The sequence below is a fragment of the Lygodium microphyllum genome, chromosome 14, assembly GCF_053477565.2.
Source record: "Lygodium microphyllum isolate KBCC chromosome 14, Lygodium_microphyllum_v1.1.10, whole genome shotgun sequence".
In the NCBI taxonomy this organism is placed as follows: Eukaryota; Viridiplantae; Streptophyta; class Polypodiopsida; order Schizaeales; family Lygodiaceae; genus Lygodium; species Lygodium microphyllum.
The window spans coordinates 104,319,945-104,392,033 of record NC_141148.1 but is presented as its reverse complement, the minus strand read 5'-3'; the positions used below and the strand labels follow the sequence as shown (position 1 = coordinate 104,392,033).

Below are 72,089 nucleotides of genomic sequence, written 5' to 3'. Positions count from 1 at the left end.
GATTATTGATTATTATTTTGTATGCGCCTATGTGCACGAATATGTTATTTCTATTTGGACATTGAGATTGGGCGTGCCAGACTCTATGGGCACCGTCCATTAGCTTTATTTCCTATTTTTGTAGAAAGCAAACTCAAAAGCTAAAAGCTTGTCATATTTTTGTAAATTGGGCTATTATTGAGCATGAAGATGGAAATATACATAAAATACATGCTTTGTGAAGCGCTCACACAAGGCATGGGGGGAGATTGAACCCAATTGGTCTCTTGCTTCTTGTCGTTCATGCTTTTACATTGTTTTTTGTGCAAAAAGGTAGAGTTCATTGTTCTTGGGGACCTTTCGGGATTCACTACGTGAGCATACTGCGTCCGATCTGCGCAACAATAGGTTTGAAGTTAAGCATTCATAAAATTTCTTTAATATCTTTCTCTATTAGCAAGTAGTTGGATGCTTGATCTATATGCGCATTATGAGGCCTAGCATTTAGTTTTCGGTCTTTCAAGATGAGTAGGTTTATGTATAGACTAGGCACCAAGCATTGACGTGTAATGAAGCATATCTTTCACTATTTAAATGGTACTTGACACCTTGGTCTGCTTTATCCTAAGGGGGCTCAATACTACAAGGTTTAAATACTTTTGTAAATTTCAATTAAGCTTGTTGTCACTACACTCATATTTCCACAAGTTTCTTTTGCTTTATGATTGGCAACTCATACATATCATGGTTAAGTAGTAGCCCATGCATATGGCCACTTTCACGGCTACGGTTGAGTGTATTTGTTTCAAACACCTTTTGGTTAATTTGGGACTTGCACAAACATCTACCAACATGATCTTCATTGGTGCTCAAAGCACATTGGTAGTTGCACATAACCTTGTGTTCTCTGCTCATACTAATCACCTTGAGATGCATTATCATTATATCAATGAGAAATTATTTGCAAGAGAGCAATAAACTTGGCTTATATACCAATGTAGGAAAATATTACAAATCTTTTCATAAAGGATTTGCCTTGTGAGAAGTGAAAATATTTTCACAAAGCTTTGGGCTTACTTCCCTTTGTGGATTGATCTATTTCATTGGGCCTAGCACTTCTCCATACACTACTTCAAGCTCTACTAGATTGGATGTTAGTTCCTAGATTATCACTACTATTTTCATTATTGGGGGCTAAGAATAGACGGTATTTGCAATATGATTTCTCTTTAGCATTTATTTCATTGTAGTTTATAGCTCATTGATTCCCTTGATAGATTTGGATAATTGTGGAAATTGTATTCTTTCTCTCACATCCTGAGTACTCCACTTTTGACCTCTTAACATGGGAAATTTTTGGGTCCAAACTTGAATCCAAACTCTCTACAATTTGGCCCAATAATTTGATGGGAAATTTAGGCTCCAATAGGTTAATCCTAACTTCTTTCTCTTTCCTCATTCAATTATGCATCTTGTTTAGGAAATATATATTTAGTATGATTCTCTTAGAAATCATAAGACAAAGGAACTTGGAATGTTGGCTTTTGTGTACCCTTAATTGCTAAGTGTCTTGCTTGATGGCATTCACCACATCTTATTTTTGACATTAGCATATCTCAAGATGGCTCCATAGCATCTATTAGTAGGGCACACTATAACAATTTTCCAATGGATCTAGCTTATTGTTTCGGGTGCGGGGATTGAGGGGGGGGGGGGGGGATTACCCCTATTTAACAATCTCTTTGTAGGTTTTTTCTTTCCATTTCTTGTTTTAGGACTTTTATTATTTCCCTTATTAGAACAATAGGAAAATAAAAACTAGCAAGGGCATTGTGCACTTGCAAAGGCAATACTTTAGTGCACAATATATGCTATTGTTGCACTAGTTATGTTCATATTTAGAATCTTTAGATACTTTGCTAATCTATTTATAAACTCCTTTCTAATATTGGCCATTCAACATGATTGATCATCTTTGAGGTTCATGTTAGGGTTTTGTAGTGCATCATTTCTAATACCTGCATGGGCTGGGTTGTAGGTAGAGGGGCTCTTATTTAGCTCCAATTTAGGGTCCTAGCTTGGATAGTTGTAGTAGAGTTTAGTTGACTATATATATATATATTTTTGTGGATGATCCATCGTTGATGATATTGATTAAAACCAATATCGAATAAGTGAAACTTATAGAGGCATATTTTTCATCTTTCTATACATATAGAAAGCAATGCTTGAAAAATGATTGGATCTCAAATGTTCTCCTCCTAATGATATAAACAATGCTCCCTTCCTTGTGCCAAATTATTTCTTGTCTCCACTTTGCCATATAGTTAACTTTTCTTTCGACCTACAATATGGTAGCCCTTCTCAATTGCACAATACTTTCTACTTGTAATTGTAATAATTTAAGAGACACTCCTACTTAAATTTTGCAATCTAATCACCTAATTTTGAGGGTAGAACTTTGCTACTTTGGTGGGTTGTGTGCTCAAGATTGGGGTTGGGACAATCTGGATGGTAGTCCCAGTGAGTGTGGAAGTAGACTAGCTAGTAGTCTTCCTCCTTACTGCGCATTTTCCCCAGGAGGATTGAACCAACAAAGCATAGTGAGACTTGAACATTCTGTTGCTTAATGAGGTAGACAAGAGTAGAATGGTCCACATGAAAAACAAAGGAATGGTTAAGTAAATAGTGCCAGCATTTCTCAACTTCGTAAATCATTCTTAGTCATTCTCTTTCAATAACCAAATAAATCTTTTTAGTAGAGGAGAGTTGTTTACTAGTGAAAGCGAAGTAGAACCTAGGAGGAAGAAGCTTGACGGTGAGAGCTATGGCAGATGGAGAGCAAGAGCAAGAGAGAGAGAGAGAAACTCAAAAGTGGAAACTCCAACAACCACAATGTATGGCCGGGCCTTCCTTTATTCAAATTGTCACTAAAAGAATAAAGAATAAGTGACTGTGATGGGCGCCTGCCACTTGTAGTGTGCAGTGGTGGGTACTGTCAGTGTAGTAATACATGGGCGGCTAGGCGGAGGCGCCTTTACCCCCAACAACCTCCCACTTAAAGGCGAATCTGCCCCAATGAGAGAGAAAAGAAAAGAAAAGATAGTACAACATGTACACATGTACAACAAGATGAGGAAAAAGACGTCATCTCATCCAACGCCCATCAATCTCCTAAGAAAGGCAAAGTGCTCTGTAGTGAGACTCTTTGTGAGCAAGTCTGTCGGATTCTGCTCAGTCAGAATTTTGACAAGGTCAATAGACCTGTCCTTAATGACCTCGCGAATGAAGTGATACCTCACCTAAATATGTTTTTTCTTTACATGGAAGACCGGATTCTTGGCCAACTAAATGGCACTCATAGAATCCGAATGCAGTGTAGGCATAGCATCTGTCATACCAAGGTCTGCAATCAAACGACCTAACCAGATAGCCTCCTTGTAAGCCTCTGTGGTTGCAATATACTTAGCCTCTATAGTAGAAAGAGCCTTACACTTCTACACCCTGGACATCCAAGAGATAGCCCCTCCAACATAAGTGAACACATAGCCAGAAGTGGACTTCCTACTATCTGCATGTCCTGCATAATCAGATTCAGTGTACCCCACGACTCCTGTATCCTGGCTGCCATAGCAAATACACATATTTGCTATGCCCTTCAGGTACCTCATGATACCCTTCATGGCTTCCCAATGTTTCTTGCCAGGTGTAGCCATATAGCATGCCACAATCCCAACTATAAAAGCAATATCTGGACGGGTGGCTATCATGGCATACATAAGACTGCCCACGGTTGATGCATAGGGAATCTTGGCCATCTTGGCCCTTTGCTCATCTGTCTGCGGACAATCGACCTATGAAACCTTTACATGAGAAGGTAATGGACAACCAATAGGCTTGACATCCTGCATATGGAAGTGCTTAGGGACTTTATGAATATACTGCCGCTGTGATAGATATAGTAGTCCTTGAGATCTGCCGTGCGTAATGCGCATACCAAGTATATGAGAGGCTTGTCCCATATCTTTCATCTCAAGGCTCTTCTTGAGCTAAGACTTAAGAGCATCTAGCTCCTCATGAAGTGTCCCTGCTAAAAGCATGTCATCCACATAGAGTACCAAAATCAGTAAAGAACTGTCACGGGCTTTCTTCGTGTACAAGCACGGATCCATAGCACTATGATTGTAGCCCTGTGATTGCATGAGTGCATCAAACTTATGCTACCATTCCCTAGGTGCCTGCTTCAAGCCATATAGACTCTTCTTTAGCTTGCTTACTAGGTGTTCCCTTCCAAGGTCTGCAAAGCCCTTAGGCTGCTCCATGTAAATCTCATCATGCAAGTCCCCATGTAAAAAAGCTATCTTCACATACATCTAGTACAAGTCCATGTCAAGCTGTGCAACCAAAGCCACAGGAGAAAAGACTTCATCCAAGTCAACACCATGCTCCTACTTAAATCCCTTAGCAACCAATCGAGCCTTGTATGTTGGCTTGGGGTGTCCAAGGGTACTTTTCAGCTTGTACACACACTTGCATGGCAAAGCCTTCTTACCCTGAGGCAAGGAAACCAAATCCCAAGTCTGATTCTTATGCACTGAGTCAAGCTCAGACTGCGTAGCCCTCTCCCAAGAGTGACAATCACCCCTGTGCATAGCCTCATCATAAGTGAGAGGCTCTCTTGCATCTGTAACTAGTACATAAACCATAGAGGGCGCAAAACGGTCATGAGGTTGTCTATCTCTAATAGAACACCTCAACCCAGGCTCTGCTATTGAACCAACATCCTGTCTAACATCAACATGTCTAACATCTGAGCCATGAGCATCAGGTGATGCTGCACGTTGTCTAGTTGGCCGTGGAGCGGGCTGTAAGGGAGTAGGTGGCTCCTCCTGAAAGATAACTCTGCATACGTCAACCACTTTCTCAGGCTGCATATGCATTTTGTCCTCATGAAAGATGACATCATGGCTACGGATCACTTTCCACGCCTGGTGATCCCATAGACGGTAACCCATCTCTCCTGCATCTCCATAGCCAATGAAAATGCATTTAACACTTTTAGGATCCAACTTATTGTGTTTGTCCTTGAGCACATGGAAGAATGCCTCACATCCAAAGACACACAAATGATCATAAGAGAGGGGCTTGCCTGCCCATACCTCGTCTACAACCTGAAAGTCAATGCCACTACTAGGTGACCTGTTAATGAGATGCAATGTAGTAGTAACTTCCTCAGCCCAAAAGTGATGCGGTAAGCCAGCCTAGCTAAGCATACTACGGACCCTTTCCTGAATGGTCCTATTCATGCGTTCAGCCATACTATTCTGGGGAGGGGTGTAAGGGGCGGTCAACTGACGCTTAATATCCCGCTCATCACAAAACTGCTCAAAAGCACATGATACATACTTACCCCCATTATCTAACCTTAGGCATTTCAACCTATTCCCAGACTGGTTCTCTGCTAATGCAAGCCAACCCTGAAATGTGTCTAAAACATCCAATTTTCTCTTTATGGGATAAGCCCAAACCTTACGTGAGTAATCATCCATGAAAGTAATAAAATACTTTACTCCACCTAATGACTGACAGGGCATGGGCCCACATACATCTGAGTGCATAAGAGCCAAGGGCTCACCCATGTGTTTCTTACCAGACTTTTTATGTGTATTCCTGGTCTACCTGCCATATAAACAATGATCACAAGAATCAAAATGCGAAGAGTCAAAAGGTGGAAGATACTGCAAAGCACATAGCATTTTCATTCCTTTAAGGGACATATGCCCCAAACGAGTATGCCAAAGAGATACATGGGGTATAGAACCCACAGACAAAATATGATTCAAGGTAGCTCCAGATATAAGTAAGGGATAGAGGCTGCCAGAATTGGCACCTCTTGCAAGCACAAGCCTACCACGAGTAATCTTCCATGTAGAGTCTCCAAAAGACACAAAATACCATGCATCATCAAGCTGTCCAGCTGACATAAGGTTGCGAGTCAATGCAGGTACATGGTGTACATAATGCAAAACAAAAGAACTGCAAAAAGGAAACTGCAGCCTAACATCTCCAATGCCCATAATGTCAAGAGACCTGTCATCACCAAGACACACAGAACCAGAGATAGTATGATATGTATAAAACTAAATCTCTACAGGGTGTCACATGAAATGACGCACCCGAATCCAAAAGCCAACACTGCACATACATAGAATGTGTCTCAGAAGCCTGTAAGGCATCGCATGAAGAAGCTACAAGTATGTAATCCTCATCCGAATCAATGGCCTGCATGACATTAACCTCTTCTATCTTCACACAGGACTTTGCAGCCAGGTACAATACTGTGCTTAGAGGACTTTTCCTACACTTTCTCTTTTCCTTTTTCCTTGCGCTTATCATCCCGCATCTTATGGCACTGTGACCTAATACGTCCTGCTTTCCCACAATAATGACAGGTGAGATCAGACTTCCGTCCACGGGACTTACTGCGGCCACGTGACTTTGACTTGGACTTCTGAGAGTCCTTGCCCTTATGATCATTATCATGCCTGCCATGTCTACCACCTCTAACAGTTAATGCATGTGAAGAGCAGGAAGCATCATTGTTTCTCCTGTTGATTTCCTCAGTCAATAAAGCACTCTCAACATCTTTGATTTTCAGCCCATCAAGCTTGTTCGTGCATATGGCAATACGAAAGACATCCCATGATTCAGGCAAGGTGCCAAGCAGAAACAACAGGTACAAGTTGTCTTTGAACTCAACACTCTGTGACAATAGATTTTTCATGATAGCATGAAACTCGCTGAAATGAGATGATAGGGATGTCTCTCCTTCATGTGAAGGTCCATTAACTGCTTCAATCAGTACATCTGGGACGCAGGACTCTGCTATACATAAAGCTCCTAAGTCTTCTCCCGTAAGTCCCATGCACTCTGATTCTCATCTTCAACAACATTATGATGGACCTCTTCTAAGAGTGACAAGATAATGGTAGACTTGCATAGCTCATCAACTTCCATCCAAAATCATCATCCATATCCTCGGGTTTAACACCCTTGAAACACAATGGTTTTAACTGCAACTTCTGCACCAAAACCTGCCATATCTGAGACTTCCAATACCCATAGTTTGTACCATCCAACTTGGCAATGTTAAAGAGAGCTGTGTCTTTCAGATGACCAGCCTTACTGTCCCAAATCAAAACAAAAATGCAAAATTGCAGGTTGCTATAATTAACTGAAAATGCACTTAAACCACTGCTAAAACTGACTAAAAGAGTGAATATCACCAAGAGAACCACCTGTCCACCAAATATGGCCAAGATAACATCAAACAGTAAGCATTTCCCTCATACAAGTGCTCGAAATCTACAAATTTCAGCTTGCTGGAATAAATTACAGTAGTATGTAAAACTGTCCCAAAGTGAAGCAATCACTGATACATATGTCAATGCAACTGGCAGGTAGCAAGAGACATCCAACAGTGAGTGTCAGAGGGCAAGAAGGTTCTAAGAACTATCAAACCAATAACATGTCAGGCTAGATACTTCTCATAGGTCTAGAAGTCATGCATGTAATGGGTCTCAGGGTAAGAGAAGAGACCAAGCACAAGCACAACTGATAGAGCAAGAAGCTCAATGCATAACCATCCAAGATGCATACAAAACTGACAAACCTATGACAGAGATAGGTGTCTGCCCCAATAGGCATATTAAATCAGCCCATTATAGACTAACTACAAACATAAAGCCCTCAAGAGAGCAAATGCATGTAGCTATCCCACAAGCTCAAGCTCAAGTGTAAGTAAAACTCTGTGTACATCCGAATATGCCAAGAGACTCCCACTGGAAGTAAAGTTAGATGCAAATAGAGCAAGCAACGCTCAAATACATCAAGTACATAGCATCAGACATTCCAAATCCCAATAGGGTACATCCAGAGCATAAATCCCAAGCTATCTCAGACCTGTAAAGCATAAGACTGAAAGCATGGAAATAGCATGTAACTGACAACCAAATGTAATGCCTAGTAGGTCCAAAATGCTCAAATACATCCAAAGACGAAGCTCCAAGTGGCTGTCAAGCATGAGCAAACCAAGTGGCATCCATATCTAACCAAAGCAGAAATGCAAGAAGCCTGAATGTCAAGCAGTGACAATAGGCATAAACCGGTCCAAAACATGCCAACTCAATCCAAATGCCAGTGAATGATGACCAAGACTGAGCCTAATCCAAGCTCAAAAGCATTCTGGAACCAAAAAGAAGAATTTGACAATCTCCAAATACATCGGTATGATCATTCAAATCGTCGATAAGCACCCCATATCCAAGAACCAATGCATACAACAAGTAAATGAGCTTTAGCCCACTGTATTATATCAACATATTCATTGTCAAATGAAGCTTAATCAGTGCCCAAATCTACTCCAAATCAGTCCCAAAGCATAGGCATAGCATCCCATAACATCCGGGCATCACCCGGCATCAATAGGTATCAAACGAGTAATGCAAAGAAGCATCAAACATCAAATGTCAAGTGTTGCCCTGTTTATGACAGTCCTAGGACTGTGTATACATCAATGACTAAAGGTGGAAGCACTCGTATCGATCGCCGAGAGCCAAGAACCAATACCGGGGAGTTCAAAGATGATCGAGAAGGTTGCAAACAATGCCGAGAAGCCGGGGAAGGAGCTGGAAATGGCAGAATTGGATCAGCCCAGCCCCCTAAAAATGTGCTGCATTTTGTGTTGGCTACTCCTGGGGGCTAGAGGGGTCTTCAATAGTGCTACTAAGCACTTGGCAATGATCAGGGGGCTCCAATGCAACCCTACAAGGTGCCAAATGAAGGCGGGAAGATCCAGGAGGAGGCGGGAGATCAAAACATACATGCAAATGAAGGTGCCATGGCTACCATTGAAGCTCGAGTTGAAGCTCTTCAAATCGGGCTGAAGAGAATGCCGGGCAAGCTCCAATGTTTTTTGCTTTGATACCAATTGAAAGGGAAGTAGAACCTAGGAGGAAGAAGCTCGGCGGTGAGAGTTATGGCGGATAGAGAGAGAGAGAGAGAGAGAGAGAGAGAGAGAGAGAGAGAGAGAGAGAGAGAGAGAGAGAGAGAGAGAGAGACTCAAAAGTGGAAACTCCAACAACCACAATGTGTGGTCGGGCCTTCCTTTATTCAAACTATCACTAAAAGATTAAAGAATAAGTGACTGTGAGATGGGTGCCCGCCGCCACTTGTAGTGTGTAGTGTGGCAAGTATTGTTAGTGTAGTAATACGTTGGTGGCTAGGCAGAGGCACCTTTACCCCCAGCAGCTAGCATAGAAAATAGGTTAAAACCATCCATTAGTATCTTGTTGCATTATGACACTACCAATTGTAATGTTTGATGCATCCACAAAGACATGACATTGTTTTGTCCAATCTAGAGGAACCAAGATTGGGGCCTTGGAAATTAAGAGCAAAGATGTCTAAAGGCCAAATCCACCATGTCATTCTAGGTGAAGTTCAATTTAGGAACGTGGGCCAATTGATTTAGATGGATAGATACATGGGCTAGGAGGCATAGGTATCATCCATGTTAGCGAACTTGCCCCAAAAACCACAAGACAATGAATGGGGAATCCAAAATTGTAGCTTGCATGATGGCAGCCACTTTATGGTGGTTGATAGCAATGCCATCCCTTGAAATAAAATGGCCCCAAAAGAATACCACCTTTTACAACAAACACACACTTCATAGGGTTAAGATTGAGACTAACTTCATAGCATTTGGTGAAACAAGCCAAAGATGATGCAGGTGTAGTAGTTTGCCAAGATGTTGAAGTCGTCCAAAAATACCCACATGAAGCGCCCAAAGATTTCCTACATATCCCATTGAAAAGAAGTTAGAGCATTCTTCAAACCGAACTACATCACAACACAAACAAAGACACCCCATGCTGTAATGAAGGTAGTCTTGGATTAATGTTCCAGAGCAAGCTAGACCTCATTGTACCTATTGTTGAAGCCATCCAAAAAGGAATACATCTAATGGCCAACCACCTCATCTAGAATGTTGTCAATATAGGGAATGGACAAGGAATCCAGAATAGTGGCTGCATTCAATTCCTTGTAATCTACATAAATCTGCAACTTCTTGTCTTTCTTTCGCACAATGACTATTGAAGAAATCCATTCAACCCGATCAACTAGAGCAATCAATCCGATTAAGGAGTCGATCCAGCTCTTCCTTCGTCAACTTAGCCATGTGCAAATTCATATAATATCCTGCATGTGGACTGGAACAACATCTGGCTTGAGTGGAATCAAGTGCTGATAGAACTGAGGATCTAGTCCTTTCATGTCAGCATAATCCTATATGAAGATATCTTTGAATTCTGTTATGAGAGCTACGAGCTGCTCTTGAAATTTGGGCTAAAAGTGAGCACTCATATTTACTAGCTTGGTTTCTTCCACACCAAGATAGATGGTATAGAGAGCATCCTCCATGACCCTAGTCACTTTTTTGCATTTGTGCTTCAAAATCTCTTTCCTACATGAGCACTTTTGCTACGTCTAATTTGGCTATAGTTGTAGCTTGAGCCGCTTTTGCTTCAAAGTTCGAACTTCAGTTCTTGTACTTGGGGAAATATGATCATGTGCTAGTACCAGCTCCTTGGCAAGATACAGTGGGGAATGGGGATCCAGAAATTGCTATTGATTTGCATGACAACCATCAGACAAAAGGGCTTTACGTGTGCATTGGCTGCTAGAAATGTAGCTTCTTCATCATCATCCAAGCCATCCACCATGTTGTCTCTGCTACCACTAATCGATAGGTTATGGATGGAGGTAGAATCTTGTTTAAGAAGATTTGGATTTTATTGTAACCTCAGTGGATTTTTAGTACATCATAATCCCAATTATGAGGCTGACCCATGCTTTCCCCAACACCGGGGCCATCCAAGTAAGAGAAGAGGTGGTAATCTTCAAACACATGCTCCATATTCAGCACTACCAAAGAAATTAGAAATGGCACACTAGCTATTTCCACTAGGATTGATCGGATAATACCAAGTGGCCACACTCTCTCTGTTGATTTGCCATTTGGACCAAGAAGGGGATTGGTTCCGAGTTCATCAGCCCCAAATCATGAAAATATGCCATTGTGATAATATTGAATCTAGACCCATTGTCTAGCACAACATTGAAGAGAGATTACTGGGATGGTAGAGTATGACAAGGGTCTTAATGAAACCGGCTCTTGCTGCACCTTTTAGACTTCCTCCTCCAGTGCAAATAGAGCCAGGGCCGCCACTTTCAGTTTCGGTAGTATAGGTTGATCCAGTTGAATCATTTGTAGCACAACAAGTGTTCGTTGAATGCTGGGACCAAATTTAGTAGATCTCTTAAGGAAATAATAATGGAGACAAGACCCCATACAGTCTGTGTCTCTGAACTTGTTGAAACAGCTTGTGAAGAGGACTGCACCTCCACTTCTGGTGCTGGAGGCTGGTTCCCTTCTACCCTCTCGTGGGTATTGCCGACGAAGGGCCAAGAGATAGTCGGCAGATTTTACTTCCTGACTATTATTCTTGTAGTCCCTTCCACTCTCACAAGTGCTGTCTGTAGACTAGGAGGCGACTGCGGATTCTTTCTCGCTGCTGATGTTTCTCTGGTCCCTTCTACTCTTGTGGGTCTTGACTCTAGTATAGGAATTGGCTGCAGATCCCTCATCACTGCCAGTTCCTTTGCTGTCAACTCAGTCACTTAGTGACAGACTTTCTCATGTTCCAACCCAGGACATTCCTCTAGGCTTCTCCCTTGTTCCTTTTAGCTTTCTACATGAGCGGATAACCATATTGACTTCTGGCTCAAGGAGCTCTTTCATTTCCACCGTATTGATAGATAGCAAGGGATTTTGGTCCTGGTCTTGTTGCTTCTAAGCATTATATTGTTGGGCTTCTAGACACTCCAATCTCCATAGCCCAAACCTCCTTGGTTCCTTCCTTGTCCTCCATGGCCCATGCCAGGAGACAAGTAATCCTATTGCATGTAAGCAACTGCCAATGCCAATGATGGCTTTTGGCTGGAATCATGAGTGGAATGCTACCTTGGCATCCTCAAATGTTGCCTAGTTGTTTTCCAGCGCGAGCCAAGCTGCTGCCTTTTTCCGCATCGATGCTTGAATACGGCCACCTTATGGGCGACATCCACTCGGGCGGGGAAATTGATCATAAATGCCACCTCAATTGCCTAAGGAAGGCATTCGAAAGCAAGTGGAAGTATTAGAGTAGGAGATACAAGCGGTGAAGAAGTGTTGAAATCAGCACTCGAACCATACCCCTACCACCACCACCACATCAATGATAGTTCAACAAAGGAGCAAAGAAGAAAGGTACAAACAATACTCCACCAATATGGAGAAGGACATTGAGGTTTTAGTACACAAATATGGGTAAGAAGACCTCACATGCATTAGCTTGGAGCTTGGGAAAGAGAGTAGATAACTAGAATGGAATGGGGCAACGCTCAAAAGAGCATGCCCTCATCTTTTGTTTACCCAACATGGAGGATAAGAGAGATTTCTTGGTACAATGCACTATGTTAGATGATCTTGCACTGACTCATGTGAGTCCTTACACCAACTCATTTGGCTCACATGAGGGAACACTTGAAGAGAATCAAGGAACCTAGGGAAGAGGGTAAGCTAGCTTTTCACACAAGTGAAAGAGTTCTAATTTTGTGAAACATGCCAAATGATGGTTTGAGACCTATGAACCAACCTAAAAGTAGTTTTTGAAATTCAAATGGCACATTATGACTCGATTTGAGGAGACATCGAGAGGTATAGATATTGTATTTTACTTGAAGATACATCAGGTCCACACAACATGCTCCCACCACTCACGAGATAAAGATGAGAGTCAACAAATAGAAGAGAGACACATACTGAGCATTGATAGTCATGGTTCAAGTGGTGTGGTATTTTTGTTTAGGGATGAGCTATAATTCGTGATTTAAATAGTCCATCGAGATGAGTAGGTTAGCATGATTTATAAATTTTCATATGCTATTGATCCCCTATGATGGCCCAATATGCCCCATCCAAGGGGCAATCAATGTATACAGTTCTAGTCAAAGACATTTGGAGTGCTCAAGGGAGGGAGATGTCATTTTATTGGGGGACTTTAATACTAGAACCACTTATCACCACGAGATGAAAACATTAGGAGTGTTAAAGGGAGGGATATGTCATTTTATTGGGGGACTTTAATACCATGACTACTTGTCACCACATGTTCTTTGATACATCAAAGTAGATGCTTTTGGAGCAAAGTCTGGAGAAGCTAGAGATGGAACGAACCTCAAATGATCCAGGAGAATACACATAGTATAGGAGATACCACATTGAGATAGGTATGCACATTGGATTAGTATTCTCAATGGCCTAGCTAGATATAATCTATCAAGTGCATTTAGATACTATTGCCATTAACATGATGCCAACATGGTGGACTATGCATTCTCCCCCTCTCCCATGTATACTCCCCATGTTTAGGATCTAATAGTCTCATTACACCCCATTAGAGGGGCATCTAATCCTTATGGCTTGGAAGCAAGTTGGAAATGTGTTTTGTTCTGCATTTAAGCATCCATCAGAAAGATGCATATCATTGGGCATTGGGCTTCCAAACTTGAGTTATTACTTTTCCACAAAGACAAAAAGTATCAACTCAAGGGAGTCCATAATGCTAACCCACACCCCATTATCTAAGCTCACACAATAGTTCAATGAGACTTTCCATGCAACAGGTGCTTCCCACACTCATAGTCCACACAACGAGCTTTCTCTAGGTTGATGCCCTGAAACAATTGGTATGATAATGAGTGTCATGAGACCAAAACTTGTCTACAAAGAGCGATGGCTTTAGGACCCACTAGTTATAATTAACCACAACTACTCTTCAAACACCTCACATAATGGAAGAAAAGAGACATAAGTCCTTTTAGCAACAATTCCACAAATTTTGCTTGAAAGTAGAAAGTAACATGGATGAAGATGATTTCTTTTCATATAGAGAACTTTCATCTATTAATTTGTAGTTGAATGAATACACAAATCTATGTGATAAAGCATTACGTAACTTATCTAGTTACTATTATTAAATAGACCTTTACCTTACTTTATGGTCTTTGTTGGATTTAAATGTTAAAATTGGCTTTAAAAGAAAATATAAATGAATGTCATATATAAGAAAAGTAGCATTTGGACAAGAGCCCCAATAGCAATAGGTGTGGATTATCTGATCCAAATGATTTCTTGTTGACAAAAAGACGACTGAGCGCTAAGCAATCCCAACCCAAAAAAAAAAAAAACCACATAATGATAACTTTAAGGGGCTATATGTGATAGAAAATGTATGGATTATGAAACGTGCACACCATCAATCAATTGCTTTGTCATCGTAGAGAAGTGAAACGTCACAAAACACGTACTTGAGCTTCGAATTAATTCTTAAAAGTTTAGAGTTTGCGTGCATGTTTTGAAAAGAACACAAAAAAGAACCTAATTCGGCTTCATTTAAGATAGATAGAGCACGTTCAAGTAATCAATGAAATATCATTGTTGAACCACTAGTTCCAAACAACCATAGTTTCTCTACAAATGTCTCACATGGTGAAATAAGGGAGCTTTCTTAGCTTAGTTGTTGGAGAGAGGACTTGTATTGATGGTTTTTAAGCCAAGAATCTGGGGAGGCCTAGCGATTATTTAGAGAGCATTGTCCAACCACACCCATTACATAGTATGTATCCAATCTTTACACAATATTAGGTTAGCCTCCTCTCTTGGATCCACCAAAACCTTGGCCTAAAAGAGTTACCTTCTTTATATTAAGCATGGTTTAGGAACTATTGACAAGCTTCAAATAGGGAAGGCACATGATCATACTGGCTTCACATAGGCTATTAATAGGCTTCACATAGGGAAGGCATAGGATCAAGTTGGCTTCATAGTTGAGCACTTGATACATGCTAGAGATATATTGGTAGGACTTCTTCACATATATATTTAATAAGCCAATGTGCAAAGGCTTACCAAAGAGCTAGTGCACTAAAAAATATAGTGCCTATTCTCAAGTCAAGTGATCCTACCTAGTCATTACTAAACAAGCATGGTTTACCACAAATTGGCTAGAGTAGATTGGATAGAAGAGGCTCTTTGATAGTTGATTATGTCCTCACACTCAAAGGTACTAGTGAGAAGGCCAAAGCCTATGGGAGATGGCCCTACTATTTATTGTTTTGTGGATTTTTGCCAAGCTTTTGATACAATTCCAGGAGCTAGATTGATATGCACACTATATGATATGATACTATTTATAGCTTGTTGAGGGGATTCTAGCATTATATGAGAGGGTGATTGGCAAATTGCAAACATCTAAGGGTTTATAGCCTCTTTTCGATTCCATCATTGTGGTGAAACAAGGATGCTATCTTTCATTGTCACTACATGGACTGTGCATTGACAATATCTCTAACTGTATCTTTGGGGAAGGGATAGAGGAGCCTAGTTGGTAGGTACATGAATACATCTCTTATTAAATGCAAATGATATTGTATTGATAATCGACTCTTCATAGGAGCTACATAGACATATACACTACATTCATATGCACATGACAATGGACTTGCAATCAAAACCAAGGGACTATCCAAAGGATCTTACAAATTTCTTCATGAGGGTATCCAAGCAACCTTACGAGTAACCTCAGTTTGCATTCAAGAGAAGTGCTAGCAAAACCCTAGCACAAATCCAAGCCCACATTTTTATGAGGTATATTGTCGAGTTGAATGGTCCAATTTGGTTGATCCAAAAGTTTGAGATCTTGACAAATGTGTCAACATGTGCCCCCAAGTTCTCATGGGATGAGATTGGGGCTACACAACAACGATTGAAGAGAACTTTCTTAGGCTGATATGTATCTTCATGGTATCTCTAGACCCAATCCATGTATTTTTTGCTTACAATCTAGGCAACTTAGTACCTTTTATCACTTGCAATAGGATCATTTAGATTTTTAACTGTTAGCTTTTACTTGTATCGTCCCACCGATAGTTGTAACTCATGGCCTCATAGGTCATTTTGAACTTCTACATCCGTTAATAAATTCTCTCTCTCTCTCTCTCTCTCTCTCTCTCTCTCTCTCTCTCGTAAAAGGTAATTGTATTAATTACGAAAAAAATACAAGATTACTTGATTACAAGATACACGATGACACAAAGCCATCATGTGAAGCGGTTTTCTCTCTCTTTCTCTCTCTCTTTTGTCTGATTACAAGAGACACGAGGGTTCTCTCTCTCTCTCTCTCTCTCTCTCTCTCTCTCTCTCTCTCTCTCTCTCTCTCTCTCGTATTTGCATTTCTTTGAGCTTTAAAACTGCCACCCATGTAGCTGTAGTAATACTCCTTTAAAGCACATGGTGTAGTTATATTCCAGTAATTGAAGCCCATGGATACCACTTCTCAAAGTTCAACTTTGTATGCACATTCTTTACTTATAGATATGGAGCTCCACATTAGTTCTCATTTTCCACTCAATTCTTCTTTTAGTTCAGACATTTACGAGACATGTTGATACTATGTGAACCATGGGTATAATCACTGTAGAGCAATAGCATTCCCTTCTGCTGACTGTACAGCAAAGTTAAGACAAGCATGGCTTGCATTCTTATTGACATCCCCTTACACGTGAAGCTTCAAGGGAACTTGACCTGTAAAGAATCATGGGAGATTCATGGAACAGATGTTTCATCAGGAGTCAAAATATGTGAAGTGATTATGTTCCTCAAAATCTAGGACTGAATCATCCCGCTGTCTATGTAAGTGTACAAATTTTCTATCTTCTGTAAAAAAAATTGATATACACTCTCCCAATAGGACTGAGTTGATTCATGATTTGTTTGATTTTGTGCAAGGGCAAAGGCTCAACAAAAATCCTGATCTTCGTGGACTCTGTTGTATGCTTTTAACCTGAAAAAACATACAACCAAATTGAAAATAGTTACACACTGAGCAGAAACTCAAATATAGCCTATATGCACATGAACACGCCCTCACTCGCGAAACGAAACCATTGACGTGTACATATGGTATGTAGAGCCTTACAAAAATGCTAAAATGAAATGAGGTTTGGTAGGTCACACTACCCTTTCATGGCTTGCATCTGAAGTGTTCCAACAAAAGAGCCCCCCTGACCTAGACTCCAACCTCCTGCATTCAAACATACACTTATGTTCTAAACACAGATTCTATAGCCAGGAAGTAACCAAATCCGTTTATTACACTCACAAGTTTTCCTCTTCAAGCCTGGCAGCCAAAGCATCAGAATGCTCTTCCTGGGTAGTAAAATCGGGGCCTCCATGTCTTGAAAAGTTTCGATCAAATCCTCCACGCATATGATCAAACTGCAGATCTTGACTGTAACCTTCCACACTGCCCTCTGCCTGTTGAATCACAAAGCCAATGCTCACTGTATTTTTCCCCTTACTGTTGGACCTAAAATTTATGGTCTCATCCTCCTTTTTTTTAGCGGAGCTTCTAGAGTCACTGTTAGGTGCAACCTGTGCCCATGCAGTTTCAAGCTTATCTTCAGAGGAAGGATCCCATGCAGCAGTCGATAACCTGCCAGTCTGACTAGACTCAAGTGCCACTATTTCAGAACTGTGATAGTTCTCGGACCTTTTGTGATGATGTGTCAGCTTCATAGAAGCTGTTCTCTGCCCATTAGCCTGGTAAGATCTTTGTTGTCCACTTTTTGGTTTAGTATCTTCTTTCTCAACTTGAGAATGAGCCTCCCCAAGTAAGTAATCTGGATGCCTTGTGCTGTTTCCAGAAATTCCTAGAGGTTGCCGTAAGCTGTTTGAGGTACTTGGTTGATCTATAGGAAACACCTGCCCCTCTTGCTGTTCAACTCCTTCTGCAGCAAGCTGCACTTTGATTTCAACAGGGTACCCAAGTGTCACATAAAATGCATGTGCTATGCTTGTACAAGATCGTTCAGCTCTTGATGCATGTTCAAATTGCTCAAATTGTACTAGAGCAACTGCAAATCCTGACAATGAATAACAATGATTTGGTGAGCACAGAAGAATATAGCCTGCCTTTTAGGCAATTCCTTATCTGATCAAAAGTTGGATATAGAACTGTTTGCAAATACATGCTAGACAATGCCGCTCTCTCTGTACTAGAAATAATAATTTCAAACTTTGCTTGTGTTCTTTAAGCAAACGATCATAAATAAAAATATCAAGACATGTTGCCATAATTTTCTATGGCCCTCTTGATTGTTTTGAACAGAACTCGTTAATGAAAGCGCAACATCCCATAGCACATTTTATTGCATAAATGAAGGGCATTGAAGGTACCTTTAGACAGTGAAAGGGATAACAGTTTCCCATGCGTTTGTAAAAACTTCCTTAGACTGTTTGAATGCACACCATCTAGGACTCTTTGCCAGACCTCCTCCAGGTCATTGTGATTTGTTAAGGTTGCTTGCATTTTTCTCAATTTTTCATTTAATTGTGTTGATGCAGTTCGGCTATGGCTGCTTCCGGACTTCAGTTTTGCTCCCCTTTCTCTAGAATCCTTCCGATTCCCTTGTGAAGAATGAGAAGCTTTCTTTGGATTTATAGCCAAAAACTTGCCTGGATCTGGCATGACATTACATGCATCTGGAATAGCAGCAAAAGATCCAGATTTAGGGATCACAGGATGTCGTGTTTGGCGATCGGACAGCCTATGAGATGTAAGGTTCACTTCTGGTGTCTCGTTAATGTCATTTATCCCTACTGGACTCTGTGTGACACTGGTGTTGGCAAAAGAGCTTGGAAGCAGATAGGATTGATCTGGTGCTAATTGCAGTAATGCAGCTGTGAGCCAGGTTGTACGATCCAATGAGCTTCTTAGTTGCTTTTCTGCTTCAGATAGGATTTTCAAAGCTTGTCGCAACCTTTCCATATCCTCTTTGGTTACTGCAGTAAGGATCAAGCATTAAAACACCTCAGAGCATCCTAAGTACAAATAGCTAGGTTTAAACAACATGGCCATATGTTTACATGAGGTGTTCCCATTGAAAAGACAAATCCCTGGATACGTGCACTTACATCATCAAAGCAAAACAGTGAGTTATATGATGTGCATTCAATTTGGAGTCCCATAGTTTTAACTTCAGAATACATTGCATATAATCATCTATATATGTAGTTAAAAATGAAATTGTGGATTAATTTGCGAGCAGTTTCACATCCTTATTATTAATTCCTCTCCAACATTGAGAACATTATTACAGCTTCAAATGGTTTACAAACATTACACATCCCACTTAAAAAAGATAGCAACAATCTAGGTTGTTGCAGTGTTGAAATTGCATAATTAAGGCTCTTTTCAAACTGCCTACTCTCTGTCTGGGGTGGAATTTATGGCTCTGTCCTCTCATCCTCCAAGTCTTCCACCATGCCATAAGTCTCCCCTACCTATCCAGAGTTCTGCCGGCAGAACATCCTACCTAGAAGTGGCACAAAAATCTTCCCTATCTGCTCACCTGTGATCAGCCAACCAAGGAAAAATTCATCCAACCTAAACTATGACCCACAAGAGTCTTGGACTAAAAAGGGATGTCTCAACAAGCAAGAGGAAACCTGCTCTATAACCCTGTCTGACCATATCCACTCGTCTAAGGAGGATCTTGACTGGAAGTCACCACCTGGTATCCTGATACTGATCTACAATGTCTTTCTGAGGTCCTGTCTGACGTATATCAACCTCCTGTTGTCATCTAAAGCAAGCTCAAGTAAGTTCTTCCATATCTTCCCCTTATCCATGCAATTTCCCATTAATCTTTCAACCATCAGGCACCCAATCTTTGTTGGGGAGCTCAGCTGAGAGATGGAAGTTCGAGTGAGCATGAAGTGTTACAGTGTGACAGCTGGAGAGAGAGAGAGAGAGAGAGAGCACAGTCAAGTACGATTCGATATGAGTGTGCCAACAATGTGTTGGTACACAAAGAATAAAATGTATTTATACTTAGGGCACGTAAGGGTGCATTCACATGTACAATGTGCGTGTACTATACACGGAGGTTAAACCGGGCCTTCATCCCAACAACCTCCCACTTAAAGTCCGATGTGAACCTCTAACCAACTCCCACTAGTCTGGGAAAATCCCCAAATTAATTGAGGTCACCACACGCAATGTTTGCAATTCCTGACTTCAAAATCACTAACACGCATAAGCAATGTCAAATCTCGAAGAAGCCCCAATTTTTCCAGGCCAGATTTGCACAGATCTAGAAACTGTGCTTCCATGCGCGAAACCCCGTCAGAGGAAAGGGGATAAAAGGGATTTTAAAGAAAAACCTGATTTTTAGAAAAAACATGACGGGGAGGGGGGTCCGTTGACCTGCCGGCCTGAGTCACGACCGTGCAACTGGCGTCTCCTCGCCACCCGCTGGACCCGTCTTCCATTGCCCGTCTCGTCACGCGTGCTACGGCCTCACACAGCGCCTGCTTGACTGTCCGCGCCTATCGCACACCATCCGCTTGCCCATCGTCAGCTCCCGTTGACCAACACGCCTAGTCACTCCCTGCACGCGTGGTCTTCTGCCTGTCAAATGCCATCTCGTGGTGGGCACTAGTCACGCTGATCAGCAGCATGGTCGTCCGACTGCAGTCTGTTACAAACTCCAGTGGACTCCCTGCATGCCTGACGATCTTGTACCATAAGCTCTGATACCAGTTGTTGGGGAGCTCAGCTGAGAGTGATGGAAGTTCAAGGAAGAGTGAGCGTGAGAGTGTGAGAGTGTGATGGCTGGAGAGAGAGAGAGAGCAAAGTCAAGTACAATTTGATATGAGTGTACAAAGAATAAAATGTATTTATACTTAGGGCACGTAAGGGTGCATTCACATGTACAATGTGCGTGTACTGTACATGGAGGTTAAACCGGGCCTTTATCCCAACAATCTCAAAATCTCTACCAAAGGCTAACCATGCACAGCTAGTTACAGGCTGCAATCCGACGCCATACAGCTGGTCTCACGTCTGACTGCTCCATTCCCGCCAAATGAGTTCTCAACTTGGCCTTTGTCTCTACCTCTTTCTCGTCTTGGCTTACATCCTTCTCTGCATGTCCCTCTCACTAATTTCGGGATGTCTTTGTCCACCTCCCTCATCCTCCTTCCTCCTTTGTTGAACCTTTTCATCCTAGGGGTCAAGGGCTCTTAGAGCATGTTACCATTAAGTGACTCAAAAGCCACAGACACAGCACTGCCATAGAGATGTCTAAGTACAATTCACTCTGAAACATCTGCCATGTCAAGGCAGGGATAATGTAAGCCAAGGGGAATGACTAAAGGGAGCACAGGGGGTTGATATGACTACTTTTGTAACTAACTCCTAAAATGAAAACATAAGTTCAAATGTTGTAAATGATGGTGTTGCAAGATATTCCAATGACACAATATTCACGCATTTACTAGCAGGTAGTGGTGGGTCAACACCTCCAGAAACATATGTTCTCTCAATAACATGATAAAAGAGAATCCCGATCCAGGATGCATTTGCAGCAAACTTAACTTAGCTGAGACTTATTCTTCACCAAAATGCATAAAACACATCAACCATTTAATCACAATGATCAGATAGAGCCTGAGAGCAGTTTTCCAAGGCTGAAAACATAAGCTTCCTTTAAAAAACAGCACGTCTTTCTTTCATGATGCCATTACAAGGCACTCCCAATCTAGAAACCTTATGCTGACCGGAAGATAATCCTATGCATTGATCTAGTTGTGCACGCTTTACAACATTGTACAGCATGTGCTGTGCATTTTGTTGACACAACCAATATTTCTTGATAGATTATCCAAATGTTAGGAAACTGTGAATATTCAGCAGAGGCTAAGCTCCTTTCTTTGTCTAGACTTGTCTCAAATTGGCAAGCTTAGATTCTCAACTTCTGCAACAATTGTGGCAAAATGTCGTTGACTTCAGCGGATAACTCAGTTGCTCTTGGATATGATTAGCAAAAAGCTTCTCTCATTCAGAAAGCTTTTCTTTTGGTGAATTGAGTAATAAAAGTCATGGGTTTAGAAAAAGAGAAATGTATGTACTAAATCCTAGAGAGGAGAGTGTATCTATTTGGCTAAATCACCTTCACTCCCAAACACCAATAAAATAAAGGAAAGTAGGCCATAATTTATCAGGAATATATATACCATAATGTGGCATTGACGTGTTGAGCAACAAAAAGTAAAGGCCTCAAAAAATACAAAATTATGATGCATTTCAACCTAACTTTTCTCCACAAAAACAGCACCAAAAAGATTTATTTATGAAAATTGAATTTATTCTATTCAATAGGACAAATGCCAAAAAATCCCCTATATAAGGGCATGATGTAGACACCCATTATATCTCTCTGGTCACTCTCATTCTGGATCACTCCTCTTTGATTCTTCCCTCTCGTCTCTCCTCACATCACTCTCTAGCTACCACCTCTCAGGAAGCTACCACCCTGATCACTGCTGCCACCATATCCTCCAGAGGCTGCTGCCTGCTGTTCCAGCTGCATCCCACTGCAAGAGGAGCTGCCACCTGCTGTAACCTGCCACATCATGATCTTCTGGACAGTCTGCTTCCTATGTTTTCACCCTGCAGGCCAGATTTCCAATGCTGCCAAGCATAGGTCTGCTGATATCATCATCATCATTCATGCAATCATCTACAGATTTATGGAGCAACTTCGCAGCCAACTGGGCTTGTATTTTGCTGCCTCGTGTCTACATCAACATCCTACTGCACAGAAGACTATGTTTCACTCCCTCCACTGCTCGCCACATCATTCGTTCTGCTGCTCAAAGTCTTCAATGACACCTGCTGCCCAGAGGACTGTTTTGGGCCAGTCACTGCTGCCCATAGGTTTTTGCCCTTCCACTAAAGGCCATCACCTACTCCCTAGAGAACTCTATGAAGGTGCTGCCACCCTTCTTCAGCCAAGAAAGCATAGTTAGCTTCACCCTTCCTCTCTCCTCCTCCCACAAGTGCTGCCACCCATCTCCACACCCAAGCTTTAGGACAATGCTATCTTGAGCCACTCTGGCATCACCAGCACTTTGGCTCCCATCAACCTTGGCTCTAGAGACACTGAGGCCTAGGGTCATTGCATCTCATCATCAGCACTTTATCTATGCTCAGAGTTTTTGAGTTCATTCACTACTAGTGTTTGTCATACACGCTCGGTTGTCTCCACATCAAACTTTACCATTTCTTTACAATCAAAACATAGACATCCTTTAAGGTTTACTTGTTTCAAATGTCAATAAAAGAAAGGATGAAGCATATACTTACATTGCTTTTTCTTGAAAAATTTTCTTCGATGTGTCTCTTTTGGAATTTGATAACCACCTGCAAGTATACTAGTAATCAAGCATGCTAGCTGTGACATGAGATTTAGTGGTTCTACACCAGATACCATCAACTCCTTCACATAGCGTGCAGTGTTCACGGTATCCGCAGACAAAGCAAAGTCCAACAATTCTATTAAATCTTCGTCAGGAACCAGACCCATCTACAAAATTCAAGAAAAGTTTGTGACAAAAGGGACCAAAATCATGTACTTTTAAGCAAAACAATGCCCTATTATCCTAGTTCTCCCCAAACTAAAACATCTTGCACATGCAAATTTCATGTGCTCCACTAGTTCCTAGAGTACATTCCCACTCGAAACTAAAAACATGAAGCTTGTCTTTATGTACCAATCACTTTTTGAAATAGAACCTACAGCTTCTTATATCCCAACCAGCTTCATAGTGGGGTGGCAATCAACAATCACACAATGAAAAGTTTCATTCATTCAAGAAGCAATTTTTGAGTTGAAGTGAGACAAAGTTAAGTAAGGCAAGTGAGCTGCTAAATGATAAATCACAGAAACAACAAAATTCGGCTTCTGAATACAGTAAGCCAATAATATTCCATGTGATAAAGAATAGATTAATGGAAAGAGACAAGCAACTGGCAAGACAAAGAATGAACACAAGTGTAAAGGCAAAAGCAAGCAAAAATTCGAACTAACAATTATTGTGGATTGTGCAAGGAAGGTATCTAAATAGTCAAAAATGAGGCAACACGTCTAAACCTATACATTAGCTGATCTCAAAAGCTGAAAACCAGGTAGTTCCAAAAATGGATCTAGAAGGGCCATTAAAATATAAAGCTCACTCACGTGAATGATGTCTGGTACCAGCAAGGTAATGGATATTGAAGAGGGGGCTTGGAAGCTGAAGAATCCGTGGGAAGGTCAAGAGCAGGTAATAGATCCGGCTTAGAAGACACTATCCCCGATGGAATATGCTAAGGAATCGGCTAGGAGTCTGGTGCAAAAGATTACACGATATCCCTCTCAACAAAAACATCTCTCCTACTGATCACCTTGTTTGTCTGAGGATCGAACAAACGATAGGCTTTCACATCGAAGGAGTATCCTACAAAATAAGGAGATCAGCTTGAGGAGTGAGTTTTCTTATCTTATCATCAAGTGTATGTGAGTGTACACAACTCCCTCTAAAGTGGGAAACCACTGGCCCCAAAGGCACTCAAAGAGCTCTGCTGCAAACAGCATAGAGCGTGCCATGTTCGTGATGATCCAATTTCCACTCTCTACAACTACATTCTGAGAGGGGGAGTTGGTAGAGGTAAGCTCGCAAGAGACGCCGTGCTCCTATAGAGACTCAGAAAACTCTTAGGAGATAAACTCACCACCCTCGCTATTACTATCACTCCTCATGCATCCTACATGACGACTGGTTTAGTTATGAACCAATAGTATCCAAGAAGACAAATAGGTAAATGTGTCAATGCATGAGAAAGTACACCCACATGTATCTCGAATGATCATCCACTGTCAAAAAGTACTACCGCATGCTGTTCAACACAACGGTGGACGTTAGCAACAACAAGAATCAAATCTAAAAGGTGCCTTACCTCGATGGGTGGACTGCTAAGAGAATGGGGTATGGTGTTGCTTCCCAAGTTGACAATCTCTCAAGATAGCTTCACGCATGGAAGACCCTCAACCATCTATCAATGTAACAACTCATAAAGAGAGTTGTATCTGAGATGTCCTAAGCGAAAATGCTAGAGACACTCAGTGTTCGCAAGTTTCCCTATAGTGGCTAAAGCCTCAAAGTTGTGGAGCTCTAAGCCCTCAACTATCAGCTCAACAGGTCATGTGGTACAGGCCACTAGGCTATGCCTCACCATGGCCAATCACTAAACCAGTTTGAGAGTCAACAACCTTGATTGTGGCCATTGTAAAGAAAACCATACCCATCTACAAAATTCAAGAAAAATTTGTGAAAAAAGGGACGAAAATTCAAGAAAAATCCAAGAAAAATTTGTGACAAAAGGGACGAAAATCATGTACTTTTTAAGCAAAACAATGCTCTATTGTCCTAGTTCTCCCTAAACTAATTTCATGTGCTCCACTAGTTCCTAGAGTACATTCCCACTCAAAACTAAAACCATGAAGCTTGTCCCTATGAACCAATCACTTTTTCAAATAAAACCTAGAGCTTCTTATATCTCAATGAGCTTTATAGTGGGGTGGCAACCAACAATCACACAATGAAAACTTTCGTTCATTCAAGAAGCAATTTTCGAGTTGAAGTGCGACAAAGTAACTTTGGGCAAGTGAGTTTATGTAAATGCTAAATCACAAAAATAACAAAATTTGGCTTTTGAATACAGTAAACCAACAATATTCCATGCGATAAAGAATAGATTAATGGAAAGAGACATGCAACTAACAAGACAAAGAATGAATACAACAAAGTGTAAAGGCAAAAGCAAGCAAAAATTGGAATTGACAACTACTGTGGATTGTGCAAGGAATATATCTAAATAGTCAAAAATGAGGGAACACGTTTGACCTATACATTAGTTGATCTCAAAAGTTGAAAACCTGGTAGTTCCAAAAATGGGTCTAGACCAAGAAACAAGGACCATTAGAATATAAAGCTCATTGACGTCGACGATGTTTAGTATGAGCGAGATAACAGGTCTCGAAGAGGGGGCTTGGAAGTTGAAGAATCTATGGGAAGGTAAAAGGGACGCAGTAGATTCGGCTCAGAAGACACTATCTCCGATGGAATATCCTGAGGAATCGACTAGGAGTCTGATGCAAAAGGCTGCACAATATCCCTCTCATCAAAAACAACATCTCTCCTAACCATCACCTTGTTTGTCCGAGGATCGAAGAACAAACAATAGGCCTTCGCGTCAGAGCAGTATCCTACAAAAATAAGGAGATCAGCTCAGGGAGTGAGCTTTCCTCTCTTATCATCAGGCGCGCGCGCGTGTGTGTGTGTGTATGAACAACTCCCGAAGACTCTAAAGAGAAAAATGACATGTCAAGAGCCAAAAAATGCCTCATACAGAGTCCTCTGAGGGATAGCTATAGTCGGGCACCAGTTGAGGATGTATACAGAAGTGTTATCAACCATGGCCCAAAGGCACTCAAAGAGCTCTGCTATGAACAGCATAGAGCATATCCTATTCATGATGGTTTAGTTTTTACACTCCATTACTCCATTCTGAGAGGGAGATTTGGTAGAGGTAAGCTGATAAGAGACGCCATGCTCCTATATAGAGACTCGAAAAACTTGTGGGAGGTAAACTTGCCACCCTCACTATTACTATCACTCCTCATGCATCCTACATGACAACCAAATTGGTTATAAACCAATAGCATCCAAGAAGAGAAATATGTAAATGCGTTGATGCTTAAGAAAGTACACCCACATGTATCTAGAATAATCATCCACTATCAAAAAGAAGTAGTACGTGTTGCTCAACACAACGGTGGATATTGGCCCAAAAAGATCAACATGAATCAATCTAAGAGGGGTCTTACCTCAACGTGTGGACTGCTAAGGGAATGGGTACGGTGTTCATTCCCGAGTTGACAAGCTTTAAAGATATCTCAAGCATGGAAGGGCCTCAACCATTTGTTAACATGATAACTCATAAAGAGAGTTGTATCCGAGATGTCCTAGGCAAAAATGCCAAAGACACTCAATGTTTGCAAGTTCCCCTGTAGTGGCTAAAGCCTCAAAGCAGTGGAACTCTGATAATAAAGAATAGATCAATGGAAAAAGACAAGCAACTAACAAGACAAAGGATGAATACAACAAAGTGTAAAGACAAAAAGCAAGCAAAAATTGAAACTGGCAACTAATGTGGATTGTGCAAGGAATACATCTAAATAGTCAAAAATGAGGAAACAAATTTAACCTATACATTAGCTGATCTCAAAAGTTGAAAACTTTGTAGTTTCAAAAATGGATCTAGACCATGAAACAAGGGCCATTAAAATATAAAGCTCATTGGCATCAATGATGTCTGGTATGAGCGAGGTAACAGGTCTCATAGAGGGGGCTTCCAAGCTGAAGAATTTATGAGAAGGTAAGCAACACGTAGTAGATCCGACTCAAAAGACACTATCCATGATGGAATATCCTTAGGAATCGGCTAGGAGTCCAATGCAAAAGACTGCACAATATCCCTCTAATAAAAAATGACATCTCTGCTAGCGATCACCTTGTTTGTCTGAGGATCCAACAAACGATAAGACCTTCGCATCAAAGGAGTATCCTACAAAATAAGCAGATCAACTCGAGTGAGCTTTTCTATCTTATCATTACACACGTGTATGCACGACTCCTAAAAACTCTGTAAAGAAAAATACCCTAACACAGAAATATAAACAGAAACCGTACGACAAAGCACAAATTGATAAAAAGAACACACTTAGGGTTAGGGTTAGGGTTAGAGTAACTCAAAGACAATGAACACAGTAAATAAATGAAATGATATGACTACTAATAATACGATGCTCATGCAACAAACACACTATGTAGTGAATGAATATTGAACCTTGAACTCCTGTATCTCTAGGATCAGGGCAGGGATAATGAGCTGGAGAGTGTGTCGTACTCCGAACGGATCCCGAATCGCAGCAAGGCAGCCTCCGGATGTCGAACACCAGTAAACACAACAGTGAGAAGCTGGATCTGATGCAGACAGCTATGAGGAGAGAGAAAGACTAAAAACGGAGCTGCAAGAGAGAGAAAGACTGAAAACGCAGGCAGGACAGCCTACAGGAGAGAGAAAGACTGCAGCGACTGCAGACAGGAGAGAGAAAACTGTCAGGGCAGCACCTAAAGCCTGCAAATGCAGCAGTTTGCTAGCGTGGCAGACTATACGACAGCAATACAGATGAACAGCAGTCAGTCACCAGGCAGAAACAGTAGCAATCAGCATGTGGAGGGCTGGAAACAGGCGCCACACTGTAGGGAACAGTGATGGACAGCAAGGGCTGAGATATCCTCAGTGACCGAAGAGTGGGCAGCAAGCTGGTAACACCTGAAACCTGCAAAAACGAAATTGTTAAAGAGTGGAGGGCTAGCTGCCAATTTATAGAAAATTAGGGTTCTAGATCCTCTCCCACTTAACTTTCTCGATCCGCTCCCCGTTTTAGGGTTTTGGGTAAAATAAGCCTAAAATAAGCATGTTTTGGGGTTGTTTAAGTGGCTAAGTGCATTTCTTAGCACAACAGACTCTAAAGTGAAAAACGATTAATTGAGAGCCAAAAAATGCCTCATACAAAGTCCTCTGGGGGACACACGTAGTCAGGCACCAATTGAGGATGTATACGAAAGTGCTAATAGCCTTGACCCAAAGGCACTCAAAGAGCTCTGCTACGAATAACATAGAGTATACCATGTTCATGATGGTCCGATTTCTATGCTCTAGGATTTCATTCTGAGAGAGGGAGTTGGTAGAGGTAAGCTAACAAGAGATACCATACTCTTGTAGAGACTCTAAAAACTCATGGAAGGTAACCTTGCTACTTCGCTATTACAATCACTCCTCATGCATCCTACATGACGAACAGTTTGGTTATGAACCAATAGCATCCAAGAAGAGAAATATGTAAATGTGTCAATGCTTGAGAAAGAACACTCACATATATCTCGAGTGATCATCCACTGTCAAAAAATACTACCGCATGTTATTCAACGCAATGGTGGATGTTGGCCCAAAAATATCAACATGAATCAATCCAATAGGTGGCTTAGCTTGATGTGTGGATTGCTGAGGTAATGGGGTACAGTACTGCTTCCCAAGTTGATAAGCTTTACAGATATCTCAAGATAGCTTCAAGTGTGGAAGGCCCTCAACCATCTATCGATGTGACAACTCATAAAGAGAGTCGTATCAAAGATGTCCTAAGTGAAAATGCGAGAGACACTCAATGTTTGCAGGTTCCCCTGTAGTGGCTAAAGCCTCGAAGCGGCGAAACTCTGAGTCCTCAAATGTCCGGTCGGAAAAGAACTAGGTCATGTGGTATAGGCCACTAGGATGTGCCTTACCACAAGCAATCACTAAACCAATTTGAGAGTCAAGGACCTCGACTATGGTCGTTGTAAAGAAAACCACACACATCTACAAAAGTCAAGAAAATTTGTGACAAAAGGGGCCGAAATCATGTACTTTTTAAGCAAAACCATGCCCTATTATCCTAGTTCTCCCCAAATTAAAACATCTTGCACATGCAAATTTCATGTGCTCCACTAGTTCCTCGAGTACGTTCCCACTCGAAACTAAAAACATAAAGCTTGTCTCTATGTGCTAATCACTTTTTAAAATAGAATCCAAAGCTTCTTATATCTCAATGAGCTTTATAGTGAGGTGACAATCGACCATCACACAATGAAAAGTTTCGTTCATTCAAGAAGCAATTTTTGAGTTGAAGTGAGACAAAGTAACTTCGAGCAAGTGAGTTGTGCTAAATGTTAAATCACAGAAACAACAAAATTCAGCTTCTGAATACAGTAAGCCAACAATATTCCATGTGATAAAGATTAGATTAATGGAAAGAGACAAGCAATTGACAAGACAAAGAATGAACACAACAAAGTGTAAAGGCAAAAGCAAGTGAAAATTGGAACTGATAACTATTGTGGATTGTGCAAGAAAGATATCTAAATAGTCAAAAAATGAGGGAACAAGTCTGAACCTATACATTAGTTGATCTCAAAAGTTAAAAACCTGATAATTCCAAAAATGGGTCTAGACCATGAAACAAGGGCCATTAAAATATAAAGCTCACTCGTGTGAATGATGTCTATTACCAGCTAGGTAACGGGTCTTGAAGAGGGGGCTTGGAAGTTGAAGAATCCATGGGAAGGTCAAGAGCAGGTAATAGATCTGGCTTAGAAGACACTATCCCCGATGGAATATGCCAAGGAATCGGCTAGGAGTCTAGTGCAAAAGACTACACAATATCCCTCTCATAAAAAACATCTATCCTAACGATCACTTTGTTTATCTAGGGATCAAACATAGACCTTCGCGTCGAAGGAGTATCCTACAAAAATAAGGAGATTAGCTTAGGAAGTGAGCTTTCCTATCTTATCTTTAGGCATGTGTGAGTGTACATATGACTCTCAAAGACTCTAAAGTGGGAAACGATTGGCCAAGAGCCAAAAAATGCCTCATATAGAGTCTTCTAAGGGACAGGCACCGGTTGAGGATGTACACAGAAGTGTTAATAGCCTTGACCCAAAGGCGCTCAGAGAGCTCTGTTGCGAACAGCATAGAGTGTGCCATGTTCATGATGGTTCGGTTTCTATGCTCTATGACTCCATTCTGAGAGGGGGAGTTGGTAAAGGTAAGCTAGCAAGAGATGCCATGCTGCTATAGAGACCCGAAAAACTCATGGAAGATAAACTCACCACCCTTGCTAGTACTATCACTCATGCATCCTACAAGATGACCAGTTTGGTTATAAACCAATAACATCCAAGAAGAGAAATATGTAAATGCATCGACGCTTAAGAAAGTACACCCACATGTATCTAGAATGATCATCCACCATCGAAAAAAAAGTATTGCATGCTGTTCAACACGACAGTGGATGTTGGCCCACAAAGATCAACATTAATCAATCTAAAGAGGTGCCTTGGCCCTTAGCTCAATGTGTGGACTGTTAAGGGAATTAGTTTTACAAATATCTCAAGATAGCTTCAGGCATGGAAAGCCTGCAACCATCTATCAATGTGACAACTTATAAAGAGAGTTGTATTCGATATATCCTAAGTAAAAATGCCAAAGACACTTTATGTCCATAGGTTCCCCTATAGTGGCTAAAGCCTAGAAGCGATGGAACTCTAGGCCCTCGATTGTAGGCTCAAAAAGGAACTGGGTCATGGGGTACAAGCCACTAAGCTTACCACAGGCAATCACTAAACCAATTTGAGAGTCAAGGACTAAGGAGTTGTTTCTAACACAAACTATTCTAGCTACAGGGGCTCAAGAGATGAAAATGTCCAAGATGGGGATCATATGATGAGTAGCTCTATTGTCCATAATCCAAGGAGTAGCTAAAGTACTGGACTATGACGAGTGGGCCTCTACACTAACCTTGTCAAAAGGAAACTCACAAATATGGAGACTTCTATTCTCAAATGTCTCTAAGGAGACGATGTGTGCTTCTGGCGTTGAGAACAATGTTGACTGCGATGGCTGACTGATGGAATGGCTGGGGAATAAGAAAGAACCAGAGGAGAGAGAAAATTCAAATTTTGTCATGAGAAATGACTGAAACATCAGTCAAATGTAGCTTCTGCCTTATCCCAACAGCAATAAATGTTGTTGCCTGCACTTGGAGATCCAAAATCTGTTGATACCTTCAGCCTAGGGTTGTCGCCCAACTACCTAGGATCTCGTGCAATTGTCCACTGCTCCAAATCTGCAAATACCTATTGGCAATGGCTGAAACTCAACTCACGATGGCTGCTCCAACTCCTCATGGTGTGTTTCTAGTAAGAATGAATGATTCTCTCTCTCTCCCTAAGCCTTCATTTTTTGCTCTCCCAACCTTCTCCACATTTTCCCAACCTCCCTTTGGAAAATTTAACAAGTGAAGCCTTTCCAAATAAGTTTCCAACATTATCAGAATTATTATATTAATTTTCTGTCTAAAATTATTGAAAATCAATATAATTTTTTCCGTGCCCACAAAAACAATATGACCAATCAGTAATTAAATTGGCTAGGCCACTTCATCTCCCGAGTGTCCTTGTGCCATTTTTTACTATTAGATCGGCATTAGATACCATTAAATGCCACATCTCTAGTGTCATAACTAACACTTACGTTCAAAAAATTGACTTAGGCCAATAACTAGCACCAAATACCACCTAGTATCTATGCAACATAACTAATTGCAACTTTTGCCTTTGACATCCGTCGATTCCCTTGGGTCCCGCGCTCATTACTTTGTACTCAATTGCACCTCACATGTGCAATGTTTACTTAAACATGTGATAAAAAATCCACGTGTTAAGTGAGGCTTGCAAAAATACATGTCCTCATGGTAATCACTTTTCAAGTCTATACACTTGAAAATGGCTGCCCCTTGCAATTTGTCCAAGATATCATCAATACTAGGAATTAGAAATCTATTTCTATCATCATTTTGTCCAAAGCATGATAGTCAATGCACATGCGCCATGACCCGTCCTTCTCCTACACTAGAAGCACTCCAAAACAAAACGGAGATGAGCTGAGCTAAATCAGCCCTTTCTCTAACAGCTCATCAACCTGACTCATCTTCTCTTGCTAGGCTACAGTGACTCTATAAGGTAGCTTATTAGAAAAGCTACTGCAGGGGATCAAATCTATGCCATGATCCTCATGTCTTTCAGGTGGCAAGTGTCCCAAAAGTGACTGAGAAAAACAATCAGCATACATTGGCATGAGATCTTTATCCAAACAATTCACATTCCCAACATTTTCATTATCACTCTTATTCTTAATGAAAACCAAGTTGAAAGATGATTTTTCATTGCTTTGGAAATAGCACTAAGAGACACAACAAGGAAAGATTTCCCTTTCAACTCTACATCCAAAATATGAACTTTGCCTCTATGAAAGGGGTCACAATCTTATCATGAGCACATCACTGCATGCATACCATAGCACCAAGCCATACCAAGCAAGACATCGCATCCTTCCAAAGGAGCAATAAAAAACTCTTCACTATCTACATAACTCGGGATGTGCAAACAAAGCTTTCCAATGATAGGAGTGACTGGCTTTGTGTGTCCCTTGCATGCCATACCAATCTCATCATTGGGCTCCATCTCATCCTCTCTAATGCCTAAAAGGGTTTGCCATATCAAGAGACATAAAATTTGATCATGCCCCTAAATCAAGAAAAATCAATATTGATCTCTAATTTTGCCCCATGTCCTACAAAGTTCAATACTATCATCATTGAGCTGATTTGCTACTATATTAGACACTAAACCGGCAATGATTTTGCATTTTTTTTCCCTGTTATCATCTTTCCAAGTGTTGTGACCACCAATCTAAGTGTTGAAGACGAGGTAAACACCAAATGCTGATCACCAAGCAGTCCGAAGACAAAGGCGGCAACAAGGATGATGCCTGGAGCAAAGGGTGACAACACGAAGCCACCTTTACATCTTGCAAGTTTCCAAAGAAGAGCCAATCAATCCGCAACCCCTCTAAATGAATGTGTATGGAGGATGTAGACTTGATCGTACAGCCTCGCATAACATAAGAACAAGCACTCAAACTCATAGAAGGTCGGCAATCTAGGTAGTGAGATAATGTGTAGGATAAAATGGAAGTATTTGTCGAGCAACTTGTTTAAGAAGAACGTGATAAAGCTAGGGATCGGCCTTGGAGCACCGATATCCCAACATCATCTAAAGAAACAAGTTAATCTTCTCGTTCCATGCACGCGGAGCCTGCTTGAGGCCATACAAGGCCTTCTTCAACCTGTAGACTTTCCCATCTGAGGATCCAAAGCCAAGAGGCTGCTCAACATAGATCTCCTACTGCAAGTCACCGTTGAGAAAGACCGACTTCACATCCAACTAATAGACAGGCCATCTCCTATGGCTAGCCAAGGCAAGAATAGCTCAAATAGTCACCATACGAGCAATGGGGGCAAAAGTATCATGGAAGTCAATGCCTGGGCGCTGAGCAAAACCTTTAGCAACAAGGCGAGACTTGTGCTTGTCCAAAGAACCATCGCTAAGGTACTTGGTCTTGAAGACCCACTTGATGTCAATCACCTTCTTGTGAGAGGGACGAGGCACAAGAGGGCAAGTGTCATTCCTCTCGATAGCCTCCAACTCGGCTTCCATAGCCTTCCGCCAATAATCAGACTAAAAAACCTCCTTCACTGAAGTGGGCTCTCGATCCTGCATAACACGAGTCATCAAACAATAGTTAGAGCAAACAAGCTCCGTAGAATGTGCCTAGTTTCTCCGTGACCTTCGCAGTCCATCCTACAATTCCCACTCCTCAGGGACCCCCTCGATCCATGAATCTCGAAGGGTGTCACATGCCCAACGAGGAGGAGGCCGGACCTCTCCCCGTTGCTCTCCATCTGCTGAATACTCAGGAGCATCCACCGGCGGAAGCTCCACTGAGGAAGCCGATGGAAGAGAAGACTCTGAATCATAAGAAAAATCTCCATCAAGAGGCTTAGACTCCAAAGGAACTGTCTCGGGAGCCCAACACTCCCCTGGATCTCCAAGGACGGGGTACTCCTCACCCCCCTCTATGGCCGGAACTTCCACGAACCGCACATCTGGCTCGTGTAGACATCCTCTTGACGGGATCAAATAGACGATAATCTTGGGACTGGGAGCTGTAGCCAACAAAAACCTGTCATCGTAAAGCCGCCTCAAACTTGTTACGCTACATCTTCGGGATGTGGACATAAGCGTCACACCCAAAGATTCTGAAATAAGAGACATCAGGCTTCGTCCCAAAGTAAGCCTCAAAAGGGGTCATCCTGTCAACGGCCGAAGTGGGAGATCAATTGAGGATGTGAACTGCGGTAGCCACTGCCTCGGCCCACAGAAATTGAGGTATCTATCAATGCTCCATCATGGTGTACGCCATCTCAATCACACTTCGGTTCTTCCGCTCCAAAATGCCATTCTCTTGAGAAGTGTTGGTGTTAACAAACTCCTGGTGAATGCCCCTATTTGCACAAAAACGAGCAAACTCATCAGACGAAAATTCACCGTCCTTATCTGAACGCAAGGTCTTCAGTCAACGGACAAATCGATTCTCCTCAAAGAGAAGCCAATCCTTGAAGTGAGAGAAAGCCTCTAACTTCAAAGTCAAGAAATAGGCCCATGTCATCTTGCTATAGTCATCTATGATCAACATGAAGTACAAGCTCCCCTTCAGGGACTCGGTCCTCATCGGGCCACAAAGATCCGTAGATACAAGCTCCAAAGGTGAAGTAGACCTCTGCAAAGCTGTGTTGGGAATCGCATATCCTGATGCAGTTTCCTATGAATGCAAGACACATGGCTGATGGCTCACCACTATGTCCAGCAATCCTCGAACAAAAGACCCTCGCAACACCTTCCGAAGGTACTCATAGTTTAGGTAACCAAACCGAGCATGCCATAGCTCAAACTGTGTCCGAGAAGTAAGAGCTGTAGAAGACTTCAATTTGTAGACGCCATTCTCCTCATATCCTACAGAGAGAACCTTCCTCGATCCACGATCAAGGGCTCGAACAAAATCACTGTCAAACTCCACCAAGAGACCAAGAGAACAAATCTTATGAACCAAAAGTAAATGATATCCCAAGCTTGGCACATGCAACACCTCAGAAGTGTGGGTACCACCACGTCCATCTAGAATAAGCTGCATCTCACCCCGGGCAGCAATAAACACAGAAGGGCTGTCTCCAATGAGAATCTGCCCACGCGAAGGTCGCAAATGAGCAACACTAACAAAAGAAATCATATGCCGTGAGGCACCACTATCCACAATCCACTCTCAAGTCTGGGGAGCTGTCATCACAGCATCAAAAGTCTTTGGTATAGAGTTCTCAATTACTGCTAAGTGTAAAAAAGCAGCTGATGAGGGTACAGCCACGACTCCAAAATCCTTTGTGTCCTTCTTCTCGGTGTCCTTGTCTTTGTCGGGACAATCCTTCTTCTAGTGACCGGTCTTACCACAAATATAGCAAGTCAATTCCTTCTCCTTGTCCTTCTTGGATTTGTTATCCTCCTCCTTCTTCTTTTGGTCCTTCCTCTTCTTCTAAGAGGCTTGACCAACCAAAGCCTCCAATTTGGAAGCATTCTGTCCCTTTAATTGTTCCTCTTGGTCCAAGACCATAGGAACCAACTCTTCCCACCAAAGAGTCAACTCCCATCTTGAGGCAATAAGAGAAGAGTAAAAGGTACCGAATCGTGGCGGCAACTGCGACAATAAAGTGATCACCATATCTTCGAAGGAAATAGGCTTCCCCGCATTTTGAACCTGCATCTGAAGCTGCAGGAACTTGTTGATGTGTTCCTGAAGAGAAGAAGACTTATTCACGAACAAGGTCCGCATCTGCACCTCCAAAGAAACCCTTTTCATCATGGTCACCCGGTTGTACATCTAATCAAGCTCCAGCCATATCTCTCGAGCCACCGTCAAGTACTCGATGTGAGCTATCACGGCTGTAGTGCAAGACAGAAACAGAAAAGATCAAATCCTAGCATTCAGTTTGTCCCAATGAGACTGGGCCTTGGTCAACTCCGCATAAGCATTGGAAGAGAATTTGGACTCATCTTTTACGGAGGGCCTATTAATCTCCTCCATCACCAGTTCCACCAAATCATAAGACTCCAAAATGGCCAACATTATCACCCACCATATGCGGTAATTGTCACCATCAAGCTTTTGATCCGATAGAAGAGTTGGTAGGACAGGCATCTTCCAGTCCATTATCGCCTGGAACTCCAAATCAGTCTCTGTAGACATGTTCACCTGCAGTGCCTACACAAACGCAAAATCAACCCCCTCTGACTGTGTAAACGCAGCCTTCTAGGGCTGGTTCCTCCGGTGCCCAACCCTTCTTCACACGCCGGAGGCAATGAAAAGGTAAAATCTGCAATGGAAGGCCTTAAACACAGCCTTTCTCCCCTTCGAACAGCAATAACCTACAACAAATTCACCAATTAGACTCATTTCCCGCACGCCCACGCTCGCTTCAGCTTTGATCCGATGAGCAGCCCTCTCGCTCGCCCTTGAATCTTGGAAACGCAGCCTTGCGTCACGCTGAAATCTCCTCTTCAGATAGGTTCAGCATTCAATCGGTCCATCTTCACCGCTCTGATACCATGTCAGAGTGCAGCAATGTGGAAGCGTAGGACAAAGACTGAGAGAGAGTGAACACGGAGAGAGAGAGAGAGAGAGGAGACAGTGTAAATGCAGAAAATCTGCAATGTAGTATGAGGAAATATCTGTGTGTGTCTCCGACTTGATGACCTCAATCTCAGCCGAGCACAGTCAGTCTCAGCCAACAGATCTCAAGATCAGAATGATGACAAAGAGTGTGCCACAACCTGACTATAAATAGCCAGGAAATAAAGAATGCCCAGCACCAGGTCAGCTGCATTAAACACAGCCGACTGCAGAAAAAATAATAAAAAACTGTCCGACTGCAGCCTGCCATGTGGCACCTGCACAGACTGCTGACATGGCTTCTGACATCCGTACTGCTGATGTGGCACTGTAATCCTGTCCAGGAAATGACTCTCTAACACTTTGATCCACCATATTCATGGCAGCTCATATTGCAGTCTCTATGGCTAACAAGCTGCTGTGAAAGTGAAGTTCTATAAGCAGAAAGAATGCTCTTACAGCAATAATCCACACTCACCGCCAATCACACTAACTGTGCCCTTGAACCAAAGATTTAGAGTTTTCAAATAGAGAAAAAGGAGATACCTCACAAACCTACAAGGGTTGTCTTATTTCTCTTGTAATGACTGACAGCCATTTATTGGGCTTAACTTCAAAGTATTCAAACCAAGATATAATATCCTACTGTGATGCCTCATCGGTTTTCTGTGCTGGCAGCTGTTTTGATTGTTTGAGAAATGAATGCAAGAGGTGCATGTAAAAACCATTATCCCATTTATTTTAGGAATATTTTAGCTTTTTTTTAAAGTCTGTTCAACTCCAGAAAAGAACACTTTCAACTGGAAATTTCACCCCCAATATTACTAACAGTACAGATAACCTCCCTGTTGAAGATTGTAGGGTACATACCAGCTCTTGTACCATAGGCAATGAGACTCTCTGTCCTAAAAGGCTTAATTGGTCAAGCATCATTTCAGCATCCCTAAGTGATCCATCACATGCCGATGCAATCAACTTTAAAGCCTCCACATCTGCCTCTAGGCCCTCCTGACGAGCAATAAACTGTAGTCTGTTCAAGATGTCACTCTCTTTGATTTTGGAGAAAAAAAACTTCTGGCACCTTGAGACAGCTTCATGAGGCAGCTGTTCTAAGCTGCTCGTAGAAAGGATAAAGACAATGTTTCTGGGAGCCTCTTCCACAACCTTAAGGAAAGCATTCCAAGCTTGACTGGAGAGCTGATGGCATTCATCTACAATATACACTCTATAGTGGGAGGAGGAGGAGCATGCAACATCATGCATTAGCGCCTTGATACCTTTCACACCATTGTTACCTCCTGCATTGAACTCCTTCACAACTGCAGTCTTTCCAAACTGGTGTGCCAGACATTCTGCACAGGATCCACATGGCTTCTGTGCTTCTCCAGATAGGCAATTCAAAGCTACTGCAAAAACCCTTGCACAAGAAGTTTTACCTGTTCCACGAGGACCATAAAAGATGTACATAGGTGCAATTCGCCCCTTGGATAATGCATTAGATAGGGCTTGTGTGATTAGGTTCTGCCCAACAATCCCACGAAAAGACTTAGGCATGTATTTCTGGCTTAGGCTATGGTGGTTATAGTCACTGCCCAAAGTTGTTTGTGTTTCTAGAAACCACCGTCCTCTTCTCCCATAAGGAATGTCTGATGAATCCGTCTGATCCTGCCTGTTATCATCATGAAGTCCACTTTGACTACTAGTATCAGAAAGGGGACCAGGCTCAAGCAGAGGAAGGTTTTCTGAATCCATATCCACAGAAAAATCTGAATACTCAGAGGTTGTGGCAGGCATTGAATCACCCGATGTACTGCGATGCCCTCGGGACCATGCTTTTGCCACTTTCCTTGCCAGAGAATCTGAGGATGCACCAGAAAAACTCCTTCCTGCCATATCCAGCACATTCTTCCCCCTACTGTGAATCCTGGACCAGTTCCAAGGCATCCCACAAGCATGGTGGGGAAGTTCAGAGATGTCAAGCTCATCATTTTCTCCTGACATACTTGCACCCAAGTTGTCCTGTATTTCTAAGGGTCTCTGATCTTTCATATCATGAGACATCAAGCCTGAAACTGTATACTGATCTTCCTTTTCATTTGTCGCCATGGTTGGCGATTGCCGATATAGCCTTCTGCCTTTCTTGCCCCTGCCCTTTCTCAAATTCTTGGTTCTTGGCTTTGATCTTCCTACAGGATCGGAACTGGAGGCTGCCTCTTGCCTAGCATCCTTGGAGCTGGCTGCCTCTTTACCTGTCTTACTATATCTGCCCTGATCGATACTTTTGGACTCAGTTTCACTGCTTCTTCCTCGTTGTTCATCCTCATATCTCTTTGAAGTGTGAAGGTTTCCTGATGATCCTAATATTGCAGCCTCAGCTTGAGAAGTTGAACCTTCATCCCCTTTAATATTACGGGCAAAACCTGTTCCGTATCCAGGATCAAATTCAACCCAGCCATCCTGGTCACTCAATGCTGCATCTTCATTAATAATACCTGTAGAACTCGCAACCACCTTGTCAACATTGGAACCATCCGTGCCTTTTGAAGAATTTTTCAATAGTCTGGAATCACTGGCTTGCATTGGCCTTCCATGTCTTAATCCATCTGTCAAAGCTGCTTTGTCCAACTTCCTCACAAGGGACCCAACATTTGGAGATTTCCATGAAGGGCTGGTAGAAGGATCTCGTAAAGACCGTGATTTTCTTAGAGCAGACAACTCTTTGACTAGAGACACTTCAGACTTATTTCCCAAGTCCAGTTTCATTTCAGCCTTCTGCTTATGTAAGTGATTCTTCAAGTGTATGCAGTTTGTCAAGTGAACGTGCCTTTTCAAGTGATCTTGATTGACGTTCTTTCTTCTACTCCGAAACTGTGCCACCCTTCCAGTTTTCCTTATCATGACAACTGAAAGGAGTTAAAGAGCATCGGTGGAAGCAGCTAATGTGGTACAAATTGTAAGCATTGTGTGCAGCATGGCATAGTATCAAGAAAAACTTCCAGATACTGGAACAAATTTGTCAATGACCACCGGCATAATTGATGGCCTTTCGCTCCTGAAAAAATCAAAACTGGCACTGAACAATGCAGATCTGCATCTGTCTTCCATATACTGCAACAAAAGGTGTAAACTAGACTCACAAAATTGATCATAGCCGTATCCAGACAAACCCATAGAGCTCCATGCTGAGCGGTTGGATGGATACACTTTGTTATATATGCCCTGTGGTCATGACCATCTTTTGTTAGCACCTCTAAAATTTCTATGATGGTGCTCTAACAGCCACAATGCTGTTTTAACTTTCCTTTTTCTACGATAACTGCATTTCCACAGGCAGCAAGATTCGCTCTTCCACCATTAAGCAAAATACATCCTGTCCCCTGAAGATCAGAAAGAAAAGGTGATCGCTCTTCAACAACGCCACCCCCTGGTTTTGAGTCCTGTAAAAATGTGTGCTGAAAGGGATAATTTGAATCAAACTACTGATAAATCTACGAGAAGAGAAGGTCGATGTTCAAATGGTGGCTAAAAAGGGAACCTTGCAAGCCAACTTACTTCTTCAGAGGGGCTCCTTTTGATGGGCAACATGTAAGTGCAAAAAAGCTTATGCACAGTGAATGTGTATATATGTAGCTTGCCCAATCGCACGTCTAATTGACAACAAACAGTTTCTATTAAGATCGCCCAAAATCCATATTTGAGATATGACTCATGTGCAAGAGCATTCGAGAGCCTCCTCCATTATCATATCGGTAACAATCTGGGGGGACCTTCATGGTGACTTACTAGAGATTTAAACGATCGCAGAGGAGCAAATGATAGCGTAGCTCTTCAACCGGCAATGGCATTTTCTCCTTTTTGGGAAAGACCCACCTCAATACAAACGATGGGGAGCCCCCAAAAAAGCGATTTATGCAAAGACAAAAACGGAAATGGATTAAGGCAAGGATTATTAACGGGACTCAAGTGAAAAAAGCAGGGCAACCCACCAGATGGGTGCAATGATCACACAAGGTAGAGCGTGTTGTGAATCGAAAACCAAGGGAGAAAAGGGAGGGGAAAAGAAAAGAGAAAGAGAGAAAGGGAGAGAGAATCGAAAAAGGGCACCCGCAGAAAAGGAAGGGGGGAACTCGAAGGGGAACTTAGCTGGCTATGGGGAAAAGGCAGCAGAGTCCTGTGTGGGGGAGTGTGTAATGGTGTGTCCTGATGTGTGTACGCATGTGAGGTGTGTCTGAGCGAGACCCAAAATCCCTCTCTTTTGCTCTTCTTCTCTGCACTCTCCGACGCCTCTCTGATCTATAGTGGCTATACGATATAATCCTACAGGGTATACACTAGTGTTGTTATGTGCAGGGGGCCTATAAGAAGGCTGTGACTAAAAATCTCTCTTTTAGCTCATCTGTCTCCCTCTCTACATACGAGCTTTGGTTCATTTCATGCATGGTTCCAAGCCCCTCTAGGTGTCTTATCTATGATCTATCTACCGTATATGTTTGCAGGGTAGTTTGACTACAAACCCCAAAAATAGCTTGTGCAACAGTGCAAATTCTCTCTCTCACTCGCTCTCAACTATGAGTTCCTCTCACTCCCTCTCTCTCCCCTCCCCTCCTGAACACGTCGGAATTCGTGAGTGTTTGTGTGCATAGGAATCCCCTTCCGTGCCATCAACTACCCAGCACGCTTGTGTAAAGGGAGCAATAATCGCACTCGGCACTATAAAAAATCATATCAGTATTACATGAGACAGTGCGGGCACAAAAAAGGAAAGGGGGATACCTCCTCCTACTAGGTACCTACAGGAACCATGGTTTCTTTTTCTTCTTCTTCTTCTACAGGAACCATGGTTTCTTCTTCTTTTTCTTCCCTCCTCTTCTTCCTGTGCTGCTTGTTTCGCGTTTTTTCTATCATCTTTTCTTTCCGCCCCGCCCCAGCCCAGCGAGATTTTAAAAATCCGCCCCCTTTTCCTTCCCATAGAGAGAACACAGACACAGACAGAGAGAGAGAGAGAGAGAGTGTGTGTGTGTGTGTGTGTGGAGGGGGGGGGGGACCATTTTCAATTTTTTCTATAGCGCATGCGTGTGCACAAGGAATGAGTGCTGCCACCCAGCCGGCCGGCCGCGTCCACGTGGCACCCTCTGAGCTCTCGGACGTGCCACGTGGCGCTGACCTGCTGTCCAACGCCTTCCCAGCCCCTCTCTCTCTCGCGAAGGTTCCCACGCACAGCAACTTAACATTTTGGCGTTTAGATGGAGACGTAAATTTTAAATTAAGAGCAACTTGTAAATTGCTTTTGGATCTTATAGCAAACATGCAATTTGGATTAGAGCACCTTCTCATCGAGCCTTTTCAAACGCACAACACTCAAATTCAGGGCATTTCCTACAACCTTAAGTTATTTTGTGCACTTTAGAACTTCATTAATTTTGGAAAAGTTATGAAACTATAATGAATAGTTTACCGAATTTACTACCTACAATTGGGTGCACTGCATGCATGAGAACGATCATCCCCAAATCGTGTTGTATTTGAAGGTGCAGTCTCAAACTCATCACATGAAGCCCCGCTTGAAAGTTCAAAGGATGGCGCGGGCCCTATGGTCTCCTCTTTTGTATCAAATATGTGTTTACTTAAGAGACATTTGTCATAATGAGTTTGAAAATAGACATGAAAAGAGCATGAAAGTTATATGCATAGGACAAATTTTGGGAGCACATTCCCACCATGTTATAAATTATTGGGTGACCTGTGTAACTAGTTGTATGTGTAGTAGCAATGGGAAGAGGGAACTTTCAAAGTCCATGGCCTCCTATTCTCTTCCCTTTTTCTTTTTGAGAAAACATTAACAATTATTAGATAGAATAGAAATTACATACTTGAACTTTATATCGAGAAGTTTATCCTCAAGCTCAAAAATTGTATAGTCGTTTGCATCCATAAGGGAGATGTGTTCTTATAAAACTACTTATTGTTTAAGTTTCAACAGTAGTGTTCTTTACATTTTTTCTAGCACTTCATCAGTGTCGATGGAGTAGACTTCTTTCTAAAAGGCTTCCTATCTCTCAAGCTTGATGTTGTGCTCTTTGTGGACTCAAAACTTTTTCAGCTCCCAACACTTGTCTTCCTTCTCCATATTCTTCTTACCTTTCTTCTTATGCCACTTTTTATCATTCTTCTTCTTCTCTGATATCTTACTATAGGTTTCAACAGTGAAACCAAAGATAGAGAAAGAACATGACCTCCTATTTTCATGTGATTCATTTCCAAACTCACCACTAGAAGGGGACAATTTCAAATAAATTTGCACTTTTGGCCTTCCAAACTCGTTGTGGAAAGCCCTTTTAGTCTTATCTCTTTCAATGCAATATTTTAGTTTATGTTTATTATTATAAGCCAATATATTTTCTTAAAGTATAAGATCCAAAAGAAGGTCACAAAAAATTTTAGATATAGAATCCTCTTTTGCATCACACACTTAGAGTTGGTCCATACAATGATAAGGCTACTCAAGAGTAAAGTCTACATTTCTATCGTGTCTCACATTCATGCATTAGTGTAGCCCCACATTGTTAAACAATCTATTCTCATAAGCTACCAAAGCTCAATACTAATGTGGGTCAATGTAGCACACCAATAAAGGTCAAAGAGCTAACAAAGGTGAGGAAGGCAAAAGGCCACAATTTAGTTGGATGAAGTTGTACCAATCCAGGGGCTTTCGAGAATGTACTACCATTATTCCAATTAACTTTGAACATTTCAAAGTAAAAGTTTTCTCTCTCGTTCATACAATTCTATTCCTCAACTACAAAACCACTTTAAGTTACATTATATATGCCCATGCTGCGACTATAAGGCTAGTCTTGTCCTACATACAATATCATCAAATGAATTTTCTTGGCAAGGTAACTAGCTTATTCCGAGTTACATAAGAACTTAAGCATGACTTGAAAGATGCATGTTACAACTATAACTCACAAAACGGATGATAATTTCCCTACATAATACAAAAGCAACAACCTAGCACACAAGAACTATACAAGAAAGAACTGCAAACATATTGATATATTTATCAAAATAGCCATAAACACAACCAAAACATTGATAAGATGAAGAAAAGTTTGCAATGTATACGAGGAATGGATGTGAGGCTTTCCTATGTATACTTATTATAGTTGCATGTATTTTGTGCACTAGATGTGTGCACAATTATATGCATTGAGAAAGTACAAGCTAGAGAAGAAAAAGAGGGACTATGTGAAAGGTAAGCAAAAGTTGGAAGCACAAATAGAAGTAAGAAGGGAGCAAAAGTTATGAAGGTTTAAGCAAAAAGAGAGAGATTGATGTGTGGGAACTCTAACAGTCACAATGTGTGACTTGCCTTCCATTATTCTATTGCCGATAGAAGAATAAAGAAGAAAGTGATAGTGATGTGTACCCTCCACCTGCAGTGTACATGTGTGCGGGTACTATATACAAGTAAATGTAGGTAGCTAGGCATAGACATCCTTTAATCCCCAACAAGCTCCTACTTAAAGGAAAATGTGCCTTAGTGATAAGTAAAGCAAAAAAAACAGAAAAGATACAACATGTACATAGAGTATCATAGGATGAGGAAAGACATCATCTCATCTTATGCCCATCAACCTCCTGAGGAAGGGATATCATACCACTGGAGATTTTTAGTGAGCAGATATGCAAGATTTGTATCTATAGAGATTTTTTACAAGCTCAATGGACTTTCATGTACCACCTTCTTAATGAAGTGGTAGCGCACCTCAAAATGTGCTTTGTCTTCTAATGGAAGACCAGATTACGAGCCAATTGAATGGAACTCATCGAATCCAAATGCAATGTGGGAGTCATAATTGTACCAAGATCTGCAACCAAATAGCCTAACCATAGGGCCTACTTGCAAGCCTTAGTAGTTGCAATGTACTTAGCCTTGGTAGTAGACAAGGCTGTGCATTTCTGCACCATGGATATCCAAGAGATAGCACATCAGGCATAGGTAATGACATACCTAGAGGTGGACTTCCTACTATCTACATGTCTTGTATAATTTGAGTTAGTGTAACCCACAACTTATGTATCCTAACTACCATAGCAAATGCACATATTTGTTGTGCTTTTAAGGTATCTCATGATACCCTCCATGGCATCCCAATGTTGCCTGCTAGGTATAGATATATAACATGCTACAACTCCCACTAGAAATGCTATATTAGGATGAGTGGCTATCATGCCATATATTAAACTACCCACTATGAATGCACACAGAACCTTGGCCATCTCAAGTCTCCCATCATTTGACTACAAATAATCACCATGATTGATCTTCACATGAGAAGGTAAAGGACAACCAATAGCCTTACTATCCTTTGGCCCCTGCAAACCCTCGTCGCCACCAAGAGGGCTTCCTTCATGAGGACGACATGGTGCCAAGACATTCACTACCTACCTGTGGCTCCTACCCTACCACCTCACTCTCTTGCGTATGCTCCAGCATTTGACACCTTCCTCCACGGTTGCTACTTGTGACTCCCACCCTACTTCCCTTCTTCACCCCACATACGACTGCTGCTAGCACATTACTCCATAGGGCCACCCCTATGCGAGGTTACATCTAGTGCATTCGGCCACCCTGGCCTCTTACTTGTCACTCAATCTCCAAAGCATTGCACTGCCGTAGCTAGGGCCATTGCCCAAGCGATCGGCCATCGTGCACCTCTTATCATCATTTCGTAGGTTGCACAAGCACCCAATGAGTCCTCTACGCCTTGCCATTGCCACCTTCTCCCTCCTCACTAACACCGCATGTGCACACACACACATAGCTCACATCCCACATGAACCCCACCCCTACATAGCACACTAAGCCCCCACACACTACACATGCACTCCATGTTCACAACATATTAAATATATACACCATACACATATACCACACCACACCCACACCTTTAATTAACACCATACCCACACATACACATTTAATGCACACACACATATGTACACGTACTCACACCCTTAATGCACATGCATACACACATCATACACATTAGCATCACTAGGTAGGCATATGACAACTTACATGTACACCTCTTGTGGGGGTGCCTACGGCTGCTAGACTTCAGACTCGCCCCTAGTGCTATCGTGTTCACACAAGGGAATCGAGGGGAGGGAGGAGGGAGTAAAAGTGGCTCAAAAGTGGCATGCAAAGCGCACACATGCCAACTGTAGACACAAAGCACACTACACATCACCGTATGCATCCATCTAGACCTTGTGTGCCTCTAACCGCACACAAGTGCACTGATTTGCACACGTGTACATTTGTATCCATTCGCCAGCACATGTGTGCATCTGCCTACATTATAGTGCACTCATCAACACTCACATAGTCACTCGTGCATTTGTCACCTCATATCGTGCATTCATACATTCATCTGCATGCATCCATAGTTTGCATCACATTCTAATGCACTTGTGTATGCATTTGGCCGCATACATATGCATCTGTGTGCATTTGACTACACATGTATGCATCCATGACATACATAATGCATTCACATTGTGCATAGTATTCAACACAATGCATCCTTCTAGACCTCGTGTGCCTCCATATGTATCCAACCGCACACATGTGCATCCGCCTATATTTTAGTACACTCATTGACACTCGCACACTCACTTGTGCATCTATCACCCTACATAGTGTATCCATGCATTCTTGTGCATCTGTAGTTTGCATCACATTTCAATGCATTCACATGTGCATTTGATTGCAGGCAACACAACCGTGCACCATGTATCCACACGGGTACATGTGTATGTCCATAGTGTGCATCATAACCGCATTTTAGACACCCATGTACATCCGTTCACTCTAGTGCATCTAATTGCACACATATGCATCCATGTGTGCCTGACTGCACACAATTTTTTTGACCATACACAATGCATCCATCTACATGCAAGTGTACACCCACCTACCTTATGCATCCATAGATTCACATATGCATTTACACCCTCCTATCCATTCGTTCACATGTGTGCATACATTGGTAGCACCCTAAGCATGCATATTACACCTTAAGCATCCATTCACACATGCTTATTCTACTCCATAGTGCATTGGGCATGCATGTATGCCCACTACACCCTATGCACACCCACACATCTTAGTCACGTCAAAATGCCTAGTCACACACACACCACATTTAGCACACCCACACTACTTTTAGGCATATTGATACATTTTTTAGGACATTTCTGTGCACTAGCACACCTTCTTACACTAAGAAACCATTCACGCCTAGTGCATTATTGCACTAGACACTAGACAATGTACTAGACCCTCGCTTAGGAACACTTCGTGCTGAAGCACCTCATTCCCTGTCACACATCCTGTATTAGTGCAAATAAAATATACACAAATTCATGTGCATAAGAAATTAGGTCACATCAAGTTAACAATAATCATGTAAATAATCAGCCTTCTAAACAAGGTCCTCATTCAAATTAGTTTTGGCCTCATCAAATAAGTGGACAACAACCACCAATGAATGCTACAACAAATATACACTCTCCAATGTATGGACATCAAGTATGTGGACAGTCTCATGTTGTTGGCAACTCTTTCTTTCTGCCACAAGGACAATTTAATCAGCCAAATGGATTTGTATATACCCATGGACAACAACAACCATATGTTCATGGAACATGGAGTAACGATGTTCAAAAGCAAAATTCTTTTGGTCCAAATTTTAATGGACATCAACACAATAATGGCCAATCTCATCAATATGAGCAAGAATACAAGGAGAAAATAACCATTTCTAATTTCAAGGGTGAAAATCCATCCCCTATAGAATTAGAATAATGGTTTGACAAGCTTGAGATATATTTCTCTTTGTATCCTAGACCAGAGAATGCCAAGATAAAATTTGTTGCCCTACATTCTGAGGGATATGCACACACTTGGTGGCGGTACATGTTAAGGATTGGTAATAAATTCTTGACATGGGATGCATTAAAAAGGGCAATGATCGAAGTTTTTGTGTCTCCTATTGAAAAAGAGAAGTTAGAGAAGAAATGGTATGCTCTTAACTAAAAGGTATTATATGTTAGAGATTATTCTAACCAATTCCTTGACCTCTCTATGTATGTGAATGGAGTATCTGACAATGCCAAGTTGAATAACTAGTATATATTTGGGCTTAAATCTTCTCTATCTTCGGAAGTGGGAGCTATGAAACCATCCTCTTTACAAGCTGCCATACAATTGGTTGAAAGGTATGGTAAAAAATACAATAGTTTTTAACAAAGAACAAGGTAGCATTTTCAACCAAACCACTCTACTAGAACAACTGCAAATTATGGGCAAACAAAGACTGAATTTCAGCAAGGAGGGAAGCCAACAAATACCCATAGTAAGATTCCTACATTTCCTTCTATTTATATATCAAAATAGGGGAGTAATTTCAAAGTTAATGGTGAAAATAGGTCAGATGGAAAGATGACTGAAATAGGTGGCAAAAACTCAACTCCTATGGTGCAAGGAAAGCATGTGTCTAATGACAAGCTAAAGGACTTGTACGCGAAGGTCTATGCTTCAAATGTGGGGAGAAATGGTCTCCCGACTACAAGACAAAATGCAAAGCCAAGAATGTCAAAGTGAGGATGACCTTTGAAGAGGAATTGGATGTTGAGGCAAATGAAAGCAATCTATCTCAGCTTGAGTGCTTACCTACTCTTGAGGAGATGCATGACCATGATGATGATTGCCATGAAATTTTTTATGATCCTATGGATGGTTTTCCATTCGACCTGGGTGGTATGATCCTTGGACAAATTTGGATTCATTGAAGCTTTGTTCTATCTCCCGTGATGCATGGAATGGTTCCAAAGGGAACAATGCATTATGCCTTAAAGGCTACATTAATGGAAGAATTGCACGTATTCTTATCGACACCAGGAGTACACATAGCTTTGTTAATACATGATCTCTTGATGGGCTAAAGTTGTACACTCAAGAAATGCCTTCATCACTAAGAATCCAAGTGACAAATGGAGCTTATGAGAGTAGTAATCAGATTTGTTCTAATGTTCCCATCACTTTATCATCATCTTGTACCACTTCGATGAGTCTTATTGTCTTGGAGATGGGCCCCATTGATATTATACTTGGTTGCAATTGGCTAAAAAGTATTGGCAGGTTTACCATGGATTTGAATAGGCTACAAATGGAATTTCAATGGCATGGACATAAGTTACTCTTCGAGGGATTGAGAAGAAGAAGCTAGAGGTGATAAGCCCCAAGAAGATTAAGAGAGAGATCAATGCAAAGGCATGTATGTTCTCTTGTCAAAGATTGATGAGGATCAGCCCTCTACTCCTTCAAAAGATATAGATCCTTGTCTTTGTAAATTGTTGGAAGAGTATGATGATTTATTTTAACCCCCTTCCTCTCTTCCTCCAAAGCATGAAGTGGATCACCCCATCGACTTGCTTCCAAATACCAAGCCTATCAATAAGCCTCCATATTGCCTTTCAAAGTGGAAAGAGAAGAATTTGAGCACCAAGTAAAGGAGCTACTTGAAATGGGTCTTATACAACCAAGTCAATCTCCCTTTGCTTCTCCCATTCTCTTAGTCAAAAAGAAGGATGGTTCATTCCGCATGTGCATAGATTATTGGGACTTGAACAAGGACTCTATCAAAATAGGTATCCAATACCAAGGATTGATAATCTCTTAGAGCAATTGAAGGATGCCAAGGTCTTTTCAAAGATCGATTTGCAATCCGGATACCACCAAATACACATGAAGGAGGGGGATGAATACAAGACTACATTTAGAGCCGAGAGGGGATTGTATCATTTCATGGTCATGCCCTTTGGTCTTTCAAATGCTCTAGCCACATTCCAACCTTTAATGAACAAAATACTTCAACCACTTTTGTTTAAGACAGTTTTGGTGTTCTTTGACGATATATTGATATATAGCAAGAACAAAAAAGAGCATTTATAGCATGTTAGAGAAGTTTTTGACATATTAAGAAGTCATAAGTTGTTTGCTAAAGCAACCAAATGTACATTCATGCCCAAAGAAGTAGAATACTTGGGATAGTTGGAGAAAATGGAATCAAGGTTGACTCGAAAACGATCCAATATGTGAAATATTGGTCTACTCCAACAAATACTACTTCATTGAGGGTTTTCTTGGTTTGTCTTCTTTTTACCGAAGATTTATCACTCAAGAATTATGCTCATGTGCCTGCACCATTGATTGATAGGTTAAAGAAAGAAGCTTTCTTTTGGCATGAAATAGCCGACAAAAACTTCAATTAGGTGAAGCAACTCCTCATTTTAGCACCTATATTGGTTTGTCCCAACTTTTCTAAGTCTTTGTGATCTACACGGATGCTAGTGGGAGAGGATTGGGGGCTGTTTTAGCCCAAGAACATAGTGTCATTGCATACAAGAGTAGAAAATTTGATGAAAAAGAGAGGCAAATGCATGTACATGAGCAAGAGATGCTAGCTATACTACATGCAGTAAATAAATGGCATCATTACCTCTATGGAAGTCACTTTAAAGTGAAAAGTGACCATAGGGTGTTGAGGTACTTTCTCTCACAGTCCAACTTGTCTCCTAAGCAAAGAAGGTGGTTGGCAACTCTTCAATCATATGATTTTGAGATAGCATACACGGTTGGAAATGACAATGTAGTGGCCGACGTGCTTTCTAGGATGTGGGCATGTAATGTATCTACTGTCCCCACTATATATAAAGATTGGATAAATGACATACAAGAAGAATATATGATGGAGGAGCATGCTGCCACAATAATGCAAAAATTATAGCAAGGGGTAAATGAAGAATATCCAAACTTTAAATTGCATAATGGATTTTTATGGTACAAGGGAAAGGTCTACTTGATCCCTCAAAGCAAATTTAGGCTGAAAGTCCTTCAAGAAATGCATTATTTGCCCTTGGCTTGTCATCTTGGTCTCTTTAAGACTTTTGACAAAGTGCACAAGAGTTTCTATTGGAAAGGCCTATGGCGAGATGTGAAGGAGTATGTCTTTCATTGTTTGGAATGTCAACAAAATAAAGATTCATTTTTTATTACCAGTCGGTCTCCTTCAGTCCCCCTTGCCTATCCCACAAGGAAAATGGACTGACATTTCAATGGACTTCATTATAGGCCTCCCTACTACAAGGCACAGTTGGAATAGCATTTTTGTTGTGGTGGACAGACTTACCAAATCAGCCCATTTTATTCCAACCAAGACACAATTTTCAGCAAAGCAAGTAGCCGACCCATTCATGGAAGGAGTGTTCAAGCTACATGATATGCCTTTGAGGATAGTGTCAGATAGAGACACTAGATTCATGGGAAATTTTTGGAAGGGTTTGTTTACTTTCATGGGCACTACTCTCGCCCCAAGTATCTCTTACCACTCTCAAACCGATGGTCAAATCGAAAGGGTTAATGGATGGGTGGAAGTATACTTAAGACATTATTGTCATGACACGCAATCATCCTGGGATAATTGGCTGCACCTTGTTGAATTTTGTTGCAACAATACATATCATATGAGCATTGGGATGGCTCCTTTTGAAGCACTCTATGGATACAATGTTCAAATTCCTTTAGTTATATTTCATGAATATGTGAATCCACAAGCGAAGGATGAGTTTGAAAGAATGGAGATGCTTATGAAGCAATGTAAAGAAGACATATGAAAGGCACAAGATGTCATGAAGTCCTATGCTGATGATAGAAGGAGGCATATGGACTTTGATATTGGAGATTGGGTCTTTTTGAAGGTGCCCAAGACTCATTATGCATCCCTTAAGGGTGGAAATAACAAGTTGGCACACAGATTTTATGGCCCATATTTGGTGTTGGAAAAGATTGGAGAGCTTGCATACAAGCTCCAATTGCCTTCAACTACTCGCATACATGATGTTTTTCATGTATCACAATTGAAGAAGTATATTGGGCAGGATGTACAAGTTATTGAAGAGCTTTCACCACTTGAGGAAGATGGATTGATTGCCTATGAACCTGAGAAGATTATTGGGAAGCATGAAAAGGTTCTTAGGAACCAAAATCCCATTGAATTTTTTATCAAATGGAAGGGGCTACCAATGGAAGAGTCCACTTGGCAACCCTCTTCTTATTTGGACACTTTTCCATGGCTTTTGCAAGATGAATGATGATAGTTTGTGGAGGGACAGCTTGCTGTTTTAAAATACTTTAATTAAATTGCCTTAATGACATCAAAAAGTGGTCTTGATGGTATGGGATGATGCCTCAGGTTGTGTATTTCATCTCTACACTTCAAACACTGAATTTGGACACTCTAGTCACAAGTTATGGCAATACTATTGATGCAACCCTGTTTGGACAGCAAGCAGTCAATTCACTGTTTCAGGTTCATTGTGATGTTTCTTCACACAAAGTGCTTCCACATGCTTATGGATCTTTATCGACATAATTTTCTTCATTAACAACTTGCCTATTACCTCATTATCTTCAGTTTTGAGGACAAAACATATCTAGAAGGGGATGATTTGTAATGAAGCAAATTATCAACATGAGAGTTGAAGCCTATTCCAAGTATAAACTTTGTAAATACTTGAGCCAAGAGAAAAGATGACTTAGGAATTAGTATAAAAAGGCAAGAAGTGCTAATGTAGCATCATTCTTTGATATTATCACAATTTTATCCTTCTTGTCTATTCAACTTCTTGTACTTGGTTTGCAGCTCATGGCTACATTGTGCTATAGTAATAGAAGATGTTCCATGACGTGGCTATGCTTGTAACTCAGTTTGATACATTTCTTGTTGTGTGTAGCTTAGAGTAATTTTATTTCCTATTCATTTCCATTGTTGGTTAGTCTTTCTTTATAGCTATGAAGAACCAAAGAACATAAGAACAAATAATGTGCAAAGCCAACAAAATCCAGAAGTTCAAGAGCCAACACAAGCAACAGGTACCACAATCCCTACACTTAATATCGAATTGTGATTAACATTTCAACTCTTGCAAGATCTATAAGTGTTTGAAAGAAAAGAAAGCCTGCTTGTGCATCATGCACTTGGAAAAAATTAAAATAAAGGAAAAGTACGATTAGTTGCGAATGTGTGACTATGGGAATGAGAAGTAATAGAAACACAAAGTTTAGGGATGCATAAAAGAAAATGTGAGAGCGCTTACATATCAAAGACATTGTAACTTTGCTCTTCTATCCAACTCTTCATCTTCGTCACACATTGGAAACCCTATTGCGAGTTGGAAGTCTGGGACAAAACAATAATCGTGGATACTTTCCAACACACTATGGAGCCTATGCAATTCAATGAGTTCCCAATAGCCTTTGAGTTGAATGCCCAAGGAACAAATTGGCTAGCTGCCCCATTGCAAGAAGCGACCGGGTTGGGTGTCGCACAATTGCCATAGTTGAATCTCATAGTGCCCTTGATCTAGATCATAGAACCATTCACTTTTGTGTGGACCAAAACTTGCAAAGAGATCATATGCTCAGGAAAGCCAAAATTCTTATTCAACTTGACCATGTTAGACAAACTACAAATGCTATGCAGTCGTCCCATGACCCACCTCTTAGAAATCAACCCCATGCAACCTTATAAGCCATGATTGTCGAACCTGCCAACAATCAAACCATGAGACCCACTATTGCCCAAGGCAAAAAAAAGTTGCTAGGGACCCTCAATGTATTGAGTACAGACCCACTCACATGAGTCATAAATATCTTGAACATAGAAAATCCAATAGCAGTTTTTGTCACGTGCATCCTAGATTGCTATTTCCACTTGCATGGCCAAGGCTATTACCATAGACCTAGAAGATGATGAGCTAATCCCACCTGCCTATCTTAGGATCAAAGAGAGCACATCACTAAAGCTCTCATTGACAAATGAGCTAATTATAGCACCCTCACTTATGACTCAAGGACATGCATTGGACAACCCATATTAGTACCTATGGATGCTACAACCAACCCTTATGGAGGATCACCTTACTCTCTCCTACGCAAATAAAAAATCTACTTACATTAAAGATTGAAAGCTTGTCGACTACATTCTATGTGCATTCGAATCATAAGGATGTCAGAAAGGAAATCCTACTTGGAAGACTTTTCAAGTACGTAACTCAATGCAATGTGGACTACAAAGCACAACAAATACACTTGACACTACACGATGTCAAGATCATCACAATGTTTAGCAAAGGCAACCCCGCCATTGCTCAAGGAAAGGGCAAGCCGCCAATCTTGGAGCTCAATGGAGACCCTAGAGAGGAGAATCGTCAATTCTTAGAGAACTCCTTAAGCCACAAGAGCAAAATCAAATACCCACGAGTGCAAAGTCCCCTAGTCCTAGCGAGGAAACCCAAGCACCTAACAACTCCAATCTAGTTCCTAATATTGCAAAAAATAGACCACCACACAAAAAGAGGTGAAGATCTTAGGGATATCACCATAAGCATCGACAAAGAGTTAGCACGATACTGCCATGATGGGTATCCAAAGCATTGCAATGTGCTCAAGGATACTACATAGGGTATCAATGGATTTGGGTACCTAAACCATGTGCATCACCACCTCTGTCAACCAAAGCCTGGATCTCACCCCAAGTAACGAAATGCAAGAGGAGGTTGAAGCATAGATACAAGTCTACAATAAGAATCATTGGAGAGATTGAGCCCTCTCGAGTAGAACCCATGAAGCAAATATATGACCTATCAAAAAAAAAGGACAACCAACCTAACATGATTGAAGAGCAATTGCCTGATGAGGTTGCCACATTTAAAGAAAGAGTAAGAGTGCTCAATAAGAAAACAACTTCAATGGAGAAAGCCAAGATCCCTCTACAAGATGTCACTCAAGTAGTGAATGAATGCAACCACTTAAGGCACCCATTGACCCACTCAAGAGTCCCAGATCTCCTAAACCCTCTTCATTTGATAAAAAATGGGAAGCACAGTAGCAGCACCCTTGTGTTGATGCTAGCTTGAGCAAGTGCATGCACAAAGTACTACAAAGGACACAACTGCTTCCTATCTACCTAAGGATTTACCCAAGCAATTAGCCTTGCCTATCAATGGTAGCCAATCCACTGACTCAACTATTATTACTACTAAACAAGAAGTCCAATAGCAATAGCCTCATGCCACTACTCAACCTATGCAAATAGGCTCATAAAAATTAGCCAAGGACATTGCCACACCCAACCAAAGTAAGGATTTGACCCAGTAGTCAACCTCGACCAACAAAAAAAGTTAGCCCTTCAATTCCATAACTACTACTTTCCACAGGAATGTCATTAGTCATTGCCTTTGGCTGTGACAAAGGTCACATCCATGGAGGAACAAGTCCTTGTCAGTCCACTCTTAGAAATGATGTTTCAAGAAACATATTTGTTACCTCCAAAACATCCAATGCACCTCAATCTTACACTCACATAGAAAGCTCTTGAGGAGATGGCTGATGAGCTAGTGCAACAAACTAATGAGTCAGTAATTTAAATGTTTGGTCTAGTTGGAAGCAAAGCTGTCATCGCTCACATGTGCATACATTTACAATGACATTGGAAAACCTACGAATAAGCACAAGTAGCTCTTAAAAAAACCATTGACTTGGGATGAGTAACAATAAATTTTCTCTCGCTACATGAACATTTCCAAGGAAATCACGAAAGGTATGCTAAATGCCATAGCGAGAGATTTGCATCTAGTTCCTTCTTTCTATAGCACCCTTCATGAGACAAATAGGGAAAGATTAGAAGCAATGGAATGAAAAGGAAAAGGACAAGGTGCATTTGAGCACAAATGACATTTTAACCACAACCTAGCAGCTAAATTAGCCACCAACTAATGACCATAGTTGAGCAAATGAAAGCTCTTTGGAAATCTTTGCATGACCCCACATATGCTCTCCTACATCCCTACGAGTATTATCAATCGTCCATGATGTCGAACTTTTAGCCACCGCCCAAAATCATCCCTTGTGCGATAAACTTTTTGTTGAAGAAGCCCTTCGTGTGGCTAGCAGGCTAGGAGTAGGAAGCATAGTGCTTGATGTCATTGCATATGTGTTTTGCCTTACCCAAGACCCAACAATCCTAGATAGCTATGCTTCACTTCGATACAATCCTGACTTCTTCAAACGGTTTAACTCATGGTTGTGTGACACAACTAGTCTAGCTCCTGATTTTTCCATAGTGCATCCACTCCTTCATCAAAGAATGAAAAGTAGAGTGACTTGACTATGTCCTCACCTCACATGACTAGAATAGATTAGAGCAATCATCCTATAAATCTAGGTGAAGAAATAAAACATCCTAAAGGAACCCTTAATAGAGGGTTTAAAGGGCATGAATATTTGCCCTTTAAGATGCATCCACAAGGAGCTGGAAACACACAAGAGTTCCTTAACCCTAAGAATCCTTTCGAAAAAAATTGGGATCTAAGACAGCAGTTGCCCTTAGTTGTTATAACTTCCAAAATCACTAACTCATTCCTTACTACTTCCCATCAAGAAGTGGAACCATAATAGTCTCACGACTAAAGCCACCAACTTTACCAAGGAAAATATGCCTATTACCTCAAGAAAGAATGCTATTAGCACCAATCCAACGAGCCCAAGCTTCACCCACCCAAAACCTCCAGCTCAATTGAAACCTAGCTTAGAGCTATGAAGATTAAAGGACATTGCAGCAAAAATTGCCCACAATGAAAAATTAACATATGACTATTTTCCTTCAAGAATTGCATGAAAAAAACACCTTCTTTGCTCGTGTTTATGCCAAATCTAATGTTGGAATTCTCCCTGAAGATTTTGAGGATTACTTAACATGGCCACTATCTTGAGAAGAGAAATAACATCTTAGCGAGCAATACAATGATCAACTAAATAACTTTTTGCAACTCGTTCCAAAAGAGGAAGCTTAGGAACATCATTTGGTCCCAATATTCTACAATCCATTAAGCATCAAGGAATTACTGGCACTAGAAGGGAAGGTAGAGAATGGTAGCTCATTTGAGCAAGTGTGGTACACAATGAGAACCTCAATGATTGAACTCGGAAGTTGCTCCACCGTTTCAGAGCAACAATGAGCCATCTGGAAATCCCAATTTAACCCAACATATGTAGCTTCGAATTCCCTTGGGGTACTTACCATAGTACAAGGAGTCATGCTAACTGGACATCTCTTAGACCTTCCCTTACTCGATAAAATCCTCATAAAACAAGAGCTCCATGTTGTGAATCAATTTTATCAAGGAGGTATAGTACTATACACCGCTACATATCTAATCCTAATGGCAAAATATTGGAAATTTCTTGACAAATATGCTGTTCTCTAATGGCTTACATCTTGGTAGAGTAGCCTTGTACCATAAATACTTGTACACTAATTTTATACACAAATTTTTTTAGAAAAACAAAAACAAAAACCAAAAAATCCACAAACATTAAAAAAATCCATGCACACCACACTATTAGTACCCTTGCAATGCTCGGAAGTATTGCAACATTTTTCATGCAGGGAGGAAGCAATCGATGGTTAACAATACTAACAAATAAGTAATATTAACAAAAAATTTCAATTTTTCTCTAAGTCCTTATTGAACTAGTCAACTACATGTGCTCTCAAGCCTTATCATGTGAATGTAGACAAAAAGGTGGCAAATGATTGGTTAATGATGCTCAAAGTAGAAAAGTGCAATTTGGGCAAATCAATATAACTTTTGGACTTGTATGGAAAGGTAGCAAGGTTTAGAATCAATTGAGAAGTCATCACTAATTAGTGTCGCATAGAAGGATCTATGAAAGCTAGGCTAAAGGGGGAAAGTCATAGGAAGGGGTTAAATATTTATATATGTGGACGTTTGTATTTGCATGGAGGTTAGGAAAGTAGAGAAAACAATGGGGTTTTAGACAATCTAAGAAAAGAAATTAGTTATTGGATCTCAACAACTAGGATATTACATGTCAACGAAAAAATTTGAGGCACTTCATGTATCTTGCAATGCTATTTTGTTTGCCACTAATATGCTTGAATGAGGGATTGCAAAAAATAAAGGGACTTTTGTGGGGGAAGCAAAGTAGGAACATGTACCTTGCTTCTATTGCAATGAATTGTTGAAGAAGCACTAGAATCGAGAAGGGCTTCAACTCCCAAGTATAGATAAGAAAGCAATGCATTGAGAACCAACTACTATATAGGAATTGGTTTTTTGAAAGACTTGGAGACTAATGGGCATGGATTTAATGACTATTCATGCAATTGAAAAAAACATGGCATAGTCTCTAATCTCATAAGCTTTGAGCAATTAAAAATCTCAAGAAGTTGCAAGTTGAAGAAAACCTTTCTTTGTTTTGGGCTTTCAACCCACTATTACTAACCATAACCTTAGGGAGGAGAGGAATGCACCAAACAAGCTTCCTTTGCTCTACCTCTCCTAAGTTTGTGGGGAAAGATGTGAAGTGAGGGCTAAGCATCAAAATAATCAAGGCAACAAAGAGAAAAATCTCGAAAGGGTATGCAAAACATGAGGATTAAATAGAATAGAGGAGTAGAGGTACGAAAAAATAACTAGTCCTTAAAGTTGCCATGCACAGATAGGTTGTTCATGTGGAAAGTCATCATGGGTGCAATTATGAGAGGAGAAAGGTTTAGAAGAATCACAAATGAAATGTGTAAATATGGCTAGTAGGAGTCTCTAAGCTATCTATTTTGGGATGATTGTATACCAATAGGGGTTTGGGTATTCCCTATCATTGATATTGAGGGAGAAGAGCACAAGAAGACGGAGCTATGTGCCCTTTGTAGACTAAGGATGCAAGATGAATAGAGATAGCTTGGGCTTCAAATTGTTAGAGTTCTAACTTTGTAGACAATATGGGAAGCAAGGTTACAATTAGTTCTTGAAAAGGTAGAGATAGAAGTCAAATGGGAAGAAACAGTACACAAAGTAAAATGGTAGTTGGGTATAGCTTGTATGGTAGGGAAGCTTGATGAAAAGGATTTGCCAAGGGTCATTGAACCAACAATCCGAACTAATGTGTTTTGGATCTTGTAAGTGAATATATTTTATTAACACTATTATCTTTTGTGTTTATTACTATGATCGAAAAGGGATAATAAATATGTGATAGTTGGTTTTTGAAAGAAAAACCAAGGCACGTGACTTGCTCTAAAAAGTGAAATTGAGAATCAGTCTCAAAAGTGATATTCAGACTTGAGGGAGATGTGACCAACTCCCTTGAGCTTTGGAGTTCCCTAATAGGACACGTAACTTATTTACGGCCTAGTCGCACCTAGGGATGATGGGGGCAAGTAAATACTACTCCCTCCCACTAGCCCTTGGGTCACACCCTTTTCATTTGCAAGGAGTACGACTGCATTAACCGCCATTTGCTAACATAGTGTTAATAGGGTTAGAGGCATCCAAGGCTTCTCATTGGGCTGTACATGATGCATGTTCTTTGACTTTGATAGGAGAACAAGCTTGATCCAATAAGTTAGGATCTTAGAAATATTTGTATTTACGACCTCTCCACGTGATTGTAGGAAGTCTTAGAGCCATGTCATGCTCAATGTAATGAGGGTTAGTGGGGCAATAAGCGAAACACGCTAACTTTGTTATCGCACCTAGTGCTTGTAGGTCGAGGGGAAAGAGTTGGTGTGTCAAAGGGGAGGTATTGATTGTTAGACAGAAGCTCTTGATTGAGCAAGAAGATTCATGCTCTCGATTTCAGGCTTGGTCGCACTTAGGATTAGTGGAGGGAGTGGAACACCACTCCCCCCACCACTAACCTTGGGGTTGCACCTTGTGGTGCTAGTGGGAAGAGCCTTCCCCTACTAGCACACTAGCAAAAGGGGGTGCTAATGTAGGGCTAGCCAGGGGCTGATTTCTGATTCGTTCGCAAAACCCCCATGCTCTTATGGATTTGACATGAGAATGCTATGCACATCTCTTTCATCGGGTGACATCTTGCACCTCTGTCCCCATAGTGCAACCACTCTTTTTGTGGAGTTACGATGATTGAAAGTTGTGTTGTTGTGTGCACTCTACATGCTAGTGCAATGGGGCTCATAGCCAATCATTTGCAATAGCTCTACTAAAACTATTGTAATTGGGTGCGACACGGCTCTTAATCACAATGATATCTTTGTTAGCTTCATAGCCCCCCAAACCCAGGTGTGGCAAGAGAGCTGTAAGGAAACTCGTCCGGGGCCCTCCATCCCGCCCTCCCCTCGAAGAAAAAAGGGTAGGGGATGCATGGGCCCGCGGAGGCTCTTCTAGCCTGTGTTGAACGGTTCATCGTTTTAATTCTTCAAGTCCGGACTCCGAAGAGAAAAAAAGCTTCGTAGAATCCAAAGGCCTTTTGTTATTATCCTGTTCTACATTTCGAATCGAAAGAAATAGAATAATAACGGCAGCAGGGCGGGCCCCGCCTTCCCTATTTCGCGGATCCTTTATAAAACATTAAAGACGGCATTTTATCTATAGTGCCAACCTTGTACTGCAAACATCAGCACACGTCGAAAGAGATCGAGATCAATGAATACCACTGTTTATTGTTCAAACTTCATGGCATATCATGTTCAACCCCACTCCTCTTCTCCTCCTAAAGCTTAAGAATCAAGATCCCCCTTCTATATAACAACCCTTATGACAGCCTTTTCGGGACTCGCAGCTTTGGGTTAGCATTTCATTCTCAAAGTATCATTTTTGCAGTGGTTACTAGTACTCCTACCTAGTTTTCCTTTTTTCTAAAAATTCATGAAAGTAACCCATGGGATTGTAGCGTAGTGGTTTGAGTGTAGGTTGAGTTATTGTTAGGGTACATGAGTCCTGACCTTGCGTTCCACATCCCTCGAGGCGTCAACACTCCAAAAATGCATGAATGATATCAATTATATCAGTGAATAAGTGTTTATAAAATTATAAGTTCCTTAAGAATTGACTGTTATCAATCTACTAAGGAAATGTGAAGTTATGTGCAATCTTGAAGGAGCTCTATCCCTACTTGCCCACTTTAGGTAAAAAGCAAGAAGTCTTGTTGCAACACTATTTGGTAGCAATTAGCTAATAGCTAGCAAGCCTTTTAGTGCCTTTGATGCAGCCCACTAGTAATAGTGTTTCAAATGGACTAGATGTATTTGAAGATGTTTACAATAGGTTTTGTTGCTCCAAGCATAAAAAACAATCGCATTTGTCTTTCTTTTCTAATGTCAATTACTATTTTAGTTGTATTTTGAATCTCAATAACATTGTTTTATTTAATCTCAACTTTTCTATTTCCTTCAAAATAAAACCCTTTGATTGAGGATCACTAAACAAAAAACACTATTTGGGATTTGATATCACGTCTTTTCACTTCTACCCTCTCGATGATTTATAAGGTTCTACTTTTATAACTAAATGAGCCCTATGTATTGCGCTTAAACATTGTTTTCATCAAACTTCCAAGTTTGATCTTAATCTCTCAATTCACTTTACACTAACATTGAGTGAGTTATCTGTGAACACAATTAGATTACATCAATCAAGAACCTAGGCAAATAAGTTTCAAGAACCAAATCAAAAGCATGCATTTGACTTGAACATTTGGTAATTCATTGAATATTAGTTTTTCACTAAAATGTAATTATCGTGGGAACTAGGTTCTAGGGATGTGTTAAAACATAACCATGCTATGAAACCATCGTAATAGGCAATAATAGAATTAGAGCCTCACATAAACCCCATGAAAATGTGTAAGGTAGCATTGTTAGGAAACATGTGCATTTTCTAAAGGAATAAGCCAATCAAAATATTTTAGCTGCTTTTTGTGTACATTGATTTCTCGCTAATTCTCTCATAAAATTAGGAGCTCTGCATCTAGATGCCTTAGCCACACTACCACCACCCTCCCCTCGAGATGGCCCTTGATTCGTCAACTTTGCATGACTTCTTTCAATTTCTACCTTTTATGTCAATGGTTACAAATTGTGTGACTCAACCTCATTTTTTGTATATACTAGCAAATATCTTATTTTGCATAAGATCTTAAAAGCTTAGCCCTTCTTCCATGCCACATCACTAGTAGCCAATAGTACACTTTCAAGCAAGTTAATAACAAGTACGCAAATCTCTCAAAGAAGTGAGATTTTATTGATAAAGGGTCCACCATTATTGGACCAATTGTCAATCATCTCAAAGGGACAAATATTTTGCCATGATGAAAATAGCTTGTCACATTGTAAAGATTGTCCTTTCTTAATGAGAATGGGCTCAGGTTTCTCTATTGTTGTAGCTTCTTCCATTTTTTCTAGGCTTCTAAGCTCATATAAGAGCTTTAATTCCCAATTGAAAATTCTTTTGGTTTGTGATATCTTGATCTTGACTGCTTAAATTCATGACCCTTGATGTTTGAAAACCTAAACGTCAACTAAAATTTAACATTGCACATCACATATAGCCTCTCATTGCAAGTATGGGGCACATGATAATATAAATTAGTTAATAGATCCCTTTTTTTAGTGGGAAAGTAACCTTCCAAGTCACATCTTATGATGCATACAATTCACTTGATTTGTAATGACTACTTATTTTTTGCATTACTAGAAGATATTGTTGTCTCTCTTCTTTGTAGGGTATGTAGGCTCCATGTTTTGTCAACAATTACTTCTTTCAATAGTCACAAAATGGTTCATAGGTATTTTGTAAACTCTTATTCCAAACCTTGACTCTTAGGCTCTAGATGTGTAGAGATACTTATTAATCATTTGATTCCTAAAAAGAAAAGACAAAGAAAACATACATGCATACATACATGTGTGTGTGTGTGTGTGTGTGCACATGTGCACGTGCATGTGTGTGCGTGTGCGCACATGTTTGTATATGGAGAAAAAGTAGCTATTTTGAGGAAATAGCCACATTACTAACATAACATAATGATATCATTGTTGGAATTGAGGTACTTTAAACATTTTGAGTACCTCGAAAGTACCCTTACCTACATCATTGCCTTACCTTCGTCAATTACTTCTAATGTCTCTCCAAAGGGAAAAGCAACACTTGAGCCCGTGTCATATGATACATGTCTTTACAAGGGGGAAAGCAACACTTGGTCCGTGTCACACGTATGCATCTCACTACAATGGGGAAAGCAACACTTGAGTCCACATCATGTGGTATATGTTAATTGAAAAAGTAAGTTTTATGTTCTTGTAGATGCTTTCATAGTCACAAATTGGGTGTGCCTTGGGGCAACTAGGCGAGTAGAAGATGGGTTTTATTATAGCATTTTCTACTTAACAACTTGATCCTGAGGTTGAAATGATGTATATTGCTATTGGACGAGAAGGTTGAGGCATGGTTGATGCATTACTTGCTTGCTAACAAGATTCAACTTAGTGTGGATAGCCAAGTCCTTCTAGATTATTGATGGAATTTGACTTTGAGATTATCATTAGAAAGGGCAAGAAGCATGTCATCATCATTCTTTATATGTGGAGGATACTATCAATAAGTGCAATCATGAGTTACCCTATTCAAGTTTGGTTTCATTCTTAAAAGGTGTCATAAGATATTACACTTTATCAATTATCACATTAACGGCATAAGCAAAGTCAAAGCTTGTAGATTGATCAATCAAAATTGTTTAGAAACTCTACTACTACCCCCAATTCACCATCCATCTAGTTCGGAAAACTTGGAAATAAGAACCAAACAAGGCATTCATGCATGACCTTTCATTGAGACACTTGATGTCTCAATGTAGCACATAGACCCAATCTCCTTTATTGTTGTAGATTGAAGAACTAAGGGTCTTATCCCTCTTGCTGGGAGTTGACTACTCCTCGATAAAAGCCTTAGCCAATGAAGCACTGTTATTGCAAGCCACGGTGTTGTTGCCACCCTCACTTGGAATGTATGTGGGAACCATCATTGCACGTCTTTCTCGAGTTGTTTCATTGCGTGAGTCATGTTGATATCCTTGCCATGAGCAACATACATGAAATCAAGATCCATTTGATCTCCTACCCTAGCACATTTACATGCATGAGTCAAGAGGGGCCACAACCAAATGGCTCCTTCCTTAACTTAAGGTGAGACATATTGCCACCTAGAAATTTGTGTTAATGCCAATAAAGGCAATTGAAGCCATAATGGTGGACCATACTACCATGTGTCACATAGACCCCATGTCTTCACCTTTGACCATGCAATTTGCTATATATGTGGGCCTTAAATGAAATGACTAAGCCTTCAATGGCTTGATCCTTACACTATTTGAGATTTTTTTTTTGAGCTAGGTTATTGCTAGAGGCATGGCTAGAAGTAGAGCAATAAAATAGTTTTTATCTGACGTCATTACCACTTGTGTGGTAAACAAGTTTTTTATGTTACAACCTTGAAGTATGTGTCATTGATGATTGATTATGATATCTAAGCTTACTTCATAGACAAGCTAAGAGTTGTTCCTAGAAAATAGATGTTTTGGATGGTTGGGGTTCTAAAATAATGGCTACAATTTTTCCATGTCCTTAAAATGAGGGTAGAACTATCAAGTATCTAAGAGATAAAACCACATTTTGTCAAAATTTGTACAAAAAATTGGCTACTTTTGAAGCTTGCACTTATTTTTATCACGAAGATACATTCTTGCAAGCATGGCCTATGAGGAGGATATGAAAAACCAACATTAGATTCATTACAACATTTAGCCAAGTTGTTGAGTTGAATTGGATCCATTGTTAAGAAAAAATGTTTCAACATAGTTGCATACATTATCATGAATGCACTTGAATACATATGTTTGAAATGGGCCCTTTCCCATAAGATCCATTAAACTCTTTTTCTTGCATATCATTATTACTAGATGTCTAAATCATTTTGTAATTCACCACTATAATCATGCAAAGTCAAGAAGCTTGGGACTCAATTAATCATGCAAAAACATCGTTGTAGTCATGTAAACACATAGCTTACTATTCCATTAAGCTAGGCTATAAATCAAAGTCTTAGATGACGAGTAGTGACATAGAACATCAATGGAGTTAGCACAAAATAGTACATTTTAAAACTAAGATGTCACAACAATGGAATTATAGGTGCAACCATAAGCTACTAGAGACAAACCTCATTCCATAGGCTACTAATTTGACTCTGGGTGAAACCATGAGCAACTAATGTAAAACATATTAGGTCAAATAATGATTGCTCTCAAGAAAGGTGCAAGAGGCATAAACTTTTGAGCCTAATATCTCCAAGAAACTCCATTAAACTATCAACATTTGTCAAGTGCAACAAACATCAACACCAACTATAGTATATTTGGTTAAAAATACTTGGTGGGGTCCAAGGCTTGATTAGACTTCCAAAAATTTGATTATATACCATTTTTTTTTGGTAAAGTATTAAGTATTGATCAAGTGGACACATTAAAAGAAGACCAAGCCAAACTAGACTTGCATTATTTAATACATGAATCTAGGTTTCTATAGAGTACAATGTTTACTTGGAGATAAGAGATTGATAGCATTCTAAAATACCAAATGATTGTCATAAGGCATCATACTATTATAATATGAATAAAAGTCAACCATATTTTTACTTAGCCATAGTATGAACAATGACCTAAGCTAAAACCAAGTAAATAAATGCCTCAAGTTGGTCATCTTCTCACATTCATACAAGTGGAAAAATAATATATCTATTCCTTTGAAATAGATGAACCCCTTAAATCTCACATCAACATTCCATACAAGAAGAAATGGACATGAAGCAAATCATATCATTAAGTTACCAACTCGTTTCACTATTAAACTTCAAGGGGTTTGCATGTGGAAACCTTAATATTTGTAGATAGCAAACCTAATCAAAACAACAATTGATTAGATCCACTTTGATCCCAAAGATAGGTGTAGTGTGGTACAGCATGCCTTTAAGATTGATAAACAAATTAGCCCTATATATTAGTTAGGACCCAAATGTATCATATTTGGTTCAACCTTACTTTGATCCCAAAGATAGGTGGGTTGTAGTATACCATGCCTTAAAAATAGTAAACATACTAGTATTATTTGTAACTTAGGATCCAAATGTGTAATATTTGGATATAGTTGCTAAGTTAGTTTGAATATATAGTATAAATCAATAGACTCCTTTTTTGTAGTATGTCATTATCTTTAATCAATATTTACAACATCAACTTAGAATGTACCTTGGGATAAGAAGCCAAAAGAGCCAACAAATCACTATTGCACATACTTACTTAAAAAAGACTTCAATGGTAACTTAAAGGTTGGCTCTAATAACTTATTTTAGGTTACAAACATGACCACAATTGTACTAGTTTTTACTTTCATCCTAATGTTATTTTGTCTCAATGAAAGATTAAACATATAAACATGTGAGTTAATGTGCACTGAACTTGACATATCATTAAACCTAATCTCAACAATACTTTCATGCCTATTGCCTACAACACCTACTTGTTGGAAATTAACTATTCTCATATGATCAATTAGGATGAATTCACATTAGCAAGCCCAAGAAACTCAATGAGAAATCAAAATCATGGTGTTTTGTTTAAAAAAAGCACTTATAGCTGCCATTCAGCAAGGTCTATTTGATGACTTAAGTTGTTTTTCACCTGTTAAGGGTGTGAACTTTGCATGTCAATAAGAAATCACAATTGTAATTAATTACATGAAGACAACTAACTTTTGATAAATGCCAAATACGATGAGTTGTATTATACATGAATTGATGCATAAGTATCATCACTTCTAATAGCTAAGAATCTCATATACTTAATCATATATGAAAACATCTCTCAGATGTAGTCTTGATTTTTTTTTACAATACAAGCTTAAAATGTTGTGTGTGTGCATGCAAGCATGCAAAATGCACATGTATGTCTTAGTTAGAGCTAGAAATAAAAGAGTTTTCCCTTCGATACACTAATAGAGTAGAGATCCTCCATATTGGAGCTAAAATGGATTTCCCACACAAGTGTGCTTATCATGTCTATTGACATATGAAATGATGCCGCTCCTAAGGTTTGGCTTAATGACATGGACTTTATCACTTGACTAATTGAACCACAATATAGCAACATGTGTACTTGGTGTTGTGTTGCATCTATTCGATATATTATTGAGAGCTTTGCCTTGGGGATCTTGAACCAACCAAAAGGGTCCCAAGCCTATGTGGCACAATGAGAAGGAGTTTGGTATTCAAGAAATAAAGAAAGTCTTTTTATTGAAGGGTGAGTGGGGGTTATATTTTATTTTCTATTATCTTTCCCACCCAATTGAACACACATACCCTCTCTCTCTTTCTCTTTTTTAATTGAATGAATACATGTGATACAACTCATAGGTATCCATTCAATTAAATGCCTAAATGACTAGTCTACATCTAAAACCGAAAATCAGTATCACATGTATCTAGTGAAATATAGAAATCATTATGTTGAAGGATCCCGATGGATTCAAAAGTGAAGGCCAACTTCAACTTATGACTATCTAATGAATGCCTACTACTCAATCACATAATGTCCTATGGGCACAGATTAACCGCATGAGGTTGTGTTTGATGAAAATCCATTGTTGCCTTATTTTCATAGAAAATAGGCAGATTCGTTGCATGAGGTAGCATCAGCATGCAATTAGTCGCCTATGTAGTTTTGTTTATTTTATCAATTGAGGATAGTTGCTCTTTAACCCCAAGCAATGTTAAAGAAATATAATATAGAATTTACTATGAAAATAAGAAGAATTTTACTTTACTATTTTTTTGGATTTTGTCTATTTATCACATGATCCATGACTTGTTGCACTTGTGCATGCGTGTGACATTGGTTACATTATGCTTGGTAGATAGATGGAAGGATACTAATATGCTTTGTGTTGTGGTGAGCAGATTATTAGATGGACTATACTAAATATTTGAGGAAGTGCATTTTAATGTGTAGGAATTAATTATGGTTGAATGATTTATAGCATGGAATCATTGTATTTTTGTATGCTTCTTAGCATAAGGATATTGTAAGTACACATGTACTTATTTACTTGGATATAGTTATTGTGCAAGGCCTAGAAGGCTTGATTATTATTGTATACATTAGATGCCTTCCAATGATATATTTGAGTGCACAAAAGCTTAATACAATTTATATATACATGGAGATTGTGCCCAATCTTGCGTAGTGCATGCTTTCTCTATTTCTCTTACTTCTTACAAATTGTGTTCTCATCAATTTTGAGTTAATAGTTCTTGTTGTATGATGAAGGATCTCAATAAGCAATTAAGTTTATTGAAGAACATTTGTAAATTAAAATGCTTCTATATACCATGTACTATACTATATAGTGTCATCAAGTGTGATTCTATGTACTACTTTGAGCTACAAAAGGTATTGACATTGTATATGTGTGTTGATATATATACACTAGCCTTATTCTATGTTTTTTTTCTCTTGAGAAGTTTTCTCTCTTATAGTGTATTGAGGTTCTCATGTGTGTTAATCTAAGGTAGTGTTCTCTTCTGTCTCTCCCTTTTAGCTTCATAATGCCACCTCTCCACAAGCTACCCTCAAAGGCTTAACATCATCAAAGTTGTAGTTGATATTTTGACTTGTATTGGCTTCACTCATACTTGCATTACAAGTGTCAAACTATTACAATTGCATACATCAATATTTTTTTTGATAGATGAAGGGTAAAGAAATTGGGATGCTTAATTGTATCTTATACCAGGTTATACCTAATTTGTATGGTTTGTAAAATAGCAAGATATGCATGCATGATAGCCAAATCTTGTGTGTGCTTTCTTGTGAGGAGGTCATGTTGGAACATGGTGGCTAACAAGAGGTTCTCATTGGTTAACGTTCCATGAAATATCATTGATGCAATCATGCTACCTATGTGAACATCTTTTCAAGAATAAAGGATCCGCTCATCAAGGTTGTGACATCCATATGCCATAGGGAGCGAAAAATGAGTGTCATATTCCATATGTATATCTTAGCATTCATATTTTTATGATAATAGTTTTACTAGAAACTTTTGATAATTTTTGCGTGTCTTTTGAAGTTGTGCTTGTGCTTCTCTTGTGTCTTTGGCCAATGGATTGCTGCTATCTCATTGGTGTTATCCTCAATTGCCCTATAATAGTGAGCTCATAGGCTTGTGTGAGCAAGCTAAATGATATTTCTATTCACTTTAAGCATAAACGATTGGCTCCCATGCTCCCTTGGCTAGGTCCTTAGTCATTTTGACTATAGAACATTTTTCATAGATAGGACTTAAACCTATAGGAGGGTTGGGTTTGAAGAGGTATACATGTGGTTTGTCCTATGCCTTCTCTATGCAACATTTCTAGTTTCTTGTTTCCAAACTTGCTAGTGCAGTGAATCCAAGTCCATGGACCTTCATTTTCTATTTGTGTCCTTTGATGGCATATACGACACTAGATTACCTCTATCAATTATTTCTTGTTGCACACGTTGTCATGCCACATTTTGCCTTGCATTTTTCCTAATTAAGGCATGCGTGGCTAGGAGCCAAGTTCTTGATAAGTTTTTTTAATGTGATGAGTTTGTCATTCTAGCCATTTTTGTCCCATTGTCATTGAATGGCTATCTTGAGGTCAAGACAAGGAATTCCATGGACATAATATAATTAACAACATAGGTCATTTTACAGGAAGTTTGGCTTGTGCCATGAGGTAATTATCATAGTACCCCTAGTTGTGAAGGCTGTCATTGTCAAAACACTAATTAGTTTTTTGCTTGTGGACTCATCTTGTCCATTCACCTACAGTTGGTAAGGAAAACTTGCATTTCATGAACAAGGAGGTAAACAATAGATGATCAATCACCTCATTTAAGAAGTGCTTGCCTTGCTAGCTCACTAGCTCATTAGGGTAGCTAAATTGTGGGATTGTGTAATGTTGTTGTGATATAGCGTGTCCATTCAGTAAGAACTTATGGGTTATATAGAAAGACTATGATTTTATTCATGTGTCATGACCAATGTTTGATAGTAAAAATGAAAGTTAATTACATCTTGAGGATTATATAGGAGTATGGGTGACAGTTTGGGCAACATAAAAGAATTGCCAAGTGTAAGACGGAGTTTACATAACTAACATGGAAAATATTATACTTGTTAATTCAATAACCATGTACTTTGCAATGATTGTAAATGGCTAGGACCAAGGGTGCCAAGAGTAAGTGAGTGCTTAATATGCCAATGCTCATGGGACAAGTTCAAAGTGACCAAAAGTAGTGGTCATCCAAAGGGTTAGGAGGGGAAAGTGGAACTTTTATTGTCATTGACCAATTATGGTTACCAAGAGGTGAAAAACTAGCAAAAATTTTTAGCGTGTTTTTGGCTCAAAACTTTCATGGACTAGGTACATAGACCCAATAAAGGGCTTGACGTAAAACTTTGCTACATGAATTTAAAAGTGGATATACACAGGTGGATGTTAATGACAAGCAATCATTAGATAGTTAGAAAATTTAATTGTTCTTGAAAGCTATAGATCCAACCTTGTAGGAGAAATTGTCTAATTGTTTGGAAGATGAGACATTGGAGACATGGCTAGAAACTGGTTGGGTACATGCAACAAAAGCTGTAAATATGATTGTAAAGAGAGAAAGAATAATGTTGTGATCGGATTTAGGGACTATGCTTGCTGTCTTTGAGAAAGAATCGAAAATTGCAGTAACGCCAACTATTTTTATGGTTGATCCACCAGTCATGCTTGCTAGTCCATTTGTAAAAGAGGATATAACGGAAGAGTTAGTGAAGGAATTGCATGACTTAGTTTGAAGGTTGCAGAATTGGATGAAAAAGTGGAGAAAAGGGGATGGGTAGCATCCTAAAGGCCTGTCAAAGAAGGATTGAAATGCAGGTGTATATGGTGTGATAGTCTTTAGTATGAAAAGCTTGATTGGGTGGCTTATCATGATGTAGAGGCCAAAAATTTAGTTTTTTGAAAAGTTGGTAAAATTTATGCAAGAGAGACAAGGTTGCCTCTTGAACCAAATTTTGGTAAAGGGGGCATGTAGAAGTGACTTGAGGAATTGGTAGCAAAAAATGCATGTACAGCCATAGATGTTGTTACATATGGGTTGCAAATTAACGAATGTCTTGGTTCTCTTGGTACACGCAAGGCTGCCAAGAAATCTAAAGTTTGGTCTAGTACTTTGGATTGTGCAAAGAAAGGAAAGACAACTAGGCTGAATTGTCATGTGCTAGTCAAAATATACAAAGTGTGTTAGGATGGAATGCTCCGGTGGATTCATTTATAACCTATGAATATTTGGCAAAAGTGTAGAATATGGATGCTATTATAGAGGAAACAAGGAGAAGAGATGATAAGGTTGCAGGTACTTCAAATTGTATGACACGAAGTAAAATGGAGGATCATAAAGGCTATGAAAGAAGAAAGGCAAGCAACTTGGGCATAAGCGGCAATTAGACATTGAGAATCCTATAAACATTAAAAAGGTACTTGAGGAGGATATCCTTTGTAGTAGGGTTGAGTTTACACTTGGTGAGCTACTTGGCATTGCCAAGCATAATTTTTTTGATGAAATAATTGATATCATTAAAAGAAAACGATAGTTTGTGGGAGAGCCTACTTAGGCATTGATGCATATTGATGAGGAAATGGATTCACAAGGCATTCATTGGGAATCTTTTGATGATTTACTATCATAAAGTA

The 72,089-nt window shown here is 40.3% G+C and overlaps 1 protein-coding gene across 3 annotated transcripts; it reads right to left on the bottom strand.

Annotated features, from left to right (window-relative positions):
- Positions 1 to 16,327: 16,327 nt before the first annotated feature.
- On the bottom strand, positions 16,328 to 42,300 carry LOC148025927 (protein STICHEL-like 3). Of its 3 annotated transcripts, XM_087693194.1 has the most exons (8): positions 41,097 to 42,300; positions 40,866 to 40,960; positions 38,184 to 40,765; positions 23,358 to 23,577; positions 18,383 to 18,988; positions 17,307 to 18,069; positions 17,165 to 17,228; positions 16,328 to 16,988 (listed from the first exon to the last, which is right to left on the bottom strand). In XM_087693194.1, the coding sequence occupies exons 3-8, from the start codon at positions 40,209 to 40,211 to the stop codon at positions 16,908 to 16,910; spliced, it is 3,762 nt and encodes a 1,253-aa protein (XP_087549320.1). In that variant the 5' UTR covers positions 40,212 to 40,765; positions 40,866 to 40,960; positions 41,097 to 42,300; the 3' UTR covers positions 16,328 to 16,907. The 3 variants fall into 3 exon arrangements, with proteins under 3 accessions (XP_087549320.1, XP_087549319.1, XP_087549318.1); XM_087693193.1 differs by having other exon boundaries at positions 38,184 to 40,365; positions 40,451 to 42,300; XM_087693192.1 differs by having other exon boundaries at positions 40,866 to 42,300.
- Positions 42,301 to 72,089: the final 29,789 nt, after the last annotated feature.

Coding starts and splice junctions, on each gene's coding strand:
- LOC148025927 (XM_087693193.1), bottom strand. CDS start 40,211: ATGATAAGGAAAACTGGAAGGGTGGCACAGTTTCGGAGTAGAAGAAAG. Junction 23,578..38,183: donor TGCCTATGGTACAAGAGCTG/GTATGTACCCTA, acceptor TGAATTTTGTAG/ATGGGTCTGGTTCCTGACGA. Junction 18,070..18,382: donor ATCCCTTTCACTGTCTAAAG/GTACCTTCAATG, acceptor ATTCATTGTCAG/GATTTGCAGTTGCTCTAGTA.